Source organism: Hibiscus syriacus, unplaced genomic scaffold, assembly GCF_006381635.1.
Source record: "Hibiscus syriacus cultivar Baekdansim isolate YM2019G1 unplaced genomic scaffold, ASM638163v2 tig00003715_pilon, whole genome shotgun sequence".
Classification (NCBI taxonomy): domain Eukaryota; kingdom Viridiplantae; phylum Streptophyta; class Magnoliopsida; order Malvales; family Malvaceae; genus Hibiscus; species Hibiscus syriacus.
In genome coordinates, this window is record NW_024061980.1 from 695,702 (window position 1) to 767,790 (window position 72,089).

Genomic DNA, 72,089 nt, shown 5'->3' on the forward strand with positions numbered 1-72,089 from the left:
CGCTAGGGTAACTACTACATATTCATTATTTTGAGAAAAATATTAAATTTAATTTAATTTATTAATGAAAATAAAAAGAAAATTTACATACGCAAAATTTTTAAAAGAAAACAATAAAGTTTTAGACTCTCATTTTTTTAATTTTTGTATCCCCTACTTAGTTCAAGTCAAATATATGAAACAAGAATAAAATAGAGGATTTAGAGTTTAGCGAGGGGCCTTCCTTCTGGGACCAATGCCTAAACTTCCGGACTTGGCTGCATCCCATCCATCACAGTAGCAAGTAATTACATTGAACAAAATCTTGTATATATTTATGTGTATCCTTCAAATTTTTGGTACAATCTTAAAAAGAAAAACAGAAGAGAACAAAAATATGTTTAACAAAGAAGACAGAAGGAAAGTGTTTATTTATTGCCCCCATATTCCCATCTGCCTTGCACATACGTAAAATTGTTGCTGTTTTTTAGTTTGTACAGTCAGCGATGGTGAAAAGGGATAATATTTACAGTAACAAACGGGTGGTGGAGTGAGATTTTAAATTAATAGAAGTGAGTGGAGGAATAATTGTGTAAATGTCTGTCAAGGGTGGATTTATGAAACGGTATCCAAAGCCCGTAGTTGTACACGAAGACAAGAGCAAGAGAGATACATTGATATGACAGGTGCAGACACACCCTAATCTTATTTTTCGCCCATCACATTACACTGTGGATATAATTATTCTTTACATTTCCCTCTACAGTGAAACTAGAGTTACAGGCTCATCTTAATAAATGTCGATTTATAACCATTCGTTTTCGGGATCTGTGCTACCAGTTTGAGGTGTAAATGAGCCGAGTCGAGTTCGAGTATTGCTGAGCTCGACTCGACTCGAAAACTCTGAAATGAAGTTCGATTCGATTCGACTCGAAAACTCGCGAACTTAAAATTTTTAAGCTCGACTCGAAATCCTGAACTGAAGCTCGTGAGCAGCTCGAAAAGGCTCAAAATGAAAAAAAAATTCTTAAACTTAACAAGATTGAATCCTCAAACTTAAACTCGAACCTGAATCTTAAATACATGAATGTCTTATTGTATTTTTTTTAAAATCAACACATAAATATTAATATTATTAATAATTTATTTTTTAAAAAATAATTCTTAATATATTATATTTTCGAGCTGCTCACGAGCTTTTCGAGTCGAGTATCAAGTAGCTTGTTTCGGCTCGTTAAGAATTCGAGTCGAGCTCGAGTTCGAGTCGAGTTCATTCGATTCGAGTATTTATCGAGTCGATATCAAATAACTCACGATTTGTCTCGTCTCATTTACAGGTAAATCATCTTGTAAGTTTCCTTTCATTGCAGTAACTTTTAGTGGAACATTCATTACAGTATGATCACAGCCTTGTCGTGATTAGAAAGGAGCTGTAATGGTTAATTCCAAAGGTAGAAATAACGTGGAAGAAAGGGTATACAAAGCGTGAAAAACAAAATACAAACAAATGGAGGTGCCAAATTTGTTGTGTATACATACATATATACATTCATATATATATATATATATATATATATGTGTGTGTGTGTGTTTCAAAAGAGATAAGAAAGAAACAAGGGGGCAATTATCCAAAAAAAAAAAAACAAGGGGGAGCAAATTTACAAAAAAAAAATCTCTCGGCCCAATAACCTATTGTTACATCCATGTCCAAGGATCACCGTGAAAATATTATTCAAGAAACTCTGCAAAAACACCACCACCAACAACGACAAGAAGAAGGAGGGATTGAAAAGGATGGAGTAAAAGAAGAAGAGTGCAAAACGCCAACGTCGAGTGATCAGAAAATACCCAGCATCCAAAGCTGCCCGCCGACGCCGAAGAGGAAAGTGAGATCAAAGTTTGAGCTGAAGAGGAAGCTATCAGGTTGCACTTCTTCGAAACCACGAGAAGGGAAGAGGTAGAGTCGTTTTTCCGATCCAACTCGGACCCATTTACTTTTGGTGTCTCTCGCAAATTCAAGAGGAGATGCAGGAGTGCTTGATTAAATTAAACTAGCTAAGTAATAAATCTATCATATCAATATATCTCATCATCTAAAGTTATTCTATTTCTACTACTTTTTAGTTTCTTACTAATGTAAATTAATTTCCCTTCATTTTTTGTTCATCAAAATTTGCATATGAAGATCAAAGGTAAGTTTCAATAATCTAAGGTTAAAATAGGTTGTGAATTGAATTAGGAGTCGGATTAGTTTGTGGAAAATATGGGAGATCAAATAATAACTATAATGATGTGGGAATTAATTTAATCTTCTCAATGTTACTTTCCCACCCTTTATTCTATCATAATCATGCCTGCATTTGATCGCATGTAAATTTCACAAATGATATTTGGTATTTGCTACTTGCTTGGATATTTTTAAAAAACAGATAAATAAGACACTTCAAATTATAGTTTTTTATCCAATAAAAAAATGGTCTTTTTATACTTGCATAATATTCTATATTCTAAACTTACATATATGTTATCATAATACAAGTTTGGAAAAAAATCAATTATAAATGGTTGAAATAAATGTCATAGTTAAATAGTTAAATTATCAATTTAAAATTTAAATATATAAAAAATTGAGTTTAATTTTATTAATTTTAAAATTTAAAAGATCTAAAAGTAATTAATTTTAAAAATTTTGGGTACACAAGTAGTTCGTCGCTGAGGTGGATGTGAACCAATAAAGGAATACAAAGGTGGATGATTTCAGAGATTTTGGTCGAATTTATTACTTATATATTGATTATTTTCAAACCATAGCTTTCATCCTAGAAAATCTTAAACGTATCCATTAAATCATAATATATATATTATCAATGAATTTTTAGAAAAATAATAATTTTCTGTAACTTTTAAAAGCCTTTAACTATATATATATATATGTGTTAAAGTGTTTATGTATAAACTAATAACATATTAAAAGTAAATTGCTTTTAACATATTTTATAAGATTTGCTATGCTAAAATAGTATCTTAATTATGAGAAATGTTATGTTACTAAAAAATAAACTAAATTCATGTTACAGTGAAAATTCTCATTATAAAAAATTGAATTATTCTTTAATATTTTAATGCGTGTACGTAGCAAATCCCTTTCACTATGCTGTTGTGAAGTCTAGTTATAGGCAGGCACTTACATAGCTCAAAAAGTGATGTCATTTTTAACGGCTTAAGGTAATTGTCATTGTCCGTGATTTTTGGGTCCGACCGAGATATTGGTGTAAGTGTCTGCTAAAGAGGTTCTATGCAGAGTATGTGCTTGCCAAGGCCACCAGACTTGACCCATCACTTGGAGAATGTTGTGGAGTCTGTTCACATTGGCCGTAGAAAAGGAAAGTGACATCATATCCGAATATGATCACAGAAGCTCGGTAATTATGGCAAGAGACAACAAATCAGGAAGATATTGTGAGGGAATCTTACCATATATAGTGTGAACACCTATCCAATAAAAGAATCTTACTAATGGATGTAATTAGATAAGATTAGGTTGAGTTTCCTTGATTTAGGGAATTTTATATTAATTGGGCAGATCTTAGCCGTTGATGTAAATTGATCTAGGTCATTGATTGAGAGGGAGCTCAACTATAAATAGAGAGCATTTCATCCTCATTTGCATTCATCCATTCTTTCCTCCATTCTCTTGGGAGAGAGTAATGAAACTCTGAGGCATTTACTCTACTTCATGTGTTTTTTATTATTTATTCTCCTGGTGGTTGTTGCCTCTCTTGGTGGCCAGGAGTACCACACTTATGTTTGCACTTCCACACTATAGTCCAACCTTGGTAGCTTGGAGTAGCCACGTTGATGTTAAAGCTTACGCATCCTAGAAGCCTTGAGGGCTTGGTTCCAACCTTGACGAGTTTGTATGTTAATTAGGCTTGGGTAAGGCTTACTTAGTCGCATAGAAGACCTAGAAGTGTCAAGAAACGTTTAAGGCCGCACGTCCCGTAAGACTTTAACTCTAATATTGCGATAGTTTGGGATTGAAGGTTCTGAGGGCGTGAGAAGTGGTATCAGAGTGAGTCATTGTGGGCAGACAACGATCATTTTTTTCATGTTTGGTGGAAGTGGTAAACTGGGTAAGTTTGATTTACTTACTGTATTGTTAATTTACTTTGGAAATTTAGTTGGCAAGGATTTGCGCTCGAGCTAGTCAAAGGTGATTGAGATAGTTCATGGCAAAGAAGTGAGAGATGGGAGGACCACAAAAAGCTAAGGCATTGAGAATTATCTAAAGTGATGTTACCCAAGATCGTCGAGTGGAGCGACGAGGGCTTCGCTAGGTTCAATGGGGAAGAATATCAAGAGTCGTGATCTTTGGGTCCGGGATATTGGTGCAAGTGTCCGCTAAAGAGGTTCTATACAGAGTATGGGCTTGCCAAGGCCAATAGACTTGGCCCATCACTTGGAGAATACTGTGGAGCCCGTTCAAATTGGTCGTACAGAAAAGAAAAGTTGCATCATATCTGAAGATGATCACATGAGCTCGACAATTATGGCAAGAGACAACAAATCAGGAAGATATTGTGGGAGAATCTTACCATATTCAGTGTGAACACCTATTCAAGGAAAGAATCCAACTAATAGATGTAATTAGATAGAATTGGGATAGGTTTTCTTGATTTAGGGGATTTTGTATTAATTGGGCATATCTTAGTCATTGATGTAAATCGATATATGCCATTGATTGATAGGGAGCTCAATTATAAATAGAGAGCCTATCCCCCTCATTTTCATTCATCCATCCATCCATCCATCCATCCATCCATCCATCCATCAATCCATTCTCTTGGGAGAGAGTAATAAAACTCTGAGGCATTTACTCTACTTCATGTGTTCTTTATTCTTCTAGTGCTTGTTGCCTCTTTTTGTGGCCAGGAGTAGCCACACTTGTGTTTGCACTTCCACACCATAGTCCAACCTTGGTGGCTTGGAGTAGCCACGTTGGTATTAAAGCTTCCTCATCTTAGAATCCTTGAGGGCTTAGTTCAAACATTGATGAGTTTGCATGATCACTAGGTTTGGGTAAGACTTACTTAGTCACAGATAAGACCCAGAAGTGTCAAGAAGCGTCTAAGGCCGCACGTCTCGTCAAACCTTAACTCTGATATTACGACAATTTGGGCTTGAAGGTTTTGAGGGCGTCACATAATCAATCATTTAACTGTATCAACCTTTTCAATATATCATAACACGTATAATGCATTTTGTTTTCATATTGATGGTAAATTTTTTTAATTTTATAGATAGATTATAAAGTAGGATAATAATTTAACTATTATATAAATATATTCTATATAAAGCACATCATAGTAAGAAAAATATATAAATTTAGTCATACTATATTATAGAAATCCATTTTTGTCCGGGGTTATTTTGAGGTTTCAATATAATATGACAATATTATGATTCCAAGACATTTAAAGTGAAGGGCAACATGCCTTCTTCCACGACAATTAGAATAATTTTATAGATAATGAATGACTTGGCTAAAGAGGTTTTCATTTGAGTTCCCAAGTCATGCAATGAGACTTTTCACTGAATATTGATATGTCAACTATGATGATAATTCAACCAGTTCCAGTAGTTGATCATTAGTCCACATGAGAGCTTTACTACCTCAACTAAACCAATGCCAAAAGAGCATTTAAGAATCTCAAGACTAAAGTTTCTTTATACAACCAAGAGTACAATATCACTGGATTGAGTGAGAAAATGTGTAAAGATCAAATATCTTTTATGAAGCCGTAAGTGTTGGGGCAAGATCAACTCCAAGAAACATGAGAAAAGATCAAGATTGACATAAGATCAAGACTTCTCTTAGAAAATGGGAATGCCAAAAAATGATACATTTTCATTTTAGGCATGCTTTAGGACATTGCATTCATGACATCATGTACACATACAAAATTTTACAGATTGTTCGAGTCAATTTCAACTTTACGATGAAGGACACTGCACTCGGAGCACCCAAGACCGGCTTAGACTTGGGAAGGAGAGTCGTCTCACTTGGTTTAAACCCACGAATGGGAGTGTAACATCCCAAATATCGGGTTAGTGACCAATTCGTAAGATTTTAAAATTTCATGACCAAATTAGATAAATTGAAAAGTTCAAGGGTTATCTGGAAAATTGTTTGTGTAGGATTAAATAACAAAGAAAGGAAGTTGGAAGGGAATATTGGTCATTAGACAAAAAAATAATTAAAAACCCATTATGGTTGTTTATATAACCACGTGGAAGAGGGGAGAAAATAATCAGAGAATTCTAGATATCTTCTTCCTCATTTATTCTTCAACCTATCATGACTCCATAAGCTAAGGTAATGATTCTTCTAATTGATTATTCTTTGTAATTTATAAGAGCTTTTGATTTTTGGGGTATTAGGAAAGCTTAAGGTTACTTAAAACTCAAAGATTGATAAATTATGAGAGATTGAATATAAGAGGTTTTTTAGTGAATTGTTGAGAAAGAGTTAGTAAATGAAGTTTGAGGATAAATTTGACTTGTCATTAATTAGAATAAGAAATTTATGATGTTAGAAAGGTTTTATAACAAAATTGAAAATTTGGTATGATTTTTTATTCCAAGTATGCTATTGAAAATTTGGATGTTTAGGAGTACTAACGTGAAATAAATCGGTTTAGGAGTATATAGTTGAGTTTGAAGGATTTAAAGAAGAGTAAAATGAGAAAGTTAGCAAAGTATTGATAAATTTTCAAGTTAAAGGAAAACGTTCTGGGTAAGGGGTATCGAAACTGGATGAACGGTACCGATACTTCAAAGTGAAAATAGGAAATATTGGGTTAGGGTATCGATACAGGATGAACAGTATCGATACCATAAGCTAAAAGTTGGTAAATTATTCATGGAGTATTGGTACTGAAATGGTAGCATCGGTACTAGGCGTAACGATACTATTATAGAAGTATCAGTACCATTTTTAGAAATGAAATTCCAAAATCGAGAAATAGTATTGATACCATAAGTAGAGAAGTATCAATACTATACATTAAGTACCAATACTAGTCAAGTTAAATTTGGAAATTAATACTTCGTTTAACTTATGTTATCCATGATTTATTTTAGTAAAAGTACTTATGATACTTATATGGAGCGTATATTCGTGTAGATACTAAGCGAATGCAAAGTCCAGACAAGTCAACAAAGTAAGATTTACTAAGAGAGAGATTAGAGATTTGTGTTGACTAGTGAGGCCAAGGTGAGTGCATAATATATTGTATATGGTGTTTTCTGGAAATAGGACTTGCAATAAGTATATTTCCTATTTTTGATTGCATGATTCCATAAATACAAGCTTGTAGATGATATGATTATTATGAGTACATGCATAAGTGATATATGTTTATATGTTATTATATATGTTATATGGTCTATGTGAACATAAGAGAACAAAATATAAGTTATATGATATGATATATGTGATTATATGCATATGTGATATATGCTATATAATATGACCTATGTGACTACATGTGAAATGATATAAGCTAAATGATTATGAGCTATGTGAGTATATGTATATTTGATGATTTGTGTGACTATGTGAACATGTGAAATATATAAATGGAAAAGCCCATTGTATGTAATATGAGAGCTAAGGGTATAATTGGCATGCCAAAAGTTGAGGGTTCTATGCAGTCCTTCAGGACAATTCTACGAGGTCCTTCGGGACATATCTACGTGGTCCTTCGGAACATTTATGTGGTCCTTCGAGACATTTCTATGTGGCACTTCGGTGTAATTTTTACGCGACACTTCGGTGCAATTTATACGAGCTGTGGTGATAGCATTTGTGCACAACCTCAATGCACTCACATATCTTTAGTTCTCAGTAATGTACCATGGGCTATTAAAAGACATAAAATAAATTAATATTTCATAATGTGATACGTTCTTGTTGGAATAAGTGCTTAATGATTATGTATTCTTGATTGTAGTATATATGATATTTTAGGTAATTAGTGAAAGTATGTGATTACATGTGTCATGAGTTCATTCATGTATTATATGCCTCACTAAGTCTGTGACTTAGCGTGTGAGTGTTTTCATAAGTAGGTATAAAGAAATCATAAGATCCAAGCTAGAACCAGTCGGTAGGACAGTATAGACCAACTGAAGATCATATCAGAATTGATTTAAGCTGTATGTATTTTGTTATATGTTATTTTACTGGCATGTAAATAGAAGTTTAAATCACATATGCTCTGATCATTTTTGTAAACACTATTATATTTATGTAAATTATTTAGTTTTAAATTTCAATATAAGTTGAATTTTAATAAAAGATTCTATTATTTTATTCTTATTAGTTTTTTTTAAATTTCTACTATGTTTTAAAAGAACATGTTTTGGAAAGCTAATGTGACACCTCACATTCGTATCTGGGTCGGATACGGGTTGGGGTGTTACATTTAATGGTATCAGAGCTAAGGTTTAGCCGATTCTAGGTATAAATTGAAGTCAAAAGTGTCTTAAAAAATATACATGCCAACAAAATAATGAGAATTTATGATATGATAAGTAATGAGAATGATGTCTTGCTAATAGAATTTATTGATTATATTTTATTAGATGTCTGATCACGAGAGCTCCCGAAGTAAAGCGGGAGATGATAGACCTAAAGGAAGTAGTAATTCACCTGCCTTGGCCAGACAAGGTGAAGAACATGCACCTCAGGGAGTGCATGTACAAGATTAAGGAGCTTTCTTCAGGACGTTGGGCGCTATCCTAACACGTTTCTAACCTCCTGCTCTTTCAACCATCAGAATGAATGTAGCTAAAGAATTGAAAGGATTATGAGCTCCTGAATTCAAAGGTGAAGCGATGGAAGGTCTTGTTTTTGCGAACCTTTGGTTGAATGATTTGAAGATCATGTTGGAAGGTCTTTACTGCTCTGAAGTGGAGAAGCTAGATGGAGTGCTTTTACTGCTACGTGGACAAGCAAAAGTATGGTGGACGAATGTCACCATAAGAATGACAAGTGACCAAATCACATGGTCTCTGTTATTCGAAGAGTTTAAATGCAAGTATATTGGAGATCAGTTTGTAAGACAAATAAAACAAGTGTTTATGAGTCTGAAGCAAGGGAATGACACTGTATATGAATACGAGTGCGAGTTCAATAAGTTAAGTTATTTTGCTGCTAAACTTGTTTTGACCAAGAATGATGCATGTGAATGGTTTGTTGAGGGCTTGCGTCCGAGATTGAAAGAAATGTTGATAGTTTTGAATCTGTCGTCATTCCAGAAAGTGGTTAACCGTGCTAAAGCTCTAGAGAGAGCTCAGAATGAGAGATTTGGAGAGCAGAAAGCTCAGATGTCTAAAAGAGATGGTGCTTCGTCGAGTTCTGCACCATCAAAAAGGGCCATAGATTATAGTTTTCGATCTCATGCAAGGTCTGAGTCAACTGCATCATCTGTTAGAGGATCAAATCTGATGAGAGCCAAATAAACTCAATCTATAGGGTATAGAACTAGGAGATCTAATCAGGGTCAAGCCAAATAGTGTCAGCATTGTGGAAGGAACCATATCGGAGTATGTCGAGTAATCTCCGGAGTTTGTTTTCGATGCAAGGACACCGGACATTTTATCCGGGATTGCCTAATTATGGCTAGAAAGCCTGCTCAGTCTGAACGATATGCTTTGATATCCCAGAGAGGAAGAGGTAGAGGTAGAAGAAGAAATCAATCTGAGTTATCCACTCAACAGGAAGTACTTTCAACTACATGGGCTTACAATATAAAGAACAGTGAAGATGGCGATGATCCGGAGATCATTGCAGGTATTTTCTAGTTACTTGATAAGTTTATTTTAGCATTGATTGATCTGGGTTCCACTTATTCGTATGTTAGTAGCAAATTGGTGAAATAGTTGAGAATCCAACTAGAAGCAACAAGTAGTGATGTGATAGTGACTAACCCATTAAGGCTTAGTGCTCGGGTAAATCAGGTGTGTCGAATGTGTCCCATAAGAATTCAGGAAATTGAATTCCCTGCTAATCTGATAGAATTACCTATTGATGAATTTGAAGTGATTTTGGGAATGAATTAGTTGTATCATTATCATGCTAATATTGACTGTAGACTGAAAAGGGTAACATTGATAAGTCTAGAAGGATTAGAAGTTATGGTGTTTAATGATGATTTATGTTCAATATTGAAAAGACAAAGTATTTATGTTCAAACTTCAGTGGGGACCAAAACGATGAAGATGTAGAAGTATGCATAGAAGTACACGTTCTCCCCTCAAAGGATTGTTTCAAGTACCTAGGGTCTTTGATACATAAAGATGGGGGTATAGATGATGATGTTACACACCGTATAAAGGCGGGATGGCTAAAGTGGAGGGCTGCTACTGGAGTTTTGTGTGACAAGAAGGTGCCTCTAAAACTTAAGGGAAAATTTTATAGAATGACAATAAGACCAGCGATGTTGTATGGATCAAAATGTTGGGCAATCAAGAAGGATCACGTAAGGAGGATAGATGCCACATAAATGAGAATGCTTCGATGGACATGTAGTAGGACTATGTGGGATATGGCAACAAACTCTGCTATTAGGATGTCCTTGGGGTGGTGCCTGTTTCCGAAAAATTGAGGGAGGGAAGACTACGGTGGTTTGGGCATGTCCTTAGGCGACTATCGTCGGATGTGGTCAGGAGGGTAGAGTCGATTACAGTCGACGGTGCCAGAAGGAGAGGACGACCAAGGCGGAAGTGGGAAGACTGCTTGGGATCTGATTTGATGGATTTATCCCTTACCGAGGACTTGACCTCTGATAGGAAAGTATGGAGACTTAAGACTAGGGTAGTCGAGTAGTGTGGGTCACATCTATAGGGTGTATCATCTCTGTCTTTTTTTAATGCCTTTGTAGTAATTTCCATGACTTCTACTTTTTATACGTTTCTGTTATCAGTATTTATGAAGGCTTAGAACTGGGCTTCCTATCGTTGACTTCTGTGTATCATTCCCTTCACTTTTAAATTTAGTCGGGTCTTACGTTTCTGTCTATATGTAGAGATTTTTACGCAGGGATTTATTTGCAGGGATTACTTCCCATTACAGACGCGCATATGATATTAATGATATTAATGACTGCATATGAATACTGTTCAACTATGTATTTATGTATTTATTTATACATGCATTGCATGCTATCTATATTTTTAATTTTCTGACTGTCGGAGGTCTTCCACGGAAGTTACTCTCAACCTGGCTTTGGGGGCAGCCTACTACCCTACCTCCCCCTTACCCCATTGCATATGGGAATTGGGTTTTGTTGTTGTTGTTGTTGTTGTTGTTGTTGGTGTTTAATGATGATTTAATTCTTTAGTAAATGTAATATCAGTGATGTCGGAAAAGAAGTTATTGTTACAAGGATGTCAAGGTTTTATTGCTAATGTAATTGATACTCGGGTTAAGATAATTGGAATAGAGGATATTCCAACGGTCAAAGAGTTTTCAGATATTTTTCATGCTCAGTTGTTGGGATTACCTCCAGATAGAGATGTTGAATTTCAAATAGAGATAATGACTGGAACAACACCGATTGCAATGGCACCTTATAGAATGGCTCCGAAAGAATTGAATGAATTAAAGATACAGTTGCAAAAAGTATTAGATAATGGATTTATCAGACTAAGTGTGTCACCTTGGGGAGCTCCAGTGTTGTTTGTAAAGAATAAGGATGGTTCAATACGTCTTTTCATTTATAATAGACAGCTCAATAAGGTGACCATAAATAACAAGTATCACCTCCCATTAATTGATGATTTGTTCGATCAGTTAAAGGGGGCTTCAGTTTTCTCTAAGATTGATTTGCGTTCTGAATATCATCAACTAATGATTCAAGTAAAAGGCATTCCAAAGACGACTTTTAGGACAAGATATGGTCATTACAAGTTTATTGTTATGACGTTTGGGTTGACTAATGCGCCTGCTACATTTATGGATTTAATGAATAGAGTATTTCAACCATATTTGGATAAGTTCATAGTTGTCTTCATTGACGATATTTTGGTATATTCAAAGTCTAATGAGGAACATGATGCACATCTCAGGATAGTTTTGCAAACTCTACGAGATAAGAAGTTATATGCTAAGTTATCTAAATGTGAGTTTTGGTTAAATGAGGTGGCATTTCTTGGTCATGTGATTTCTCTAGAAGGGATTTGAGTAGATCCTCAAAAGATCAAAGCTATTTTAGACTGGGAAATTCCAAAGAATGTGTCTGAAGTTCGGAGTTTCCTAGGTCTTGCAGGTTATTATCAAAGGTCCGTTAAGAACTTTTCGATGATAGCTTTGCATTTGACAAGATTGATGAGGAAAAATGTATCTTTTGTTTAGACCTCTAAATGTCAAGAGAATTTTGAAGCGTTAAAAAGAATTTTGTCAGAAGCTCCAGTGTCGGTTGTTGCATATTGTGAGTACTATAAAATTATACGCAAATAATGTTCAAGTATACACAATCGCTTAAGTAATAAAGTGAAGAGTGTGTATCGTCTCCACAGGGATTGGAAGGATATTGAGTAAAGTTTATACACTACTCTAAAGTAATTAAGTATAGTTAATGGTATTCACAAATATTTATGCCGAGATAAATGAAATGTGTATGAGTAACAAAAGGAAATATCATGGCAAAGAAAAATGGTAAAGATAGAAAATAAGTGAAATAAATTGATAATCCTTACACGAGAAACTACTTCGGGAATGAGTGATGGGGAATGATTTAAGAATGCTAAAACTTATCTCTCTAGCAGATTTAATATATCTAAACTTCACTTGCTCGATAGGGTTTACTGAAAGTGCTCATGTTATTTCTAGTCAAATGAACCTTAACAGAATAGAATACCACGGCATCTGCTCTCACGCTCAACTATGGCAGCCTACACTATTAATAAAAGCTACCCTTTTTAGTCGTTGAAATCCTATCTTAGTCTCTATCGAGTACTAAGGGATTAGGATATAGTATTCCTAGGCCGATTCAAAGCTTGTTAAAAATACTATAGCCCATTGCTTATGAGGATCTTGTCTTGTGTTTCTCTCGAATACTGCAAGTATTTTTAGCTAGGTTTCTCTCGAATACCTAACTTTCATCTAAGAAATGGATACTCTCATACCTCTTACAAGCTTAGATGATGAAGCATACATAAGCAAAGCAAGAAAATAACAAAGATAAACATAAATCCACCATTAAAATAAAGTTTAAACATCCATCAAAACAACCCCGCCAAATAAGGTTAGTTCATGGTGGGGCTCGAATATTCATGAAATAAAACATGAAAATCATTTGTGCCAAACAACCCAAATAAAATAAATGAAAGAAAACAGCAAAGGGATGGAGGAAAAACCCTTCGACACGTGCTATCGGAGCTCCCCTCGGCCACCACAAACCGCCTTAGCTCGCTAGCTCCTCTCAGATGTATAGCTCGCCACTCCCTCGAGCTTTACCAATGGAGGAACACCAAGAAAAATGGAGGAATAAAAACGGTGGAAAAGATGATAATTTTCTGGGTTTGGAAACCTCTCTTTTCTTCCACACATTCTCTCTCTTGTGAGGTGTAATATAAGGTAATGATGAGGTTGTTGGGTGCAAAATATCACTCATACCCCTAGAATCACACCTTGTGCGTGAACCTTATCCTCTAGGTGGCAGTAGTCACAGCCATCATTCACGTGATTTGATAGCTGTCCTTTTGTGAAAATATCTTTTTGTCCTTTTCTACGCCAGAAATGCCAAGGCATTTCAATCTGCTTCAGCAATGTATGATGTCATGACATTTCTTTCTATCTCACCCTTTTTTCTTGTTATTTCATGTACATCACTAAAAACCATACCTTCCTCCTCACATAGCACCTTAATAAAATAAAATAACACAACCACAAAAAATGCAATTATATGCAACTACATACATCTAAAATGACCTATATGTACCCTTAAACAAACAATAACTTAAGTCAAAAAGGCCTTAAAAGTAGTCTTTTTATGGAGTTATCATTGGTCTAACCTGAGTCTGGCAAAAATTTCATGGTTTACAATGATGCATCATATAGTGGCTTGGGATATGTACTGATGCAAGAAGGGAAAGTAGTGGCATATGCATCCAGACAATTGAAATTGCATGAGAAGAATTATCCGACACATGATTTGGAGTTGGCTGCAGTAGTGTTCGCTCTCAATATATGGCGTCACTACATATATGGTGAACGTTACTATCTCTATACAGATCATAAGAGTTTGAAGTATCTGATGAACCATAAGGAATTAAATATGAGACAACGAAAGTGGATCGAGCTTCTCAAAGAATATGATGTAGTTATTAATTTTCATCATAGGAAAACAAATTTGGTAGCTGATGCGCTAAGTCGAAAAATGTTTTCAGCCTTACGAGCTTTGGATGCAAGACTACCATTAAATGGAGATGGTAATTTATGTAAAGAATTGAAGATTAGGTCAATGTTTTTAGATCAAATCAAAGAGTTGCAGAGCAAAGATGAAAGGTGTTTGAAGAGATTGGAGCAAGTAAAGAATTAAGAAAATAAATATTTTGAGGTTAAGCCAGATGGGAATCTGTATTATCAAGGGAGACTGTTGATTCCAGATGATGAGGAATTGAAGAATGATTTGTTGACAGAAGCCCACTGTAGTCCGTTGACGATGTACCCTGGTGGAAACACGATGTATATGGATCTTAAGAGTCGATATTGGTGGCCATGAATGAAAAGAAATATCATGAAATTTGTGTCTAAATGCTTAACTTGTCAGCAAGTCAAAGTTGAGCATCATGTTCCGTCAGGACTGTTGCAACCAATATCCATTCCTAAGGGAAATGGGAGAATGTAACGATGGAATTTGTGATAGAATTACCTTTGACTGCAAATAAAAGAGATTACATATGGGTGATAGTGGATCGATTGACTAAGTCAACATATTTCATTCATTTTAGAACTGATTTCTCCATAGAAAAGTATGTTGAACTGTACATTAAATAGATAATTCGACTGCATGGTGTGCCTGTTTCAATCGTTTCTGATCGAGATCTTCTATTCACGTCGAGATTTTAGAAGACTTTGCATGGAGCATTAGGGACTCAACTGAACTTCAATACATCCTTTCATCCTCAGACAGATGGACAGTCTGAGAGAACCATTAAAATTTTAGAAGATATGCTAAAAGCTTGTGTAATCTAGTTCAAAGGATTTTGGGAGAAGTATTTGTTATTTACCAAATTTTCTTACAACAATAGCTACCGGTCAAGCATTAAGATGGCTCCCTATGGGGTTTTATATGGAAGAAAATATCGTTCACCATTGAATTGGTATGAATTAAAGGATCGTGAAGTTCTTGGTCCTGAATTGATCAAGGAAGTGGAGGAGAAAGTTCAAGTGATTCAGCACAATCTCAAAGTGGAATCCGATAGGCAGAAGTTGTATGTTGATCTTAAGAGAAAAGAGATTGAATTCCGAGTTGGAGATAAAGTATTCCTAAAAGAGTCTTCTTGGAAGAAACTGTTACGATTTGGACGGAAATGAAAACATAGCCCTAGATTCATTGGGCCATATGAGATTATTAAAATAGTAGGATCGGCAGCATATCAGTTAGATTTGCCACAAGAAATTGAGAAGATTCATAATGTTTTTCATGTTTTTATGCTTCGAAGATATAGATCTGATCCTTCTCACATTGTTACACCAGAAGAAATAGAAGTCCAACCTGACTTGACCTATGAGGAAGAACAGGTGCAATTCTTGGCACAAGAAGTAAATCAGTTAAGAAATAAAATGATTTCGTTGGTCAAGGTGTTATGGAGAAATCATAAAGTAGAGGAAGCCACATGGGAACATGAAGAGGATATATGTAAACAGTACCCCCATCTTTTTGTACAGTGAAAATTCAAGGATGAATTTTCTTAAGGGGAGATTTGTAACATCCCAAACACCGGGTTAGTGACCAATTTGTAAGATTTTAAAATTTTGTGACCAAATTAGATAAATTGAAAAGTTTAGGGGTTATATGGAAAATTGTTTTTGTAGGATTGAATAGCAAAGAAAGGAAGTTGGAAGAGCATATTGGTCATTAGACAAGAAAATAATTAAAAACCCATTATGGTTGTTTATATAACCACGTGGAAAAGGAGAGAAAATAATCAGAGAAATCTAGATATCTTCATCCTCATTTCTTCCTCAACCTACAGTGACTCCATAAGCTAAGGTAAGAATTCTTCTAATTGATTATTCTTTGTAATTTATAAGAGCTTTTGATTCTTGAGGTATTAGGAAAACTTTAGGAAAGCTTAAGGTTGCTTAAAACTCAAAGATTGATAAGTTATGAGAGATTGAATATAAGAGGTTTTATAATGAATTATTGAGAAAGAGTTAGAAAATGAAGTTTGAGGATAAATTTGACTTGTCATTAATTAGAATAAGAGATTTATGAGGTTAGAAAGGTTTTATAACAAATTTGAAAATTTGGTATGATTTTTTATTCTAAGTATGCTATTGAGAATTTGGATGTTTAGAAGTACTAAAGTGAAATAAATCGGTTTGGGAGTATATAATTGAGTTTGAAGGCTTTAAAGAAGAGTAAAATGAGAAATTTAGCAAAGTTTTAATAAATTTCGGTTTAAAGGAAGAAGTTATGGGTAAGGGGTATCGGTACTGGATGAACAATACCGATACTTCAAAGTGAAAATAGGCAATACTGGTTAGGGTATCGATACTGGATGAACAATATCAATTCCATAAATAAAAGGTGGTAAATTATTCATGGAGTATCAGTACTGAAATAGTAGCATCGGTACTAGGGGTATCGATACTAATGTAGAAGTATCAGTACCATTTTTTGAAATGAAATTCTAGAATCGAGAAATTGTATCGATACTGAAGTATAGTATCGATACCATAAGTAGAGAAGTATCGGTATTGTACCTTGAGTACCGATACTAGTTAAGTTAAATTTGGAAATTAATACTTCGTTTAGCTTATGTTATCCAGGATTAATTTTAGTAAAATGACTTCTGATACTTATATGGATTATTTATTCGTGTAGATACCGAACGAAAGCAAAGTCCAGACAAATCGACAAAGTAAGATTTACTAAGAGAGAGATAAGAGATTTGTGTTGACTAGTGAGACCAAGGTGAGTGCATAGTATATTGTATATGGTGTTTTCTTGAAAGATGACTTGCGATAAGTCTATTTCCTATTTTTGATTGCATGATTCCATAAATACAAGTATGTGGATGATATGATTATTATGAGTACATGCATAAGTGATATGTATTTATATGTTATTATATATGCTTATGATCTATGTGAACATAAGAGAACAAAATATAAGCTATATGATATGATATATGTGATTATATGCACATGTGATATATGCTATGAGATATGACCTATGTGCCTACATGTGAAATGATATAAGCTATATGATTATGAGCTATGTGAGTACATGTATATTTGATGATTTGTGTGACTATGTGAACATGTGAAATATATAAATGGTAAAGCCCATAGTATGTAATATGAGAGCTGAGGGTATAATTATCATGACAGGAGTCGAGGGTTCTACACGGTCCTTCGGGACAATTCTACGAGGTCCTTCGGGACATTTCTACGCGGTCCTTCGGGACATTTCTACGCGGTCCTTCGGGATATTTCTATGTGGCACTTCAGTGCAATTTCTACACAGCACTTCGGTGCAATTTATACGAGCTGTGGTGACACATTTGTGCACAACTTCAATGCACTCACATATCTTTAGTTCTCAATAATGTATCATAGGCTATTAAAAGACATAAAATAAATTAATAATGCATAATGTGATAAGTTCTTGTTGGAATAAGTGCTTAATGATATATGTATTCTTGATTGTTGCATATATGATACTTTAGGTAATTAGTGAAAGTATGTGATTGCATGTGTCATGAGTTTATTCATGTATTATATGCCTCACTAAGTCTGTGACTTAACGTATGAGTGTTTTCACACGTAGGTTCAAAGAAATTAGAAGATGCAAGCTAGGACCAGTCGGAAGGACAACATAGACTAGCTGAAAATCATATCAGAATTGATTTAATCTGTATGTATTTTTTTTATATGTTATTTTGCTGGCATGTAAATGGAAGTTTAAATCACATATGCTCTTATCGTTTTTGTAAACACTATTATATTTATGTAAATTATTTATTTTTTAATTTCAATATAAGTTGAATTTTGAAAAAATATTCTATTATTATATTCTTAGTAGTTTTTTTTTTAATTTTTACTATGTTTTAAAAGCACATGTTTTAGAAAGCAAATGTAACACCTCACATTCGTATTCGGGTCGGATACGGGATGGGGGTGTAACAGGGAGCCACCCAAAGAATATCTCATTTGACTTAGACCCAAAAAGGGGAGTCATCTAAATAAACCAAGACCGACTCAAATCGCAAGTTGTCTCATCTGACATGGACCCGCGAAGGGGAGTCATCTGAAGAATCAAGACTGCCTTAAACCGAGAATGGGAGTTATCTTGTTCGACTTAGACCCACAAACGGAAGCCATCCTTCACTTGGAGGAACCATTCACAACATAGCTCAAGGCGAAAAGAGCTATATGTCAATCAAAGCTTTTAAATTTGATTCCACTCAGCTCAAGAGCACATCAACCGCATGGTAGTAGCGAAGAACTACCTTCCGTTCAAATTTTAAACCGAGGTCTTTAAGCGAAGAAAAAGACCTAGATGGGTTACGATTTGGCAACAAGGAACCATTTCTAAGTCAGATTTTAACTTAGCTTAAATTAAGGGAATTTATCAATCGACCAAATCTTTCGAGTTTGATTCCACTCAACTCGAAAGCACATTGACCGCAAGGTGACGACAATGAACTACCTCTATATCAAAACCCAAAAGAAGGTCTTCAAGTCTAGAAGATGATCCAAACCAATTTTGACATAGCATAAGGCGACAAGAGCTATCTGTCGATCAAATCTTTCAAGTTCGATTCCATTCAATTCGAGAGCGCATAGACCGCAGTAACAACAATGAGCTATTTTTCGGGCAAATCTTCAAGATTAGTTGTAGTCTAACAACAAGGAACTAGTCTCTGGCTGAAACCTTGAGGATTAAGTCCCAATTTCACGACTAAAGATGCTTGGTCCATAAGCATATTCAAGAATGATTCAGAGTCAGATTTCAACTCCATGATAATGAGAATCCGACTTAGAAGATGATAATTTACTATTTAACCCAATTTCTAAAGAAGAGTTGAACACTTCAACACCAGAAGAGCAAACTCGACTTCATGAATCATTTTACCTTGAAAATCGAACGAAAATATGAGTATTTTATCTTTGTCCTATTGTCGTTACACGATAATAGACAAAGAAGGACAATTGTAGACACCTATTTTTGTCTAGGGTTACTTTAGGGTTCCTATATAATATGACATATATATAATATAATATATAGTTCTTTTTGAAAATATATAGTTTATAAAAATATATATATAATATATATGTAGTTTTAAAAATATAAAATATAATATAGTTTTGAAAGTATATTATATAGTTTTTGAAAATATAATATATATTATATATTTTTAAGAAAAATGTATTTTTTAAAATATATTATATAATATATAGTTTTTGAAAATATAATATGTATAGTATATGTATATATTTATCATTATCATTATCATTATTATTATTATCATTATTATTACCTATTTATGTTATTTTTTTTAGTGTCTAAATAAAAGTCCAACAAAGTCCATCCCACAATCCAAAACCCAGTGCAAAGTGCAAAGGTCTAGTAGCTCAACCACAATGGCGAGCCTAATCCATCCAGCCATGTTGAGGAGGCCCAACAGAATTAGCCCTCCTAACCCAGCAGTCCGAATCTACGAAAGGGAAGTTCACATACATGTTAGGGTTTCACCCTTAACTTTGGCGTTGCACAAATGAATATCGTTAGATCAAGATATAGATCAACGATCAAGATCATAAGATAGCTAGGGGTTTTAAACCCTAAAATATTATCACAATATAACAAATCATGGGTCGTTGGATCTGCAATCAATCCAACGACCAAGATCAAATCCCAGAATGTTCCAATAGCTCAAAAGCCACCAAAGGGTGATCGATTAACGGTGTGTGAATACCATATATCGATGAAGACATCGAACAGAAGCAACCTCCAGGCGATTTTCAAGCGATTTGATGAACCAAATTGATGCCAAAACACAAAACAAACCAAAATCAACGCCAAACCGAACAAAATTAGTGGTTGAATCTCAAGGAAACAAGCAACAATCAAATCGAAGCAAGAAATGGAAACAAATCAATCAAAAACAGAAATGAAGTCAATATACAAATAATCCCATAAATTTTGGGATATCACGGTCTCGATAATAAATGAATGAACCACTCCTCTTTGAGATATAAAACCTGCAGAGAAAGAGAGAAGCAGAGAGGAACAAATCGGGGAGTTTTCTAAAAGAGAAAAAATAAAGGGAAATGAAGACTTAGCTTTCGGAGTGGTCAGAGTAACAAAACCATCATCGTGAAAGGTAAAAATCAAGAGCTCTTAGTTCAAATCTACGCCGTGGGAGTGGTCTTTTGGATGATCGGTCGATGGGGTTAGAGTTGGGTATAGATGCCTTTCGATTGGTGGGATTTAGAGGTCTTCGGCCACCATGAATAGTGGTCGGAGCGGTGGTTTGATCGGTGGTGCAGCGGTGGCCGACCGGAGTGGGTGACCAAATTTTAGGTTCTCGTCTGGAGAGGAAGAGGAAATTAGAGAGTGTTTTGAGGCTTTGGAAAAGTTACAAATGAGTGAAATTAATTGATTTGGGGGTTTTATATACTAGGGGGCCCTTGCAATTTCAAGATTCTTAAATCTTTTCCGCAATCCTGGTATTTTGAAGCGTAATTCAATTCAGCCACTCACTGTAATTTGGCCACCGAATTTTGGTTTAATTCAATTTAATCTTTTTTATATTTTCCATTTTATAAATGGTGCCCTAATTTACTTTTTTATATTTGGAGTATTTTTTTATTATTCTCATTATTTAACCCTTATTATTATTATTATTATTAGTAACCTTGATTTTATTTTAAAGGAATCCAATTACATTCAAAGGTAATCGAAGGTAAAAAAATTCGGATCGATTTTAAATTTTTTCTAAACTTTAATTTTCACAATTAAGACAACTGAGTAATCGAATGGTACCGAAAGGGCAGTTCGGGGGTTCATCTTTCCTCGATCGTAAATGACTCCTGAACCTGACAATTCTATGGTAAGACACAGACTCAGTAAATGATAAGTAGGTGTTCGATTTACCAAATCCTAAAATGATCGGTGGTGACTCCATCACACGATTCCATGTCGGAACGTGACCACCCAAAGGGCCGTTGCGTGATATATGCTATCTAACTAATATGTTTTATTCTTAAATAAATAATATATTTTGTGCCCAGTTTCTGTCGAGATTATTGGTATGATTTACCCGTTTTATCACACTGTTCTTTCTGTTGCCAAAAGTTTCACTATTATGAAGTAATAACACCCCACATGTGTAACATTTAGGACAATTTGATAACATAAGCTGACATGTTAATGTGACATTATTTTAAACCCAAAAGAGTTGAGTTTCATTTTTTGTTTTTGCATGCAAATTGAGAACAGAGCATGTGGTGTCCCCTTCCTTTACGTGTCCCATAATACTTCTCAAACTTGTCCCATAATACTTCTCAAACTTGTCCCATAATACTTCTTAAACATGTCCCAAAATAATCTATATGATTACTTATCGTAAACCCAAATTTTCTTTTCACCCATTTTTACCGTCAAAATGAATTTTTTTTTTATAAGCTAAGATGTTGTCCTAAATCGCAAAGGAACAGTTGAGAGATGAAGGACAAGAGTGGAGCAGCCAAATAATCAAAGGACTAAGGCATCTAAATCTTTGGAAGAACTATGAGACCAATACTAGAAGATTAACTTTGAAATTTATAGTTCTGGTTTAAGACTTGGATATTAAATGGTGCAGTCCAGTATTGGGTTCATGCTAAAAGGTCTAATGCTGACTTTAATCAACCATATGCATTTTACCGGTATGGTTTGTAAAAAGAGAAAATAACTTCAGTGACCGAAAACGCCTTATAATATACGATTTTAATCAACTTTTTTTGGATTTATGAAAATTACCAATAAATTCGCAACGTGATCTCAAATTCGCAACGCGAACTCCAAATTCGCAACACTGAATTTCAAATTCGCAACTCGATTTCTGAATTCGTAACGCGAATTTTGTTTTCGCAAGTCGATTTTCGAATTCGCAACACAAATTTTAATTTCGCAACACAAATGTTTTGGGTATATAACTACGCAACAACAACAACTCAACCTAAATCCCTAAATCGCAACTCATTCCATCTCCATCTATCACTCTCTCCAGCGACATCCGTTCCTATATCCAACGACATCCTTCCCCATCTCTAATTTTTATTTTTTTTACATAATTTTATTTCTATATAATTTTTCAATGATTTCTCTCCCAAATTATCAACTATCAATTTAAAAAAGGTATGTTTTTCTCCAAGTTAGTGATGATATATAATTTATAGCTCGTTTGTTTAGTAAATTAATTTACAATTTGTAGAATGAAATCAACTAATGTTGATCATATTTGGTTAGATTTGTGTTTTTGAGGGTCATGGAAGAATGTTCATGGTGTTTTACAATATATGCCTTTACCCATGAATCTTCAACTAAAACTGTCAGTAAAAAGTTAACTTATGAAAATCTAATGTTACGTGTTGCAAAGAAATTGAATTTAGAGCCTCTAACTGGTTTTAGGTTATCTTATCAGAGAAAAGGTAAAGTTTATTTGTTAACCAACAATGAAGATGTTGAACGATTCATTGCTTACATTAGTGTTTCGTAAGAAGATGATGATACATTGTATGTTGTTGAACCTAGAAGTAGTGAAGTTGGGTCAGTAGCCGGTAGTAATCAACTAAGTTCTTCAACCCCAATTTATGGTGCTCATAATGTACAACGTTGTTATCAACCTCAAAATTTAATGGTTCCACCAAAAATTTCAGCACCAAGAAAATTTTGTTTCACCACATTTCCAATACCAAACACAATATCAAACACAATCTCAAAACCCACAACCTTTTCTTAATCCAAATCCCAATCAACTTTCAGCACTATTGACCAGTTAGACGATTATGAGCCAACAGAAAAAAATTGTGAATACTAGTCAGTATTCAAAATTTGATCTTGGTCAATACTCAGACTTTGATCTTGGTCAATACTCAGATTTTGATGATGTTTCAGAAGAAGAAATAGACCCTGCGTGTAATGATTTTGATATTGGTCAATATCCGAATATTGATGATGAAACAACCGCTATCGAGGAAGATATTGTTGATAATAATGAGGAGGAAGTTACGACTGTGAATGAACATGTTGAACATCCATTCTGTAATTCATATAACTCTGAAGAAGAAAAAGAAGAAGAAGAAGTCCCCAAAGAAAAGAAAAAGAAGAATATGCCACGAGAGTATAACTGGAATATGACAGAATTACTTCAGATAACGGAAGAAGAGTTGGTAATGATAGCAGTTGATTGTTACACAAAAGTTATTCGTATCAAGAAAGATGATTGTTTTGATACAAAGGAAGACTTGAAGATAGCTTTGTATACGAAATGTGTGGAAGATGGCTATCAACTAAAAGTTAATAAATCAAGCAAATATCATTTCGAAACAAAGTGTATGATTGACAAAAAACTGTACGTGGCGTATGATTGCAAAGAGGATAAAAGATTGCGAAATATTTCGAGTTAGGACTTTTATTGATAAACATACATGTTCAAGAACCCAAGTTTTTCCTCACCATAGAAAAGCAAACAAAAAGGTGTTGGGTGGTTTTCTGGCTGAGTTAATGTTTTTGAATGTAGGGTATATCGGGGACATGAAATTATGACTGACATGAATGCTCGGTTCAATATTAGTATCTCATATTCTCAAGCTTGGAGAGCCAAATGTTATGCCTTGGAATTGTTGAGGGGGTCTCCAGAAGCATCGTTTGCCCAACTACCGGCTTATTGTCACAATTTAAAGCTGAAAAATCCTGGGTCGGTAACTCATATCAAAACAGATAGAGATGGACGCTTTGAGTTGCTATTTATCGCCATTGGTGTTGCGGTTAGTAAACCAATATAATTTTGTTGACTTATTTTTGTTAGTTACATGCATTTCACATTTAAATGATTATATTTCTTGTGTATATTATTTTGTAGATTCGTTCATTTATTACTTGCATGCTCCCAGTTATTATAGTTGACGGAGCACATTTGAAAGGTCGATACCTTGGAGTAAACTTATTAGCAATAGCCATAGATACTAACAATGGGATACTGCCAATAGTTTATGGGGTTGGCAAATCTGAAACCTCTGATTCATGGACATGGTTTTTGGGGCTTTTTAGGGATTACATAGGTCCTATTAGCAATATGACAATCATATCCGATAGGGCAAACTCAATTGACAACGCTGTTAGAAGGTGTTTCCCAGATGTTTTTCATGGAGTTTGTGGTGTTCATTTGTACAGAAATCTAAAATCAAGATCTACTGGTATAAAAAATCACAAATGAATATACTGGAAGACTGTAAAAACTTATCGGGAAGTGGATTTTAATAAGCATATAAATTGTTTAAGATGTGTTTTGCCTCAATGTGCTCAAACACTAGAAGATGTCGGGTTTGAAAGATGGTCAAGAGTACATCAACTTAGAGCAAGATATGGTTTCATAAAGTCTAATAGTGCAGAATCAATCAACGCTCTAAGTCGTCATTCCCGAAAATTACTCATTACTATGTTAATAGAGTTTTTTCGAGCCTCTATTCAACAGTGGTACTACAAGAAAAGAAATTATGCAGGTATTATTTATTTAAATTCGTAACTTATCATATTTATATATTTTACTAAGTATTATTTATTTAAATTTACAGGAATATTGGAACGTCGTGTTACACCATGGACTGAAAAAATGATAACGAAACGTGTTGTGAAATCAACGTCATGGAGAGTTGAACCATGTTCAAACACTTTGTTTGAAGTATTAAATAATAACTTAAATGTGTTTGTCGATCTAAATGCAAAGACGTGTAGTTGTATGAAATGGTAAACATCTGGTTATTCGTGTGGCCATGTTATAAAAGTTGCTCTTCATCTAAACCAAGATGATTCAAGCGCATACGCTATTGATTGCTACACTACAGAAGTATATCGACAGACTTATGTCGAGATTGTCTACCCTATTCTACATCCTTCTGAGTGGGACATACCAGATGACTTACAAGCAGTTTTGCCACCAGTCATGGACAGCAGGCTACCTGACCGACCAAAAAATCACGATCGTATACCGTCTAAGGGTGAAGAGAAGAGGATATTGACATGTAGTCGGTGCAAGGAAAGTGGTCATACAAGGTTGACCTGTGGATCACCAGTGCCATCACAATCATCTTTTCCTCTACCAAAATATGGATCATCATCAAAATCCAAAGCTCATATGGTGTCAATCAAAAGGAAATCAAAATCGTAATCAAAATCAAAATCTCAATCACATCTGGCTTCACCTTTTGGGACTTATTAACTTAGGTGATTTTTAAATGCAAACGTTTTATTATGTGTATTTTATGTGTGAATGTATACATTTTCAGTTAGACATGCATTAGTAACTTGAGTTTGAACATTGCTATGATATGTTCAGTTGTTATCACTTATCAGATTGTTGTCTGTTATCTTTTTGAAGGTGTTTTCCTTGAATTCGCAACGTGAAAGTCAAATTCGCGTTGCGACGCAACAATCGCAACGCGAAAATCGCAACGTGAATTTGACTTTCGTGTTGCGAAAGTTTACCTTCAATAGGTCTTTTCAACATAATGCAGATTGAAATTTTCTTAAACAACAAATTAACTTTTACAAATCAATTAAACAAAAAAGATAATTCTTATTTACACATCTAAAAAAATAAATGAACAACACATTAATACAATTTTCCCCAGACAGTACATTCAAATGCTCCTAACAATAGGGAGCTTACATCCAAATACATTCACGCAGCTCACTTCAGGATTAACCTGCAGAAACCAAACATTTGCTCAAACAACACTTTCTACACATCTAAAACCAACAAACATCAAATTATTGAATTCTAGGTACTTAAACCAAACATTTTCAAACCAACAAGTATATAACAGTTAACAACACTTGCACAAACTTCCCAATTTATGGATAAATACATCAATTTCACGCAGCTCACTTCAAGATTAACCTGCAGAAACCAAACATTTGCTCAAACAACATTTTCTACACATTTAAAACCAACAAACATCAAATTATTGAATTCTAGGTACTTAACCAAACATTTTCAAACCAACAAAGAGTATATATGTTAACAACACTTGCTCAAACTTACCAATAACAAATGGTTTTTTATGCACACTTTCAACACGCGGATACAGGTAGGCAACGTCTCGCATATATCGCTCTAGCCATAAAATGTCAAAACCATAACCCTACTGCACCTCTATCTCTATCTGTAGGAGGTAGAAACTGTTTACCTCCTATCGTCAAACGTTCCAAGCACATGCATACAAGAGGACCACAATCCCCTCTGGCTCCCTCCGTTTGTTGTGGCGATGTCTCGTCTCTCATCATTGTAACTTTGAACTTTTTTGGTTTCTTGTTTCCAGAATTAGTCCAATAATCAATCGCATCCAAGTATTTAGCCAAATGAGCGCTCCATCCCTTACAAATAATATCTTTCAAATCAGACAATGGTATGTAATTCAACATGTTGTCATATACTATCATCTTCAGGGATGGGAGTTGAAGCTCGATCAGAAGTCAATGACGACGTTCCATAACAGGGATAAACAACTACAATCATAAATAATAATTCAATTGCGCATATCAAATAAAATTTATGAACACCTTTAAAATATTCAAAAATAAATACTAACCTTATCAACCTCCTACCACGCAGGATAAAGTTTAGCTTTTCCATTATCCAACGCATAAGAAGCGTCTCTCTGATCCTTCAAATGAGCTAGGTGAAAATACGAAGGCATAATAGTCCATCGCGCCTTTTTTATTTTCTTCAATTTCCTTGTAATCAGAAGACGTGACACCCATGCATCAATATGTTGTTTTATAAAAAAATACATATATTAGTGAATTTAATAAATTTAAAAAAATTAATCAAAATGCAATATAAGAAGAATATAAGACTTACCCCCCATTCAAAATAGCCATTCTCTTCAACCCCTAATACAACACTCCACCAAGACCGATCAAGAAACAAATACATATCATCGTTGATTTTGCATATGTCAACGTAACACCCCTGGCTCCGCTCATGTAGATAAAAATCAATTGCGGTCTTAGCCCAAAGGGTATTATCCATAATTTTGTCCGGTAGTGTTCTCTTCTCCTGCTGAGGAATGGTAATGACCAATAACTGATACGAAAGCCAACTCTCATCCATCATATCAGGCACGTGAGGGGGTTTATCAATAAGTCAACATAATATGCCATGTGAATTGGGCTCTTGAACGGTGGGATGGGCTTCTTGAACGATAGGAGGGGCCTCTTGAACGATGATAGGTGAATCGGGCTTCTTCTTATGGGGTCTTGGAACAATTAGGGTGAAAAGAGGGTAATGATACGTGCATGACATCTGATACGTGAACCCCGTCGTGCAAGAAAAACCCGACGTAAAGCATCTACCTTATCGGGCCACTAAAAATAAATTAATACATAAATCAGTAAATAAATAAATAAATAAATAATGTCGAAAAAAAGTTATTTGAATTTTTAGTATAGTATTAAAAAAACTTACCTCATTGTGTAGAGTATGAACCTCATTCTGCAACGGTGAAACAATCTCACGTAGAGCGCTACTTTATCACGTAAAGTAGATACCTCACCACGTAAAGCACCATTATCATCGCGTAAAACATCTACCTCACCACGTAAAGACCGTACCTCATCATGCCATGTACCATTGTCATCACGTAAAGTACCGACCTCATCACGCAAAGCACTGACCTCATCATGTAACTCCCCTAACTCATCCCGTGGAGGTGGAGAATAGGGAGATAAATGTCGTGGCATCTTTTTCGGTCGCCTATCATGAGGTGATGGTGGAGAAGAGGCTCGATGATGTGATGGAATAGGTGATTGCTCTCATTATGGAGGTGTATAATCGGCTCGATCAGGTGATGGCTCTGGGTGTCGAGCTGTAGAATCGGCTCGATCAGGTGATGGCTCTCGAAGTGGGGGGTGCTCATCATCCGTCCCATCAAAAAAACGCTTACTAGCTTGCCACTAATCAGTGGCAAGCTCAACCTCTGTGGGTGTCAGCCTCTGTAATGGATAGTTGGCCTCCTAACAATATAAAAGCTCAAACAAAGTTAAACGTCTACTAGTAATAACTTGTTTATATATGGTAGTATTTGTGTTAACTTACATAATTCATCGTCGTATATGGTAGTAACTCTTCTCAAATCCAATAGTCGGATCCTCCTCCAGGTAATAGCCTTAGGAATATCATTTGATTTTTTGATTGCATATGTCCGCATGCTGGGAAAAGACTCAAATATCCAAATCTACAAATAATATAATACACAAACATTAATTTTAGTAATTGTTAAATTTAATTATAATTTTGGAAACATTATATAGAAATTATTACCTTAAAGGCCCAAATAAAGCCTACCAAAGTGTATTTGGAACCATGTCCACGCAAACTACGACGGTCATCAAAGGCAGACGACAACTTTTTTCCAGGTAGCTTTCCATAGATATAAATCCCACGGAAACACGTTCCATGCATTTAGGTTCTCTACCAATAATATTAGGTCCTCAGAAATAGGTTGTCTGGCCTCTTTGCCTAAAAAGCCGGCATGCAAAAGTAATAAAAGGCATACTCGAACAACATCGAGGTCATCCATCCGAGTAAAACCATCTTTAAGAAGTAATCTTTTCAAGTCGTCGACGTGTAAACTGGGATTCGCCTTTGCCAGCTCAGGAAAAAACCCGAGATAACCATGATGGGCGGGCGATATGACTAGTGTACCAACCTACTTCATCGTGTTCGAAACGTAGACCAGTAATTAAGCAAAATTCCTTCCTCCCAAAACAAGTATACGTCGGTGAAAAATGAAACCATATCTCTTCATCACCATGTTTTATCCTTTCGGGTAGATTGTTAGTCATGGTTTGAAGAAACAAATGGGTTAACATAGTATCTCCACCTGGGTGTTGTACTTTCAGCCATGGCCCGAAGCAAGTATCCTCAAACAATTTTCTTTGTACATGTATAAGTGTCGACGTAATTGTAGTGGCTAGGCTTAATTTATTCCTTAAAGTCAATGAAGCCGAAAAAAATTTCTAACAAAAACAATTAACATACCAAGTTAGATATACCAAAAACTACAAATTATACACTATAAGCAGACATGATATTAAACAGTGAAAACAAAGCCAAATATGTTTCAAACTAGCACGATATTCACCCAAGTCATTATTCTATCATAGTTCACAAAATGCATCAGATAACATTCCAGAAGTAAGCACTTATATAAACATTTAAAAGGACAGCATATATGTTTAGTGCAGGTTCAAGGACAACATAAAGAGTAGTAGTTTATTCTTCAAACTTAAATTCGCAACACTGTGAAGTTAGTATTTATCTTTGTTTTTCTGTAGAAGTAATGCAATTCATTCAAGTTTCAATTTGCAGAAGAAGAGTAGTTTCTGAAACTTAAATTCGCAACGCGAAAATGAAAATCACAACGAGAAATGAAAATCGCAACGCAAAACTAAAATCGCGTTGTGATTTTCATTTTCGCGTTGCGAATTTAAGTTTCAGAAACTACTCTTCTTCTGCAAATTGAAACTTGAATGAATTGCATTACTTCAACCAAAAGACAAAACAAAGATAAATACTAACTTCACAGGGTTAAAGACTAAATAGTTTAGCAGTATTGGCATCAACCGAATGAATTTACTAAGAAATCTAAGTGAAATGGTTAATCTATATATTGAAATTACCAGTAAATTTATCATCAATTTAAATATGAAAAATCTAATAATAATACAAAAATTTCAAAATAAAAATAATTAAAAAAACTAACCTTCGGTGGTTGATTTTCCATTTGTGGTCGTGAATGGTTGTGAGGGTGGCTCTGAGAGATGGAGATAGAGGGGGGTCACCGGATATGGGGACGGATTTCGCCAGAGATTGGGACGTATGTCGCCGTAGAGAGTGAGAGATGGAGATGAGACTGAGTTGTGATATAGGGTTTTAGGTTATGAGTTACGAAATTAATATTGTGTTTCGAATTCGTAAATAAAATTCGCATTACGAAAATAAACGCGCTTTGCGAATTTGACTTCTGTGCTGCGAATTTGACTTCTGTGTTGCGAATTACAAATTCGCATTACGATTTACAAATTCGTGTTGCAATTTACATATTCGCGTTGCGAATTTGGAAAATCACGTTGCGAAAAAGAAATTCGTGTTGCGAATTTCAAAACTGAGTTGCGAAATTGTAGTTCGCGTTGCGAATTTGTTGGTCATTTTTGCAAATCCAAAAAAAATTGGTTAAAATCATATATTATAAGGCATTTTCGGTCACTAAAGTTATTTTCTCTTGTAAAAATAATGAACCAATCAAGAATACAACAATCAAAGCCAACTCCTCTTTATGTCCCAGCCCAAAAATAATACGTGCTATGTTTATGCTTTGTTTGGAATATGAATTTGAAATAAAATGATAAAGTGAGAAATGTATGTATTGGGGTTAGTAAATTAGTTTAATTTGAATTGTAATTAGCTTAATTAGTAAATCAACTTTCTATAGATATCAATCAATTACAATTGGTTTTATCACAATTTTAACCATTTTTTTGTATAACTATAACCATCTTATTTATTGGTTGAAAATTTTTGATTGGGCACTAAAAATATTTATTATAAAAATAACTTTTTAATTTAATTTATAATAATATTAAAATTTATTTTATTGATTTTATATAAAATATATAATACCTTATTTTTAATAAATCAATTGCTAATCGATATTTCTCCCTGTGAGATTGCTTGGAGATTATTCTGATTAGAAGCCCTTAGTAAGCATCCCAAAAAAGAATATCAGTCCCTTTTCCTTTTTTGAACAACTTATCGGCCCTTTTACAAACCTCAAGTTAGGGATCATTAATTAATTTTAATTAGTAGAAATTTTCTTCTACATTTTTTGAGTTTAGAATATCCGTATATTCTAACAATTTGTATTTCCTATCCTATTATATTTAAATTATTTTATATTTACACCAAAATTTGATATATTTATATTAATTATTTTATAGAATTATATCATCATCCCATCAAGGGTTAATATTAAAATCAAATGAAAGAAAAGAATTAGAAGTCTATTTTTATTAAAGAAGGGAAGGAAAATATTTTATATGATAGCTTTTACATAGTACTATATAAAAATGGATTAAAACAAAAAAATTATATAAAAATTAATCAAAGAAATATAAAATTAATTTCTTACCAAAGGATATATATATATATTAAAAAACAACCATATAAGATAGTTTCAACTATGAAAAGGACTTCTAATTGGGCATTTTAAATCAATAAACTTTTTTTTTATTATTCTACTAAAAAAATAACCTAAACCAATATTTAAAAAATACCCTCAAAATAATTTAAACGATTTCTGTAGAATGTAAAATATTACCACGTGACAGATTTGAAGTTATTTTTTAATAAAATAATATTGATTTAAAAATCCCGTCTTATTTTCTTCTACCTTTATTTTTTTTTTGTTCATTCTAATGTATTATTGTTATTATAATTGTTACATCACATTCAGCCTTGATGAATCCGACCGTCCATCTTATCCCCGTGATCTATTATTTTTTGAATTAATTATTAATATCTGATTTATTAATAAATTAATTCAGATTGATTACTATAGGGACGATGGCGACCCTCCCAATCTAATTTACTTAATTCATAAATTTCAAGATTCAAATTTCTAACTTTACTTAAAATACTTAGTATCTCATCTCAATATACTAACTAATTGTTGTTTATTAGAATTCCATATATAATAGTAATTTATTTAACGTCTAAGCTTACCTTTGACTCCAAAAACATTAATAAAAACAAAACGAGAGCAGAGCAAACCACTGACCTCAATCTTCCAAACTTCAAATGAAACCACACAACCGGAAACTCTTCCTCTACTATGACTCTCCCTACGCCGCCAACGCCACCTCGTTACCACCACTCCACCTCCCCAGCACCACCAACGCCACTTCATCTCCGCCGTCTTCATCCAAAAAAGCACCTCAGTACAGCCCTCCTCTCGACTCCTCCATGGCTCTCACCGTTGTTCTCCTCACAGCTCTCTTTTTCATGGGATTTTTCTCTATTTATATTCGTCGTTTCTCTGAAGATCCCATAACTCAGCTCTCTCGTCGAAGACGTTACCGTGGTGGCCTACTTAATTCGTTTCCGTTCACTTCTGATATTCATCATGTCTCGGCTCCACGCAAAGGACTTGACCCAACAACCATTGGTTCGTTGCCTGTAAATTCTTACCATGGGAATGCCAAGTACCAGATAGATTGCCCCATTTGTCTGACCGAGTTTGAAGAGAAGCAGTGGCTTAAAACGATACCGCATTGCAAACATGTTTTCCACGTCGAATGTATTGACACGTGGCTTTCTTCCCACGTTTCCTGTCCCGTCTGTAGAGGGACCAGATTGTTAGAGAGCATGAACGGCGGTAGCGGTGAATTGAGTGTAATGCAGGAGGGGATTGATCATCAGTGTGTCGGTCAGTCGTTCACGGTTGAGATCAGTGACGCGTGTACGGTGATGGAAACGATATCAGGGATGAGGAGGGTGAGTAGCTGTTCAAGTTTAGGGCTACCACCCATGTTGCGACGAACTTTGAGCTTTTGATGCTTACAAGTTCCAATGTGACTGACTGACATATTAAAATTAGTACATAATATATTTTTTAACTATTTAATTACTCTAGGGGATTCCTGGACCTGGTTGTTATTATTAGGGTTGTAAAATCAGGTAATCGATTAGGTTTTAGTCGGTTCTTGATAGGTCGGGTAAAATCGGGTACATGTCTATTCAAGTTGATTTGACATCAGGTTCAGATCAGGTTCAGGTCAAGTCAAATCAGTTCGGGTTATTTTCAGGTTGATTTGACACCAGATCCAGATCGGGTCATTTTCAGTTCGGATCGATGTCAGTTCAGGTAAAAATAATTCAGGTCTGAAGCAGATAAAGACCAGGTTAATTCAGGTTCGGGTTGACTTCAGTTGGATCTCGTTCAGATCAGATCACATCATTGAAAGATAAAATTCAGGTCGGATGTTTATCAGATACAGATTGAGTTCAGGTCGGGTCGTTTTTATTTTTTTAGAATAATTATTTTGTCATATTTCGTGATTGTTGAATTGAAAGTTGTAATTGTATATGATTTCGAGTAAAATAAGAGAAAAATAAATATTCATGGATCAATTTTGTAAAAAAATAAAATTAATGACAAAATTGAAGAAATGTAAAATTACAAATAAAATCTTAAAATATAAATTAAACAACACACATAGGTAAGGGACTAAATCAAAATAAATATAAAATGTGAGGTTTAAATTAATATAAAAAAAGACTAAATTAAACACATTTTAAAAATTATGGGCCAGCTACAAAAATATAAATAAATAACAACTAACAATGGAATATGCAAATATAAATTTAATGACTAAAATTGAATACATATAAAAGTTAAAGACTTAAAATTGAAATAAATTAAAAAATACAAAAAGGTTAAATCAAAATAAATACAAAATGTGAAGAAATAATGAAAAATATACTAACTTGCATTCATTCAAAAAATTAAAAAATAATATATATATAATATAAATTTATATATAAACTATATTTATATTATAAACTATATAATTATTATAAACTGTATAATTATTATAAGCCATATATATAAATTATATTTATGTGCACTATATATATAAACTATGTATATAAAATCATAAACTATATTTATATTATAAACTATATAATTATTATGAGATATATATATATATATAAATTATGTTTATGTGAACTGTATATATAAACTTTGTATATAAACTATATATGTATAAACTATAAAAAGTATATAGTTTATAAAATATTATTTATATTAATATAGTATATATATATATATATATATATATATATATATATATAAAAACTATATATGTATAAAATATTTAAAATATATAGTTTATATGTTATAATTTATATTAATATATTATATATATGTATGTATAACTAATATAAGTAATATATATATATATATATATATAAAGAAATACTATGCATAAACTATATAAAGTAATAAATTATATAGTTTATAAAAACCCTAAGTCTATAAACAATAGTTAATATATGTAACTTATAATATATGTATACATGTAAACTATATATGTAACTTATAGTACATGTATGTATAAACTATGTATACTATATATATAAACCATATAAAGTAAATTACTTATATAATGTATAGAAACAATATGCATAAACTATATAAATTAATAAAATATATAGTTTATAAAAAACCCTAAACCCAAATCCAAACCCAAACTTTAAACCCTAAATTCTAAACCTAAATTTTAAACCCTAAATTAATCCTTAAGTCTTAAACTTTAAACCCTAAACCTTGAACTATATATGTAGCTACATGTATATATAAGCTATGTATAGTATGTATAAACTATATAATATATATATATATATATATATATATATATATCATTAAACATAAGTGACTAAAATAAAAGATTCTAAAATTAACATTAACATTTAATAATTATGTACATTAAAGAAAGAAGATAAAATTAAAAATAATTAGAATTATATATACATGACTAAATTGTATTGAATGAAAAATTCAATAAATGATTTACAATTAAACCGTGACTAAAATGAAAAAACTCAAAAATTAAATAATAAAATAAAAAATTCTAATTGATGAAGGATTGAGGGCCTAATTAACCCAATCCATTGGGCACTAAATCTTCCCGCTAGACCCGAAATTCCCAAAAATTAAAAAATTCTTTTTACTTAAGATTTTAAATGGGTAAATCTGAACCGTAGCTAATTGAGGTATGGACGACTAAGATTTTATCAAATGTCTGATCCGTGGGCGATGGAAAACGACCAATAATATCCATTCTTTTAAGCGGCTTTTCACTGTTATTGCTGAGGACTGCAAGATACAATGTCAGCCGTTCGATGACTGAATCATAAATGCCAATCCGTGGGTTATCCATCCAACCAATGAGATTCACCCACATATTTCACATAATTCTTTTTCTAATTGAATTGAATTCACAAACTAATTTTATTTTTCCAAAGAGAAACAGATGATAATCATCGTCCATTTAAAATATTAAAATATTAAAATATTATATAGTTTATATATATATATATATATATATATATATATGGTTTAGGATTTATGGTTTATGGTTTAGAATTCACACCTATAAATTTTCTCTCTTAGTAAAAGATCTGCAGCAGTCTAGAGACGTAGGCACAATTGGCTAAACTCCGTTATCAATTTCGAGTATTATTTTTCACTTTTATTTCGCATTTTCACTAATTTGGTTATAGAAAAATTACTAGTACTCGTTTATTTCCCAACAACTGTATCAGAGCTTTTGATTGTGAATTTTATCAATTTTTTGTGAGGTTACTATTCATTACTATTCGTGTGAATAGTAAATTTTGTGAATAGTAAATTTTGTGAATAGTAAAAATTTTACGAGTTTGTCGACAGAGATGTTCTAATACAAAGTGGTTCGTAAGAATTGTCGGAAACGATCCAAACGAAGCCAGATTCAAGTGGAAGCGATGGCTGCAGACCAAGGGAATGTGAAAATTGAAAAGTTCGATGGTGCGAACTTTGGCTTTTGGAAGATGCAGATTGAAGATTTTTTGTACCAGAAAAATCTATATCAACCTCTCTCAAGAAAGCAACCAAAGGGCATGAAGAATGAAGACTGAGCTCTTCTCAATAGACAAGCCCTCGGAGTTATCCGACTGACGTTGTCCCGAAATGTTGCTTTCAACATAGCAAAGGAAAAGATCACGGCGGGTCTTATGGCGGCTCTCTCCAGTATGTATGAGAAGCCATCAGCCTCAAAAAAGATCATCTGATGAGGCGATTATTCATTTTGCGGATGGCGGAAGGGGCATCGGTGGCTCAACACCTAAATGAACTCAACACAATCACAACCCAGTTGAGTTCCGTGAAAATTGAATTCGATGTTGAAGTTCGAGCTTTAATTCTCTTATCATCTCTACCAGACAGTTGGAATACTACTGTTACAACAGTCAGCAGCTCGTCAGGAAACATCAAATTAAAATTCAACGATGTTCGGTATCTGGTATTGAGTGAAGAAATTCAACGAAGAGAATCGGGTGAAGCATCAACCTCCTCAGTCTTGCACACGGAGTCTAGAGGGAGAACTTCAGAGAGAAATTCAAATCGTGGCAGATCCAAATCCAGAACGGGAAAATCAAGAACGGGAAAGAAATATTATACCTGTTATAATTGTGGCAAGAAGGGTCACTTTAAAAGAGATTGCCGAGCACCGAAGAAAGATACTGACGCATAGGAATCTGCCAACGTGACAGAGGAGACAGGTGATGCTATGATTCTAAGCGTCAACAGTCCGATTGAATCATGGATCTTGGATTCAGGGGCATCTTTCCACTCCACCGCATGTCGAGAAATCATGGAGAACTATGGCAGTTGTGATTTTGGGAAGGTTCATCTAGTTGATGATGAAACCTTGAAGATCGTCAGAAAAGGAGACGTCCGATTAAAGTTGCCAAACTAGACCACCTAGACGCTGAAATGAGTAAGACATATTCTTGGCCTCAAAAGAAATTTGATTTCTTTAGGACATATTGATGGAGAATGATATAGCACAACCTTTTCAGGCTGTGAATGGAAGATTACCAAAGGAGCACTCGTCATTGCTCGTGGTAAGAAGACTGGTACTCTCTATATAACCTCAAATTTAGAGAATATCATTGCAGTAGCAGATGCTGATGGAAAATCAAACCTATGGCACCAAAGGTTTGGCCATATGAGCGAGAAAGTGATGAAGACACTTTTGTCAAAAGGGAAGCTGCCGGATCAAAAGAATGTAAATGTCGGACTATGTGAGGATTGCATCTTTGGAAAACAAAAGAAAGTCAGTTTTGCAAAGATTGACTAGACACCCAAGGTAGAAAAGTTAGAGTTGGTTCATACTGATGTATGGGGACCATCTCCAGATCCATCTCTTGTAGGCTCATTATATTATGTCACCTTCATCGATGATTCTACGAGGAAGGTGTGGGTTTATTTTCTGAAGAAGAAATTAGAAGTCTTTGATACCTTCAGAAAATGGAAGGCTATGGTGGAAAATGAGACTGGTTTGAAAGTGAAGCGGTTGAGGTCTGATAATAGAGGAGAGTACAGAAATAGGAGATTCAAAGATTTCTGCGCAATCAATGGGATCAAGATGGAGACAACAGCTCCTATGACACTGCAACAGAATGGCGTAGAAGAGCGCATGAACAGAACTCTGAATGAACGTGCCAGAAGCATGAGGATACATGTCGGATTGTCCAAATTTCTATGGGCTGAAGCTATCAACACTGCAGTTTACCTGATCAATCATGGGCCCTCGGTTCCTTTGGATGAAAGAATACCAGAGGAAGTTTGGAGCAAGAAAGAAATAAACCTTTCACACTTAAGAGTGTTTGGTTGTATTTCTTATGTACACATAAATCCTGCTGAAAGAAGCAAACTTGACGCCAAGTCCAACAAATACGTCTTTGTTAGTTATGGTGGCGATGAGTTCGGTTACCGGTTATGGGACTACAAAAATCGAAAGATCATCAGAAGCAGAGACGTCATTTTCAATGAGAATGTGATGTACAAAAATAAGTCAACCATAGAATCAAGTAGCTCAAATACCGAAGCTAAAACAAAGGAATTTGCTGAGTTTGAGGAGATTTCTGGAAATGATGTTCAGGTCAATCCTGAAGCAGTTCAAGAAGAACTAGGCACACCAGAACTGAGACGATCTTCCAGAATTCCTAAACCAACCCAACGTTATTCGCCTTCTTTGCACTACTTGTTGTTGTCTGACAATGGTGAACTAGAGTGCTATGATGAAGCAATGCAAATGGAGGATTCAGTCAAGTGAGAGTCTTCCATGAAAGATGAGATGGACCCACTTATGTCAAATCAGACGTGAGAATTAGCTGAATTACCACCAGGCAAGAAAGCGCTCCACAACAAGTGGATTTACAGGATCAAAGAAGAGCATGATGGGAGCAAACGCTACAAAGCAAGATTGGTTGTCAAAGGTTTTCAGCAAAAATAAGGTATTGATTACAATGAAATTTTCTATTCAGTCGTAAAACTGTCTACAATCAGGCTGATGTTGAAAATTGTAGCTGCAGAGAATTTACATCTTGAGCAGTTAGATGTAAAGACAGCTTTCCTTCACGGTGATTCGGAGGAAGAAATCTATATGAGGCAGCCAGAAGGCTTCATAGAGGCAGGCAAGAAAAACCTGGTATGCAGGTTGAAGAAGAGCTTGTATGGTTTAAAACAAGCTCCTAGACAGTGGTACAAGAAGTTCGATAACTTCATGAGTAGCAGTGGTTTTACCAGATGTCAAGCAGATCATTGTTGCTACATCAAGAGGTTCGACAACAGCTTCATTATTTTATTGTTGTATGTTGATGACATGCTCGTTGCAGGCTCAAACATGCAAGAGATTATAAACTTGAAGCAAAAATTGTCGAAGTAGTTTGCTATGAAAGATCTGGGTGCTGCAAAGCAAATTCTTATGATGAAGATCAAGAGAGACACAAAGCCGGGGACTTTGATGTTATCACAGGCTGAGTACATCAACAAAGTACTCTCCAGGTTCAACATGCAAGATGTTAAACCAGTAAGTACACCTTTAGGTGTTCATTTTAGACTCTCCAAAAAATAATCACCAAAGACGGAGGAAGAACGTGCACACATGGTGAAGGTGTTGTACGCCTCAGCAATTGGAAGTCTAATGTATGCCATGGTTTGTACCAGACTAGATATTGCTCATGCAGTGGGAGCTGTTAGCATGTACATGAATAATCCAGGAAATGTACACTGGGAAGCTGTCAAATGGATCCTCAGATATCTGCGAGGTACCACAACAAAGCATTTTGTTTCAAAGGAGGAGATACGATACTGACAGACTATGTAGATGCTGACTTAGCCGGAAATGTTGACATCAGAAGGAGCATTATAGGGTATGTCTATACTCTAGGAGGAACTGCAGTGAGTTGGGTTTCTCAACTATAGAAGATAGTTGCTCTCTCCACAATTGAAGCAGAATATGTCGTTGTTACGGAAGCCAGCAAGGAGACGGTTTGACTCCAAAGTTTCTTGGAATAGTTAGGCAAGAAACAAGAAAACAATGTATTGTATTACGACAGTCAAAATGCTATCCATCTAACAAATAATCCTTCTTTTCATTCCAGGATGAAGCACATACAATTACGGTATCATTTTATTCGGTCTCTTCTGGAAGGTGGGATTTCGAAACTTGAAAAGATTAGTGGAGCTCAAAATCCGGCAGACATGTTGACAAAGATGGTGACCACGAACAAACTAAAGTTGTGTTCAGCTTCAGTTGGCATGCTAGAATAACAGGACCAGAAATGATGCTGCATTGATCAAGGTGTGAAGAAAGATTAAAATCAGTCTTCAAGTGGGAGATTGTTGAACGTAAGCCAAAAAAGGGGGAGTTTTTCAACAAATTGGGCAACAATCATGGGCGGCTAGATGATATTGTTGGAAAAAAAATATTAGGCACCGAATGATGCAGCATTTGTTGAAAATGGTAATGGATAAATCATACATTTAGCCATTGTATTTTTTAGGGTAATTACAATATTAGTCCCTACGCTTCAACTATAAATACCCTAGCCCATTTAGCTTCAAAATCATCCCAAAATCCCAAATCATTTCTTTCTCCCAATACTAGAGAGTTTTCTTGTGATTAGTGGGTGTTTTGTAAACACCTATAAATTTTCTCTCTTAGTAAAAGATCTGCAACAGTCCGGAGACGTAGGCACAATTGGCTGAACTCCGTTATCAATTTCGGGTATTATTTTTTCACTTTTATTTCGCATTTTCACTAATCTGGTTATAGGAAAATTACTAATACTCGTTTATTTTCCATCAAATTCATCTTTCACGCATCATGTAGTTGTAATTCATCTTCAGTGGTGTGTAGGTTGTGGGAAGAATGTAGTTGAGGAAGTTGGACTTGATCACCATAATACACTGCTTGTTACGTGCATTTTGTATTCAATTTTCTTCTAGATCCTTTGATCGTATTGTTTCGATTTGGTTTGGACTCAAATTTCATAGCCAAACTCATAGCATGATGCACGAAACATGATTTGTGTATGCTTACATCAGCTTTAAGGTAATCTCGTAACCCATGAAGGAAAATGCCCAACAAACAATGTTTTGACCTATTTGTCGGACATCGCATTAAGTATTCATCTGAATTTTGAAACTCGTCAGGATTGTAATTTTCTTGAAACATCTTAACTAATTCATCCAAAAACAAACTAAGGTCCGTTCATTGTTGAGCCATAAGAATAAGTCTAGTGCATCATCTTCTAGATAAATTACAGGTATGTCCACCTTCAATTCATCTGTTGTCTGATGGTAGCGAAAATGTTTTCTGCTTTAAGAATCCACCCTCGGGTATCTCTACCCTCAAATTTTGAAAAATTCATCTTCGTACGCAGACGTCCTTAAAAATTTGATGTGGCCATGGACTGTTAAAAACATTTTCTTCAACCTCTGATCATGTGAATCTTTAAGGCTCTCTTGTATTAGTGGAACTTTCCTTAGCCTTGCCTCTATTAGGTAACTTTGGAACAGAGTCTAAATGTTATGCATTATTGGCTCCTGTTTTAAGAGCCGCTGCATGTGCCCGCAACTTATTAATGATATTGAGCCGAAAAGAAATTGATGCAAGTTGGCAATGGAGTCGTTATTTTAATTGTCGGATTGTGAGGTTGATTTGTTTGGATCAATTAGAGGATTGACCTGTTGGTCATGGAAAACGATGTTACGAGTTTTCGTCATTTAGAATCAAACCTGATTCAAATATTAAAATGATAGAAATCGAATTTTAGAAGAGATGAAATGATGAAAAAAGAGCGATAATTTTTGTTAAGTGTAGTGATTAAGAATATTAACACTATTGCAATTAATAAACTAATCTAGATTCAAAGAAAATAATTCACCGTTTCTTAAGAATAAATCCCAGCCTATATATAATAAATAGTTTGGACTCTTATTTGCTGAAAAATAAAATTAAATCCCTAGAAATCAGCTTAATATATGTAGGAGACAGACGGTGGTTGTGATTCATCTTCAGTGACGTGTAGGTCGTGGGAAGCATGTAATCCAAGTTGTTGAGAAAGTCGGAATTGGTCTTCCATAATTTGCTCCTTGTCAAGGGCGTTTGTTTTCAATTTCCCTCTAGAATAAGTCTTCAAAGGTGGAACCGCATCAATATTAAGCTCATTAATAGTAGCACTTGTTGAAGAATTAGGAGATTCATCTCTAACAAACTCTGCGGCATCGCTTTGGTGATAAACTTCAATGCAGTGCAGATATTTTTCTAGGTTTGGGAGCTGATGAGGTGGGAAGGGGAGGAATATGGTGGTGGTAGTGGTGGTTATTTGAAAAAAAAATAGAAATTAAAAAGTTTTTAGGATAAATTAGATATAAAATTATTGTATAAGAACTTGCTTAATGTTTTAGTAATAGTTTAAGGGTAAAACTAAATATTAATCTTTTTTTTAATATTGTCACATCATCAATTTAACAGAAATTATGGTAATTTAACAGAAATGATAGTACAGTGAACGGCAAGGACCATCCTTCTCTACTGAAGCATTTTTCCCAGAAAACAAAACCGTAAAGATAGACTAAAACCTCAAAAATAAGAAAATACAGTCCAACAATCATTGCATAAATTATAATTGATGATTTTACACTCAAATTAGTAATATATAATGATTTCAACAAGTTGGGTTTTCTGTTTCAATCATGCCCTCAATTTATGTACTCATCAAATCACGGCTGCTTAAGGGACCCAAGAGAGGCGGAAATAATGAAATGAGAGAAGGGAAAATAATATACCTGGAATGATCCAGCTTTAAAAAAATGAAATTTTTCTATGGGTTTTCTACTTTTCTTTTGGTTCTTTTTATTAGATATATAAATACTTTTGATCTTAAAGGATTGAGTAAGCACGGATGACCTCGACTACCGGTGCCCGACACATTGGACATTTTCCTTCACCATGGACCAGCTCATTAGCACATTTTGAGCATGTGCACATGTGCCCACATCTGGTAACAATATAACACAGGAATGAGGAAAACAAAAAAATTAACGGCCTAACTTGAGATAAATTTTGAAGATTTACCTGTACAGTAAGGAATCAATATTGCCTTCGCAGCATATACAACAAATTCCTTTCCTGACATTGTCCCAGTTAGACACATCCTTGGGCAAGTTGTCATCTATCATCCCTGTAGCAGAACATCACGATGATTAACAAACATGACGAACAAATCCAGCATAAGAAAATTTCAGCTTTCATTAGAACAAGAAAATTATATTTCGTTACTAAGAAAAATATGCAGTTCAATTTCTTAAATATGTCTCTTTAGGAATATGCACTTCCCCGCAGTAACCCCGAAGGAAATACAACCAGGTGAGCTGATACGGAAAGAAAAGAAAACCTTGTGAACCAGCAGAACGGTTAAGGGCAGCAGAAACTTCTTGTCTTATTGACCGCTGTAACTCGAGTTGAATATCCATGCAGGCCTCCAGCATCCTCTGCATATTATTCATCCTTTGCTGCAGCCTGGCCATGTCTATCCTCAAATCATTAACAATCTCCCACTCCTGCACCAAATTAGCAGCACAATTAAAATGGAGACCAAGTGAAGAAGCTTGATATAGGTTTCACTAAGGCTATTACTTGATCATTATCTTTGACGTATCAAATAACAGCTTTATATTAAATATTGTAATAGACAAATGAACAATACTCTTCCATAAAAATAATGGATCTTGGCCAGAAGTATCTAAAACAATAAGATAATAGATTAATCAACTTTTCATAAGATAATCTAGAACAGAATAAAATTGCAAATAAGAAATGACATACAATACCGAAGCATTGATGCGCATCATGTGGCACCCAATCATAATGGTGTGAATCCTGGTCCCAGAGTGGTTGCATAGGTGGCATCCTGGCTGAAGGAAGAGCAAGTGCAGTCTCAGCATCCTGATCGCCACTTTGCTGCTCCATATCTTGCTCAACAGACGCAGGAGGAGACGTTCCATTTAGCTCCCAATCAACAGAAGCATGATTGTGCCTTTCCACATAAGATTGTATCAACTGATCAAGACTCTCACGGAAACCACTATGAAGAAGATTAGACACACTTCTCCTACAGTATTGAAAGTAACATGGGTAAGAAAAAATTAATCAGAAGAGCCCAACAGTAAATAAAATCCATACCTGCTTAACAGTTCCCTCAGTTCCGTACTGTGTACATTCTCATCATCAGGAAAATAAAATGTATCAGTTCTGCCGATGGTAACAGGTTCTAGATTGTAAGATCCCTCCAACCAATCCCACGTAGATTCGTGGAAGCCTCCATCATGATGCATGTCAGAGGCTTCTTCATTACCATCCATGAATTCATTATACTCGACTCTAGCTTCCTGCCAGTCAGCTTCCACAGTTTCCTTATCCTCCTGCCATTGTTCAACTTGTGAAGCAGATTCTTGCTCATTAATCTGTGCTACTGGATTCCTTTGCAAATTTTGTAAATCATTCATTAACCCATAGGTCCCATTTCTTCCACCATCTTGGGAAGAATGTTCATAAGAAGTTGAACCAGCTTCTTGTATATTATTATGTTCTCCAGCCTCATTCGCCAAAGTTCCAAGGGAAGACTCATTAGCAAGATTTCCTTGCCAGTCGCCATCCAAGATTTCTCCACTAGCATCTCTGTTCTCATTGAACTCATCACTGAAAGACCACTGCCAGTCTCTAGCAACACTCGCAGTAACTCGTTCCCGCCACTCTTCTACCCGAGCAGAGGTTTTCTGCCAATTTATATCTTCAACAACATCATCATCTAAATCAGTTCTACCCTCCAGCAACCTTTGGTTATTTGTTTGCACATTCTCATGTTCAGGGTTTTCATTTATTCCATCTGTGATTTCCATCGAGTTACTTAGTTGATTTTGCTCATTTCTATTAGCACTGGAATCAGCATTAGATGATGTATCAGATTGATTACTGCTCGCAGGACCAGAACCAGAATTATCCAGTCTGGAGAAAAACCCTTCCCTGAAACAAAGGCAGTGGTTGCAAAATATTACAATTGAATGGTAAACAAGGTATCGCGTAAATATAATGGATAAATGTTATGACATCATTTCAATTCAACATTGCAACTTCCACCAAAAAAGCATCCAAAAAGTTTCTCAAAGCAAATACAATCAAGCTTTTTCAGAAAGGTCCCAAGTTTAGACCAGCCAACCAACTATCCACTATGAGGAAAAGAAGGAAACATTTCAAAAAAAAATCTGATATGAATTGGAGGTCTAGTTAAAAACCCCCTTCATATCCATAGACATACATGGGGGGTACATCTAGAGATAGCGGAAGGAGGAAAAGAGTACCTCAAGATAAAAACATAGGACCACAACAAGCCGGTACTGCAAATTTAGACATGATCGTTGAAATGCATATGCACTACCAAATAATTGCAACTTCACGTAGCTGTTTTGCTTATACCAATGTTGTGCTTGAGAAAGGGAAGCCTGGTACACAAAGCTCAGTAATATGCAAGGTATGGGGAGGGGAGATGCAGGAGGCTTCGCCCTGCTCCGCAAAAAGCCGTTTTTATGAATTGAAAGTTGAAAACCTGAACTCCAAGTCACAATCAAGGAGCCACGCCAATGCGTCATATCTTAACATGCTAAGTTCATCAGGTCTTTATGTGAAAAATTGAATAATTAACTCAAGAGTCAAGTCGTGCAAAGTACCAGCATTTACAGTCTCAACCACATCATCACATTGATCAATACGTTACCAAGAGTATCACTAGTTTCCACAACTTCAATGTTACCAAGAAGCTTTTTGTCGCAAAAATCTTGATGAATTATTTGAACCAGATGGGAGGTATACTATTTTAAGTTTTAGTGAAAACTCCCAGTCCAAATTGAGATCTAAATCCCTAGTTTCAAATTCATTCTTCTGAACGCATCTTTGATTTAATGAAGATGAGGTGAATAAGCATCAGAGAGAAATTAGAGATACTGCTTTGCTGGACAAACTAAATACAATTTACAAAAAAAAAAAAAAAAAATTGATTGCTTGAAGTTCTGATAAAACAAAGTCTATGAAAGACGTTAACTGGAAGCAAAAAGAGTGAAATTGTCTCAGAATACAGCATCAGATAAAGTTATCTGAATAAAAGGCTCTGCTGTTTATAAGAAAAAAAGAATAAAGAACCTTAGACCATATACAGTCTGTTTTTGTCTCAATAAGCCTATTTCGCTGGCTGCAACAGAGGTAGATCTGTTACGTTCACCCATTCTGCCATTTCTCAGGAATCTACCCCTCAGCAATGACTGCATTAAAAAAAACAAGACATATGGAAATAAGTGAGTGGCAATAAAAGCAATCCATGTTTGGTTTAATGCCAAAATGAAGACGGTAAGAAACTCAAAAGGTTAACAATTAGCATTAGGACGCGTTAAGTCACTCAATTTGAAGCTACCATCGCAAGCTAACCACTACAGTTGCCTTCAAAGTTAAAAAACAATGACATTTATAGATGATCCATAAACACTGTTGAGATTTATGCAAGAATTTTAGCAGACAATAATTAATGTAAATATGTAATACGTAGCCTAATTGCTTTTTAGAGTTATAAACTATTATCTGCTGAGCATTTAATTATCAGAACAAGCAGCATGCTACCAATGGTAAGCATCAGTCAAATAGGAAGATTTAAAAAGGGAAAACTATTGAGACAAATATGCTAGCATTCCCTACATGACATATGATCTTAATTTAGCTCTTGATTCAAAATCAGTATTCTTTCTTGCATTTAATATCTACACTGGTTAGCATGTATAGGGACTCTCTTTTTGTATGAATGTCGTAAGTGTAATAAAGTTACTTTCAAGAGTTTTAACAGGGAAGAATAAATCAATAATTAAACATTTAGTTAGAGAAAATAGTATGCTTAAAAGAATGACTTTTAAGCTACACGGGAAAATTGAAGGCAACTGAGAACCTCATTGCATGTATACTTTGTGCTAGAGAACATTCCCTATAGCCCGCAAAAACGCGTAAGATGCATCTCCATTATGTGAATCTATAACACCGAAATTACCAAATAAGCATCTACCTTAAATATGGGAGCAAGGTGTCTTTACTAGCAAATTTGGAAGAACATGGACAGCATGCGAACAAATAAAGACAATAGCCTCCTAAAAATGGCTACACTTTACATGCATCTACCTGAATGCGGTTGCGATGGGCAAAATTTGATACAGCTCGATGCTCCAACAAGCCCTGGAGCTCAGTCTGCCTTTCTCTTTCAGCATTTTTAAGCATATCAAGCAGGACCTGTCGACCACATAATTTACGAATTCCCCTTCGCACAAGCTCAGTCCGGCCTTCATTCTGTTTAACCACCAATCCATCAAGAACTCGTTCAATTTGACCACCAACATCAGCAGCTTGCTCTTCTCTACTATCAACACAAGCACCTCTCTGCTGACTGTTCATTTGCATCCACTCCCTTATAATTCTGACCCTCTCTTGCTCAGTTTCTCCAAGCCACTGAACTCTTGAACTGTTGTTTCTACGGGAAATATTAGATGTATGGTCCCTGCCACCACTGTTCATCCACTCCCGAAAAATTTGCCTTACCCTTTCCCTTTCAACCTCCCCCAAACCAGACGACTGTTCACAATTAAGATTATTTGAATCCCCATTCCCATTCTGCAATCCAAATTGATCTGGCAACCGTTGTCTAAACTCATTCTCACTCTCACTCACATCATCTGAAACACCACTATGTTCACTATTTCGACTATCAGAAAGATCAGTCACAGAGAGGTCATCACTCCTTGGTTGGAGAATTCTTTCACTTGCCCTCTCTTGAGCATGACTCACCACATGCTCATCTTCAAGCTCCCGCCACATCTGCAGGAGTGAGGATGCCCGGGTGCTACCATTTCCCCAAGTTCTTGGTGTTTGAGACTGAGACTCCCTTAGGAAGGAATTTCCAAGCACAGAAACATTGTTTAGACCAGCAATAGCCATATTGCTCCAAAACCTATATTATCAAACCCGTTCATCCCATCTGCTTCAAATGCCTGAAAAACTGAATTTGTGTAGGATAAAATGCTATGTAGAAGACAATCCCCTTTCAAACCATCAATAAACACCTAAAACTAGTTAGTTTTTTTTTGTCATTTATCAGTTCTTGCATTGCCATCACGTTCATACTATCTCCACAAACTCTGCAGCAACAACAAAAAATCTCAGTTTTTTTCTAACCTATTTTCATAAATAAATTGTAACAGTCCTAAATTTTGGTATCCAATTTCCCCATTGACATGTTTCACCGAAATGAGGAAGACAAATATAATTAAACAAAGGATCCGCTTAACCACTACCTATAGACACCAGGAGCATTTATTTATCATTTTACTTTTACTTAGTTGGGCAAAAATTAAAGTATATCCCCTTAACGAGTTCCATTAGTCACAGGTTAATATTTCCTTAAAGAAATCTGGATATTATTTACAAGGTCCTCAAGCAAGCACGCCGAAAAGCAGTAAGCTGAATTAAGTTATTCTGTTAATACCCAGTTTTCAACTAATAAAATGTATCCGAAATTTTTACAGTCTCTCACAAAACCGTTTACAATTTCTGAGAAATTCAAAAAAAAATTCATTTCTTTTCATCACATATCTGAACAACCAAAAAAGAGGACCTAATAAACATTAACAAAATACATATTCAAATGAAAACGAAGATGGAAACGACTACAAATCGCAAAAAAAAAGGCACCGCTAAAGAGCGAAGAATAAAAAAAATGAAAACAGAGGAAAGATCGTACCGGAGACGCTTTGAGTTCTTTGATTTTGAAGTAAATGAAACGAAACGTAAAAGAGAGAGAAATGAAGGATGTGAAGAGAACTAACACAGAGAAATACAAGAGAGGAGAAGATGAGAATTTATTGTGAATAATAAATTACATTTTTTAAAAACGGGACACGTCATTTTATTTTATGCTATTGCTTCCGAGTTCTTTGCTGTTTTTTGAACTTTCGCGGTCGATGAGAATCCCGAATGGCGATAAAGGAAAAAACCCACCGTAACATTAACGTCTTAGAATCAATGCCAAAAACGAATAGGAGGTTGACACGTGGATCAAAACTTCTCCTCGTGGGGGTTAATGAAGAAAGGGTTCCCAAATCTTGGATTTAACGGGAAGAGCTGTACAGAAAACGACGCGGGGTTTTCTTCGTTATTTCTGGAACCCTGAATTTTGCTCGTGTTGTGAAATTTCAAAATAAAGGTAGCAGGAGGGCAGTTATGGAATTTTAACTAGCGAGGGAGAATGGGGATGACCGGAATACTGTGACGTTAACGGCAGTTCAAAACATAGTATTATGCTATACGGGAATAATTTTGAAATTTTAAATTTAAGTATTATGAATATTTGAAATATAATATAAAACATTAAATAGTCTAGAGCTATTTTAAAATATATATTATTTTATATTTATTGAGATATTTTTTAAAAGTATTTTTACTGAGATTAATAAAAAAACTAGAGCAACTTTTTTCTATAAACAAGTGAAAAAATAAAGCACAAGGTTAATATCATATTAGGTACTAAATTTTCTATAACCCATATAAATATATAATATATTTTAAGTTTGGATAAAATTCAAGCATATCTTATAAACGATATTACTTGAATTATTACTTAAAGAAAACGTATTGTTTTTTATTGTTGATATCACTACTTAAATTTTAATGTATTTAATTTTAAAAATGGATAACATGATATTTTTATTGTCATTTAATCAAAAAATTATTAGATAGATACGGTTCATCATATAAGGATGATTAAAATACCCGAATTTGATGGGTTCCAACTTGACTTGATCTTATAAGGATGTTTTTTTAATTTTGGGGTTTAGGTAGGCAAGACGAATTATGTGGTATATAATTTTGGAGTGGGCCCGGGTCTAAGGTGAAAAAATCGATCAAGTCCTATCTAACCCAACCCGGTATATATTATTATTTTATCTTTATATATATAATATATTTAAGATTTCAAAAATTTTATTTTTATATTATTAAAATATATTCTTTAGTTACTAAAAATATAAAAATTATTACCAATAACTAGTTGTCTAGTGAAATGAGACAGTATATCTCTTAAACAAGGTCAGGGAATCGAATCTTAGCGATTGCAAATGAAATAAAATGGGTTGGGAGGGTAGCCCTTGCCTTTGCAGTATCCGATTTGAATTAGTCGATTAATAGATCAGATATCGGTGGTTATACCAAAATATATAAAAATTATTATAAAATATTTTTATTTTAATCATTTAAAATATAATAAATATATTATTATAAAATATTAATATATTTGAGTCAATATCAGGGTTGTAATATAAAAATCGGGACGGAATGGAGTCAATTTAAATAAAATACTTTTGGGTCGAGGTCAAACGACCAAAAGCCCAACGTGTCCCACCCCGTGCCCATCCCTATCACCACGTCATCAAAGTGATCTTAATCAATAATTTTTTTTTCATCTCATTTTATTTTAAGGTGAATCTTCACCTCTTTTATACGTATAAATAAAGAGTGAATAGCTATTCGGAAGTTATTTTAAAATTGATGGATGTGATTCACTAAGGCCATAGATAACGTGATGAGTCGGGACTATGAAATAATTTCTTCACTTAATCTATTAATATCATACTTAATACTAATAATTATATTAACTAATAGCGTTAGTTTTATATTAAAAAAAGTTTAAAGTAAAAATAATTACTTAAATTATGTTTCGTTTTTGCTTTAGGTATTTAATTTTTTTTGTTGATAAAACTAGATACTTTAAATTATTTTTTGGTAAAACTAGATACTTTAATTATTTTAAGTCCTAATATATTTTCAGTTAGAAGATTATTTTTCGACCAATAAGATGTCGACATATCATACATATTTTGACAAAAAAATATTTTAAAGGCTTAAAGCAAAAAAAAATATATAGTTTAGGGACTTATTTTGACCAAAAAAATAATTAAGATACTTAAAGTGGTTATATATAATAGTTTAAGCACCTAGTTTGACAAAAAATAATTTAAGTACCTAAAATAAAAAATAATATAGTTTGAATATCTTTTTTAATTTAAGCCTAGAAAAATAAAGATATTGAAACTTATACTAAAATAACTTTGAATGGGACAACATGTTAAATTATTATATATAATAATAATTTTTTATTAAAAATAATGGCTATTTGTTATTTTAAAATTTTTATTTAAATCGCATTCAACTATTTACCTCAGTAGTTAAGAAATTTTTGTTGTTTTTAAAGGTCGCGAGTTTGAGCACTAGCGACTGCAGCAGGGTAATTGAGCGTTCATTGTCAAATAGTTGAGAGTATTTAGAACAAATACTACTTCGCAATCACCTTAGCTTAATAAAAAAAAATTAAATCATTAAAAAAATAAGTGCCTAATATAGTGAGCTTTAAAAACAATTTTTATAGCATTTATAATTTATTATTTTTTGCACAAGGCATTTATAATTTATTGTTTAAACAATAGTTGTCTTGTTTTAGAGAAAGAAAGAAGTTGTAAATTTAAAATTCAAGTTTAAATTAAACTTCTATCACAAGTTTAAGATATAAGTATGAATTATTTAATTAAATGTTAAATTTGAATCAAATCATTTTTAAAATAATCATTGGGTGACCTCAATAGTCGAAAGGAATGTTGTTTTCTATTGAGGTCTCAAAATCGATCAATTATATTTGCAACATGAGTGTAAATTATCGATAATTAAAAAATTATAAACAAATACTATATATCATAATCACCGCCCTAATCATTACAAATAATAAATAATTTTAAATTTTAATAGGTGTTTGTATCAAGCATTAGGTTGGGTAATATAGTGAGATAAGGTGTTACAATTGAGCTATAAATTTCTACACGCAAGTTGGCAAAATTTGGTAAGTTAAATGAAATGGACAACTTTTGTTAAAACAAATTGGAAATAAAGTTGAAAAGCTAATTCAAAATTGGGAAGTTGCCTTACCAAAAAGCTAAGTAATTAATTAATTAATACTAAATTTCAGATGACTATAACTCTCCAACTATGCCTATTAACAAAACCCATCTTTTTTATCATTGTGATTGGGTGTGTCAGACCAACAACAAGTTGATCTAGTGGGATGAGGTACTAGGTTCCTTAAGCAAAGGTTAGAGGTTCGAATCATGGCATTTACAAATGGAGCAAACTGGGTTGATAGGGTTGCCCTTGCTTCTGCAATACCTGATCTGGATTAGTTGGTCAATAGATCAGATACTAGTGATTAATTAAAAAAATTAGGTTGGATGTTAATAGTGTAAAGTCATTTTTGAGCTTAAATTTGGAAAGCGTTTACAAATCACTTGTGTTAATATTTTAATGCAATTTTTTTTAATATCATTGAAAGATGTTTGGTTCAAGCCATTTCATATTTTAATGATAGTCATATATTCTTATATTTAATTCATGAAAATTACTTTGAATCAATAATTTTATATTTTTAGTAATATCAAATTTTCGAAATATATAAGTTCAACAACACCTATTCTTAGACAATGTAGGAATCTCGTAATAATATTTATTTTATAAAATTTTTAGCACTTTTTGTTACAAGTTTTATCTATTCATTTACAATATTTCTATATATTAAGTAAATATATTAAAACTATTATTGTATAGTATTTTAACTTAATATATTATTAAAAAAATAGATACAATGGTCATTTTCACTTTTAATATAAATAATTATTCTGTAATAACATGAGATAATTATCAAATAGTACCTCTTCAAAACTTTTTTATTCAATTGATAACGTATATATATATATATTGCCGCGTATCCTTAAATTTATGATCACGAATTATAATAATTCTTAAATATTATGTTATTTATAAAAGAATCTGGATATTTTTTAGAAGCAATATTAATGTATATAGCACATTTTTACAAACTAATTTCAATAAAAAAAATGCACTATTTCTTTATTAATTTATAAAATAAGCTCGCTACATGCTCATGCACTCGATGGATAAATCACATGGTGATAAAAGTCGAATTAGGTTTCTCATTATACCAAATCTTTTTTTAAAGAAAAAAAATTGGGGAAAGAAGCTACTTATGCATCTGATAGAGGATTTTGATGTTAGCGAAAAAATATTTTAATATTTTATTAGCCATTGACGACATATTAAGCCACGAAAACTAACACTTGAAAATAAAATGATACATGTTTAGATGATAAAATGATTTATGTAATTATCTAAATAATGGATCAAAATTTTTACAAATGCATATTTCATCATCATCGACTGAATAATGATTTGGGAGAGACATTGGACCAGAAGTAATGCCCTTTTTTCTTTTAAGTGAACCAAACAGATTTGACTCGTCTGTTTCCTAATGGTACGTTATGTACTTGCAAAGTGCAGGCGAATGACCGAAAAGATCATATGTTTCTTTGCCCATGTTCCGACTACGTCAACACGATTCTAATCTTCACTCCCTTCCCAATGGTCACGTGGGAACCTACATATGCAAAAATATATATGAATATATATATTATTGAGTACTTAGTCCGTCCCACGATTTCAGTTTCAATTATTGGAGATATGACACTTTTTTACAATATAATGACATTATTGTTAAGAAATCAAGCTCAATGTCGACAAGAATAATGTAGAAACAATCACATGTGACAACACACTAAATCACAAGTGTATGTCGGCAAACATAATTTTGGAATTGATTGAAATGTGGCAGCAATTTATGATCAAAGCTTGTAGGTGGCAGCAAACAAAACAATAGCAAATTAAAGATGGAATGCAACGTGGCAATGTGGAAAATAAATTATGGATGTCGGCAAGAAGATCCAACGTTAAAATTAAAATAGCAATATGTCTAGAAAAGTCTTGAAATCCTTGGCAATTAAAGAATTCAATCACGGTAAGGAATTATAAGGCGACTAGAAGAATTTAGAAGCAAGTTCAAGGAGGTTTATTACATATTTATATGTGTGTGTGTGTGTGTGTGTAATTTGTAGCAAAGCAAGTATGTGAGTAGTGAGTGAAAGAAAAAATAGAGATTTAAGAGATAGGTTGTGAAGCTTAGCAAAGCTTTGAATAGAGGGTTGTGCTTGTAAACTAGCCGCAGCTAGTATTGTAATATTGAGGTAGTGTCGTTGTAACGTATTTTGTTTCTTATCAATAAAAGTTCGAGAGTTATAAATTACTAAGAGCCCATCTACGCTTCCAACAAATGGCCTCAGAGCTTGGTTCGAGTTTAACGTGGTGGAGAAGATGACCAACATGATTCAACCTCAAATCCCAAAATTAACAAAGATAAATTATGGCAATTGGAGCATTCAAATGAAGGCGTTACTAGGCTCCCAAGATTGTTGGGATATCATCGAGGATGGTTACACCGAGCCTGAAAATGCAGCAGCAAAAGCAACCCTGGCCAATGAAGAAAAGAAGGTATTGAATGAATCCCGGAAAAAAGATAAAACAACGTTGTTTTTTATTTTTCAAGGAGTAGACGAATCTACCTTTGAAAAATTTCTGATACGAAGACCGCAAAACAAGTATGGGAGATTTTGTAAAAATCTCTACAAGGAGTCGAAAAAGCAAAGAAGGTACACTTACAAACTCTTAGAGCTGAGTTTGAGATGTTAAAAATGAAAAATACAGAAACCATTGATGATTATATTAGCCGTGTGAAAGCGATCGTAAATGAAATGAAAAGAAATGGTGAATCACTCGACGATGTTAAAGTGATGGAAAAAAATTTGTGGTCATTAACAAGAAAATTCGATTACGTGGTTGTGGCAATAGAAGAATTGAAAGATTTATCCCAAATATCGATCGATGAGCTTGTGGGTTCACTTCAAGCCCATGAGCAGAAAATGAAACAAAATGAAGATTTTGAAAATTTGGAGCAAGCTCTACAAAGCAAGATGAATGTCAATGAATGAGAAGCTAGCAACAGTTATACGCGAAGCCGAGGAAATCGTGGTGGTTATCGTGGAAGATACAGAGGAAGATAAGGAACTCGTGGACGTGGTGATCAATCATATGGCACCGATCAAATAAGTGAAAACAATCCAACATCAGGCCATGGACGAGGATTCAGAAGTCGAGGCTGAGGTAGATACAGATATCAACAAGGAAATAAATCTCATTTACAATGTTATAATTGTAATATTTATGGTCATTATAGTTATGAGTGTAAATCTGTTCCTAAACAAGAAGAAACAAATAACGTAACAGCAGCTGAAGAAAAAAATTGAAAAATCTCATGTATTCCTCGCTTATAAAGGAAACGAAGAATCCAAGAAAAATATTTGGTATCTTGATAATTGTGCCAGCAACCATATGTGTGGTCAAAAGGAACTGTTTGTGAAATTATATGAAACAGTCCATGGGAGAGTAACTTTCGGAGATGACTTGCACGTAGAACGAAAAGGAAAAGGCGAAGTCATGATTACTTAAAGAAATGGAGAAAAGAAATACATTTCAGATGTTTATTATGTTACTGCTTTGAAAAGCAATACCATCAGTCTTGGTCAACTCCTAGAAAAATGATATGAAGTACAGATGAAGAATCGTTTGCTTGCCATCAAAAATAAAGAAGGAGAATTGATAGCCCAAGTTGATATGACTCAAAATCGTCTCTTTACAATTGATATCGAGTCGGGAGAAGTCAAGTGCATGAAGACCACGATCAAAGATGATTCATGGCTATGGCATCTAAGATATGGACATCTTAGATTTTCTGGTTTGAAGCTGTTATCAAAAGCAAGAATGGTGAATGGACTACCAGAGATCAACTCACCAAAACAATTATGTGAGGCTTGCATCAAAAGAAAGCAAAATAGACAAAACTTTAAAGTTGAAAGCTTATGGCGTGCCCGAAGACCGCTGAAGATAGTACACACAGATATAGCCGGTCCTTTTGACATACCATCGCTTGGTGGTGACAGGTACTACCTAACTTTTATTAATGATTTTAGTAGAAAATGTTGGATTTATATCTTGAAAGAAAAGTCAGAAACGCCAGAAAAATTGAAAGAATTTAAAGCAATGGCGGAAAAATAAAGCAGTCAATATTTGAAGATACTCAGATCAGATAGAGGAGGCGAATATACATCAAAGTTATTTGAAGAATTCTGCAAAGAGCATGGCATCGTCCATCAGCTGACAGTTAGATACACACCACAACCAAATGGAGTTGCAAAAAGAAAAAACCACACAATTCTTGACATGGCGAGAAGCATGATAAAAGGTAAACATCTACCAAGAAATTTCTGGGCAGAAGCAGTTCGATGTGCTATTTACCTATTGAACCGATGTCCAACAAAAAGTGTGAAGTATATGATGCCAAACCAAGCATGGAGTGGACATAAGCAAGGAGTTGGACACCTCAAGATTTTTGGATGCATCGCATATGCCCACGTTCCTGAACAGACCAGAAAGAAGTTTGATGACAGAGGAGAAAAATGTATTTTCATAGGCTATGATGAAAGAAGAAAAACTTATAGATTATATAATCCTCTTACCAAGAAGGTAATAATTTCAGGAGATGTCAAATTCGATGAAGCAGAATATTGGAGATGGAGCAAAGAGGAAAAAAAGTTGAAGGACTATTTTTTAATGAAGATAAAGATGATGATCTTATCAATCAAGATGAACAAGCTAATGATCAAGGTCCTCAACAAAATGTACCATCGTCATCAAGCAGCAGCAGCGATGTTAGCAACATAATAGAAAATTCTGAAGCACCTCCCACAGAAGTTCAAAGATCCACAAAAGAGAGAAGAATACAAAAAAGGTACAATGATTATGAATTAAATAATTTTCACTTTTCTGTTTACTTGTGAATAGTTATCCAATAACATACGAAGAAGCGGTTGAAGATGATAAATGGAGGAATGCAATGGATGAAAAATTGCATCAATAGAAAAAAATGATAAATGGGAGCTAACAAGACAACCAGAAGGTCATAATCCAAATGGAGTAAAATGGGTTTACAAGACTAAAACCAATAAAGAAGGAAAGGTCGAGAAACAAAAAGTGAAGCTAGTTGTCAAAGGCATAAGCAACGACAAGGAATAGACTATGATGAAGTATTTGCTGCAGTAGCAAGGATCGAGACCATCAGACTTCTCACAGCAGTTACAGTAAAAAAAGGATGGAAAATTTATCAAATGGATGTGAAGTCGACATTTCTAAATGGCTACCTAGAAGAAGAAGTTTATATTGAGCAACCACCTGGATACATTAAAAAGGGACATGAATACAAAGTTTACCGATTGAAGAAAGCTCTACATGGTCTGAAGCAAGCCCCAAGAGCATGTAACACGACAATTGATGAATATTTCCAGAGAAATGGGTTAATGAAGAGTCCATACGAGCATGCCTTATACACAAAGAAAAATGAAGACGGTGATATCATGATTGTGTGCTTATATGTGGACGACATGATTTTTACAGGAAATAATCCAGGTATGTTCAATGATTTTAAGAAAACTATGACTAAAGAATTTGAAATGACAGATATGGGAGAAATGTCATACTTCCTTGGAGTTGAAGTGAGGCAAATGCAAGAAGGAATTTATATCACAAAAGAAGTATACAGAAGAAATTTTAAGAAAATTCAGAATGGAAGATTGCAAGCCGGTAGCCACTCCAGCAGAACCATGAATCAAATTAAGTGTGAATTCAACAAGAGAGCAAGTGAATCCGACGTCGTTTAAAAGCATCGTTGGAAGTCTAAGGTATCTGACTATCACACGACCATATATAACATACGCTATGAGATTGGTAAACAAATTCATGGAGAATCCGAAACTAGATCATTGGATTGCAGCAAGAAATCCTGAGATATGTCAAAGGTACAACAGATCATGGTTTGTTCTACACGCGATCAGAAAATTCGAAGCTGGTTGGTTATTTTGATAGTGATTATGGAGGAGACTTAGACAATCGAAAAAACACATCTGTATATCTATTTCATATCGGCTCTGCAACATTTTCATGGTCATAAAAAAAGAAACAAACAATATCTCTTTCAACATGCGAAGCAGAATACATAGTTGCAGCAGCGTGCACTTGCCAAGCAATATGGTTAAAGAATATTTTGATCGAGCTAAATTTGGCGCAAGAAGAACCAACTACAATTTATGTCGACAACAAGTCTACAATTTTCTTTGCTAAGAATCCAGTCTCCCATAACCGAAGCAAGCATATTGATACAAAGTATCACTTTATACGAGAGCAGGTGAAGAACAAAAATGTGGAGCTAATTTACTGCAAAACTTAAGATCAACTAGCAGACATTTTCACAAAGCCATTTAGAGCATATATATTCAACCAACTCAAAGAAAAGCTTAGAATGAAAAGTCGAGTTTGAGGGGGAGTGTTAGAAATCAAACTCAATGTCGGCAAGAAGAATGTAGAAACAATCACATGTGGCAATACACTAAATCACAAGTGTATGTCGGCAAACATAATTTTGGAATTGATTGAAACGTGGCAGCAAATTATGATAAAAGCTTGTACGTGGCAACAAACAAAACAATAGCAAATTAAAGATGGAATGCAACGTGGCAATGTGGAAAACAAATTATGGATGTCGGCAAGAAGATCCAACGACGAAATTAAAATAGCAATATGCCTAGAAAAGTCTTGAAATCCTTGGCAATTAAGGAATTCAATCACGGTAAGGAATTATAAGGCGGCTAGAAGAATTTAGAAGCAAGTTCAAGGCGGTTTATTACATATATATGTGTGTGTGTGTGTGTGTGTAATTTGTAGCAAAGCAAGTATGTGAGTGAAAGAAAAAATAGAGATTTGAGAGATAGGTTGTGAAGCTTAGCAAAGCTTTGAATAGTGGGATTGTTTTTGTAAACTATCCACATCTAGTATTATAATATTGACGTAGTATCGTTGTAACGTATTTTGTTTCTTATCAATAAAAGTTCGAGAGTTATAAATTACTGAGAGCCCATCTACGCTTCCAACAATTATGAGCTTTGATTTCAAAATTTTAATCTTTATATTTAATTTGATTCATGAATTGCAAACAAATGTTTATGTTTGGTGGAATGGTCGCAAAAGGAAACTTTCATTTTGAAGGTTTAAATTGATAATTCAAAGAAATGTATTCAAAGCCATGGCAACGTGCTCATGTCAAGTATTCACTAATACCAAGTTAAATGTTATTATAAATGTATGTACAATCATATTAACATTACATCAATTTCGGAAAATATGAAATATTCTTAAAAATATATATATATTTAAGCTTATCAGAAAGCAAGAAATGGTGCCATTATTGATTATCCAAATCAAACTATCATATAGCTGTAAAGTAGACAGTGTTAAACTGAAAAGGAATAGTAAGCAAAAACTGTCCAATGCTAAACATTCTTAAAAAAGGGTATCTGATTTTTCCTTGAAAAGATGGGAAAGCGATAAAGAAAAGAAAACATAGCGGAGGGATATAGAAAACAAGAGACAAAAAGGCTAAATAATTTGCTGTAAAAACGTAGGAGTATGCATAATTGGGTATTATCAGATGGGACTGAGCTATAACTATAAGAAAGGTTTGGCTTAAATTCATTTCATTTGACGTTGAGAAACAGTGAAACATTAACAACAACGGACAAACAAATGGCAAAGAAATAAAAAGGACGAGTTTTAATTAAAGAACGTTAGGTTATCTGTCTTTCGGGCTCTCCCATTATCGGCCATGTCCACGCATGCACTTTAGTTTAGCCCTAGTGTCTTGGTTTCCATAACAAGATGACATGCAGAAACGGGAGGGGTCTAGTTAGAAAGGCACTCAAGTTTGGTTATCAGTATTGACAGCTTTAAGGGCACATGCCCTTAATATCACATCTATCCAGTTTTATAATGGTAGGACGCCGTTTGCCTACACATAATCAGGAGATAGAAAAAAACCCAAACCCCCATTCTTTATTGAGGGGCCAATACGGAAATATCCCACACAAAAAATGAACCATAGTCCATACCCTTTTTCCTTGGGACAATGCTTTTTTCAGAAAAAGTTGTCAGAAAAGGGAAGCATATATTTTCTTCCACTGCTGATTTTTTATTGTTTCATTTGTTTGTTGCTGAAAGTATTGCAATTTGAACAGTTATAAGTAATTTAGAAATCATGGGTTATTAGGACTGTTGTACCGACGTTTTCTATTAGCGTGTGATCATTTAATGAAGGGTTAGGGAGATTAAGTGGAACAACACATCAAACTAAATGAAGCTTTCAATACTATAAATCACGGGGGGAGTAGGTGTAAGCAACTATTAAAGAGTGTATGTAATTGGTATGGACTGCAATTTTTTTGCAAGTAAACTTTCCTCACTTGGCGTCAAAGTTAATCTTGAAAGTGATGGATTGAAATGATGTTTACTTACTACTAGCAAATGTCAGGTTGTTTTTTATAATTAAATGAATTTGTTCCTGATGAACTTAAATTTGCAGGCAGACAAGAGAATGTTGAATTGCATTTCTGTTTTGTTCTTTAATTTCCCTTTTACTTTTGCCAATTCTCTGTGAGGGGCTATAAGGTTTCTTGGATGAAACCCAAGATATCTAAAAGATTCATGTTCTGTTCTTTTCTTCTGCTTCAAATGTTGTAATATTCATTGCTGCAAACCTGCAACTTCTATTTTTTGGCTGATTCCGAATCAGTTAATTATCATTTCGTAACGGTTCGATTTGAATCGGTTTCAGTCTAACCATAACTATGAAAATCTTGTCTATTCAATTTCTCGCGACTAATCCTTCTGGACGAATATGCTTTTATAGAGTATCAGTTTGAGTTTGATGCCATATGCAACTCATCTCTGGCTTTGCTAAAACAGACGTCTTTATATATATATATATATATATATATATATATATATATAAAAGAAAAGGAAATTCTCGACCGAAAAGAAAAAGGGAAAAAGCTTAAAGAATAATGCAAATTGGTGTTGGTTAGAAGCTACACTGACTAAGATTGTGTAAATGCTGTTCTGAATAGATTGCCACTTTAATTAGCAGTCTATCTGGCACTAAAGAAGCGTAACAAATTTCAAGATTGATGAGATCCCAGAAATCTGGAGGTCTCAGGACAATAGATCCTCAATTTGTTGGTCTTCAGACCCTACGGGACCTCCTATAAACCATTGCTTATAAACGCACACTTAGGACAAAGTTCCTTGTGGATAATTAAATTCATATATTATATTTTTATGCTATTTAGATTTGAGGGGACAGTACACGAAACAAACTACTCGGTGGCTAGAAATGATTATTACTTTTAGAGTTCTAGATTCAAGTACTAAGATGGTTAAGTATTTGAGTATTCATCATCTAATGATTTAGAGTTTTAAAAATAAATATTACCATTTGTAAGCATACTAGATTAATAAAAAAAAGAGATTTGAGTGGGTAGCAATTAAAATTAATAAAATAACTTAAAAATTATTAATACGATTAATATCGATTGAAATTTTCATTGAAATGAATTTTTTTATAATATAGAATAAACCAACATTAATCAGAATGCATAGGTTCCCTGTCAACAAGCGAAGCAATCTCCATCGGTGGTAGGTTGAAAGTAACACATCCTATTTACTTCCCTCTCGCCAAATGAGATATTCTTTGATAAAGTGATAGTGCACTTCAACATGTTTAGTTCTTGCATGAAAGACTGGATTCTCTGTCAAACGAATTGCTGACTGATTGTCACAATACAATGAAACTGCATAATCTACTGTTGATGTAGATTATTCATCAACTGTATCAACTATGTGCTTTCTTGAGATGCCATTGTTGCTGCTCGATACTCAAATTCAGTGGTTGACAATGATATTGTTGGTTGTCTCTTGCTACACCAGGAAATTGTTCTGGAGCCAAGCTTAAACACATACCCAGTTGTTGATCTCCTGGTGTCATGATCTCCCGCATAGTCAGCATCACAATAACCAATTAACATGTAGTCTTCACCTTTCTTGTACAAAAGACCATAGTCAATTGTACTCTTCACATATCTTAGTATTCGTCGAACTGTTTCCAAATGAGACTTCTTTGGATTTTGCATATATCGAATCATCATACCAACTGCATAACAAATGTCAGGTCGAGTCAAGGTTAAGTAGATCAGACTACCTACCAATTGTCGATACATTGTCGCATCTGCCACAAATTCCAGTCTTTGTTGGCTGCAAGTGCAAGTAGGACTCGTACGGTTGTAAGTTTCGTCACTAGACTAAATGTTTCATAATAGTCTAGTCCATACTGTTGAGAGAAACCACGAGCTACCAATCTTGCCTTGTACTTCTCGATTGACCCATCTGGACGACGTTTTATCTTGTAAACCCATTTGCAAGATATAGGTTTCCCATTTTTTGTCTTTGGCATAAGATCTCAAGTTTGATTTTGCTGAAGTGCATCGATCTCTTCTTTCATAGCTGTCATCCACTCAGAACTCTGTGATACTTCTTTAAACGTCTCAGGCTCTGTTGCTTATTCAATTATGTATGCATTGCCATATTTGGGATTTGGCCTTCGTATTCTTATTGACCTTCGGAGTTAAGATTGTGGAATTGATTCTTCTGTTTCACTATGTTCATCTTCTTCGTTTGGTTGTTGATACATGCTAGTTTGCCAAGGATTATGAGTCACTTTTTTAGATATCATCGCCATTTGGATCTCCTGATTCATCTGAACTTGTTTGGAGTTGAACAGTATGCTCCCCCGTCTTTTATTGCAGCTTGTCTCCAAATTCTCTCGAGTATGGCAACACCTCATTCTCTAAGGACTACCAAGAAGATGCTTCATCAAATATCATATTTCGTGGCGTGTAGCATCTTTCACTCATTGGATCACAACATTTCCACCCCTTTCTCTGACTGTCGTATCCCACAAAGATACATCTAACAGCTTTCTTGTCAAACTTGCTCCGTAAATGATCAGGAACAAACACATAACATACAAAACCAAATACTCGAAAGTAACTAACTGTAGGTTTCATGTTCCATAGTTTCTCAAAGGGTGAAACAAATCCTAACCTTGGTTGAGGAAGTCTGTTGATCACAAAGGCTGTAATCCTCATTGCTTCAGCCCAAAACCTTCTAGGTACGTTCTTTACATGTAGTATACTTTGACAAATTTCTGCAAGATGACGGTTTTTATTTCCGCTACACCATTCTGTTGTGGCGTGTTGTCACAATTGTACTGATGACGTATTTGGTATTCCCTTAGGTATTGAGAGAACTCATTTGATTTATATTCTCCTCCGTTGTCTTTGCGTAAGCAACATAACTTCTTTCCCACTTCTCCTTCAGCTGACTCTCTAAACTCTTTAAAATTTGAGAATGTGTCAGATTTTTCTTTCATAAAGAAAACCCACACATACCTAGAGAAGTCATCAATCAATTAATGTTACCATGTACCGCATACCACTAATTGATTGTTGCTTAACCGGTCCGAACACATCAGAGTAAACTAACTCCAGCGGTTCTTTTGCTTTAAACTTCGACTCATCATACGGTAATTGGTGTGCTTTACCATATTGGCATCCCGCACAGACCGTGTTTGTTCTCGCGTCTAGTTGAGGAAGCCCCTTAAGCATCAAGTTCTTCACAATCACACTTAGCTTGGAATAGCTAATGTGACCTAATCGTATGTGTCATAGATCTGATGTCTCATTTTTTCTTATCCTATCTATATATACAAACTCTGATGACATTACGTAGATTGACTTCATACGTCGCCCCTCCATTGTCGGTGTTTCTGAGATTTTGAGGTCATGATAAACCTTCACGTCTTGGGGACCAAATAAGACATAATGGCGTTATGATGTCAATTGAATCACATATAGCAATTTTTTCTTCATTCCTGGGACATGGTAAACATCTTGAAGTTGCACCTGGCTAGAATTATATCAATGCGTAACTATCGTCTTATCGATGTGAGTTATCGGTAACCTTGAGTTGTTAGTTGTCACCACCACACGACCTTCTTTGTACTCAGACATGTTTTGTAACTTCTGTTTGTCACCCGTCATATGATTTGAGTAGCACGAATCTAGGATCCAATCATTCTCGTAGTTAATCTTTTCTGATGTTGTTACCGTGAGAGCTAATTCTTCTTCCTCCATAGAAAATAACGCTTCAGCATCCCAATCATCTTCACTATTCTCCTTCGAGCTGGAAGTAGCAGTATTACTTTCAACAGGCTTCTTCTTGGTCCAACAGTCTTTTGCCATGTGACCCATCTTCCCGCAGTTGTAACACTTGCCATCGAACTTTCTACTATTACTGTGATTCTTGGAAGTTCCCCCTGAATGAAAACCTTACTTTCCTTGGTAATTTTTCACCTTGTCACCATCCTTTTAGATCCACTATCAGTATACCACTTAAAAGTATCTCTGCTTTTGCTGGTCTAGAGTGATTCCTCTTCACCCTTCAACGAGTCTCCTCCCATTTGCTTGGCCATGGCTTCTTGACCTGCAAGTAAATTTTCGAACTCAACAAGCGATGGTTGTGTTGGTCATCCCTGTACAGCGATAAACAACCATCGATATTAGGGTCTCAAACCATGGATAATTATTCTCTTTACTCGGTTTCCCCAATAAGAGCTGTCGGATCTAACTCTAAAATTTCACGGCATATCATATTTACCTTGTGAAAGTATTGAGCAATCGTCATGTCGCGTTACGCCATAGATAATAACTCATTCTCGAGAAGTTGCAATCTTGTGTCATTCTTCTTTAAAAAGAGTATAACAAAACTGTCTCATGTTTCCTTTGGTGTTTTAGCATCCCGAATGTGCTCCAATATTTCTTCTTCAATTGTGGTCTTTAAAGCAAACATCGCTTTGTCTGCTTTAATTTTCCACTTTTGCAAGATGCCATTGGCATCTTCTGTCGCCGGTTGTGTAACTTCACCACCACCGAAAATCTCCCAAAGGTCCTAACATTGTAAGTATGACTCCATACATGTTGCTCACGTGTTGTAGTTTTTATTGTTGAGCTTCTTGATTCCTCCAACTACTTGAAGGTCACCCATCGTAACGGCAAGGCTTTGACTACACCGAACAAGTTTGAGTAACAAACGTGCCTAGTACTAAATTACTCTAAACACAAAGAAGCTCCACAAGATTTGTAATAACCCCGACAATAATCTCAAGAAATATTTTCTGATATGGAAGATCAGTTAAAAACTGCATCCACAGAGCATACTCGAAATTTCAAGAGACCTTATAACATGACTCTGATACCAATTGTTGAGTAAAACTTAGAGTATACAACTCTAAATTTACTATTATTAGACCCAAACAAGTAAACAAATTACTTGTATTTTACCCACAATAAAAGACACTACAACACTTTCCAAAGACTACTCACAATTTGAAGAAAAATAAACACTTAATAGAAAGCTCACAACTTATATTCAAGACACTACACTCAAATTTTTAGATGATTCATAACTTAAATGCAATGGGTATTTATAGTCTTCACCATGCAGCCTACACCATACAAATATTAATTTGAGAAATATTCATAGTCATATATTATTACCACCTGCTCCATTAAATTGATATAAGCAATGAAGATTCTTCACTTAAATTGATGTAAGCAATGACATCTAATTTATTTGAGTATGTTGTGCTTTGTAATGAGATGGGGTTGATTTTTTACCATAAATTCATTTTTGATAAAACATGAAAACTTAATAAACACTCCATGCTATAAAAGCCACATTGAAATCAATGATTTATAAGATGAGGAACTACATATTAATTTTAACCATTGTTTTGAAAATCGGACCGGACCGGTCAGTTTAACCGGGAACCGTTGTCTAGTTCGGTTCAATCTAAACCGGTTGAACCGCTACTAGTGAACTGGCCAAAACCGCTGAATCGTTCGTTTGCTAAACAAGCCAAGTCGAACTCGAGTATTGCTGAGCTCGACTCGAACTTGAAAACTTTAAAAGTAAGCTCAACTCCACTCAAACTCACAAGTTAAAAATTATCAAGTTCAACTCGAACTCGAAATATAATATGAAAACTTGAACTCAAAAATGCTTGAACTAAAAAAATTTAGAAGCTCAATTAAAGCCTAAAATTCGACCTTGATTGAAGTGAAAGAATAGTTCACTCAATGCTCACCAAAATGCTCCATGATTTTTAATGTCAAATTACCTCTATTATTTATAGAAGTTAGTTGTGATGCTCTTCTATGTTTCTTAGTAATGTGGGATTGTTTTGTTCTCATATTTTTACTCTTTAGACTTTTGGGATGCTCTTCTATGTTTATTAGCCATGTGGGATTGTTTTTAAAAAAAAAATAAACTAAACAATATCATTTTGTTATGATTTTTTTAGCCCCAAATTTATTTTTTTAATTATAGTTATATAATTATATTTATTATTTAATATGTTTTACCTTAAATATTATGTTGTAGTTAATTTGAATCATTTTGTTTCACTTGATTTTATGATTTTTAATTTATATATGTTATGACTTGCTTTGAATATGACTTGTGATATAAAAAATTATTTTTTATTAAATATTTTTGATATTTTTATTTAATTTTTTAAATAATTATAACGTCGTCCGATTCTTCCGACCGATCAGACCGATTCGACCGGTTAAACCAATAAACCGATAACATGACCAGTTCGCTAATCGATCCGATTCTGAAAACCATAATTTTAACTCAAAAGCATGCATCGCGCCATTAATTGGATGGAACTGCATCTTTCATTTCCAAATCCAAGAAAAGCGTTTTGAGGTAAGCAGCTAAAAATCGCGCTCTTCACGCGCCTGACACGTCCACCCAGTCCTTATTATAAGCAAGATGAATTTGATTTAACAACACCGCGTAGTATGGTTTCATAGTTGAATCATATATAGTACTATTTTATCGGTATGCCAGAGAAAAGTTGCAAAAGAATAAAGGCATAATGGTCACCAAATGTGGACCAATGGAGTTGGTCGCCGCATATCCCCTGGAAGATGCTGTCATTTCCTTTTTTAGGAGAAAAAAAAACATATTTCAAATAGTCACTTTGCTACAAATCTCTGAACTTCAGCTCAGTTGATTCTTACAATCAACGAGTTTGAAGGTGTTAATTTACGTCTTTTATAAAGCTGTCCTCACACGCGCACACACACATATATCTTCCCAAGCGAAGCCAGAAGCCGTTCAAGAGTATGCTGATGAGCTGTTTTGAGATCGGCAGTGGTTTCACCTAGTCATGGTGCCACCCCCACCCAAAGAACTTGGTAAGCAAATCAAAAGGGCCTGATATGATGGTGGGAGGTGGCAGAGTATAAATATGTAAGGCGAAAAGCTTGATATGATGGGGGGAAATCGATGGGTTTGGTTGAATTCAACCTCTTCCAGGAGCTTATCCCGCCACAGGGCAACTATAATCCTTTGGCATGCACTTTTTCAGTTGAAGAAGATGATCTCTCATCTCTTCACTTCATCACGTGATTGAGGAAACTGGGTTTTCGAATTGCACTCATTAGACTTCACTGTAACAGCTGGTTTCTTCCACAGGGCAACTTCAATCCTTTGGCAGTTTCATTTCTCTGTGTCGTTTCTGTTTACATATAATTGGAATCATACGCGGCATGGCCTGGAGTTGGTTTCTATTTTGGTAAGCAGTAATCTTTGTGTTTGCGGTTTACTTTTTCTCTTTTCATATTTTCTTAGTGCATGTTGTATGGAATGAGCAATGGTTTGGCTTCTCTGCATTTGTGATTTTTGGTTCTGTACTTCATCAGCCTTAATGTTGGGGCTTTCTTTAGCCCTCCAAAATAATTGTATGGCACAACTCATTTTGTTTAGTTTATTGTTGCTTATAACTAGTAGCTCCATCGTGCCATCGGGGTATGGCTAAGAACTCGAACACCATGCAACCCACGAAACAAGAGAGAGAGAAAAAGATCGGAAACGCTGCACTTGAGTATTTAATCTGTCAATCGTTTTTTATGTGCTACTTCTAAAATATCCATCAAGATTTTCCAGTTTTCTGTAGCCATTGGAAAAAGAGTATCGAGGTTACATATTAGTTGAACTCTACTCAAATCTAAATTGATTTAACGTCGTAAAACTGATTCAAATTGATTTCTAATCGAATTTTAGTACAAATGATGAAAAATATATGTCACGTAGCTTTCTCAAAATTATACATGTGTCTTGTCACCCATTATTTTAAGATAACACGTGTTGATATAGATGTAACTAGGCGGATTGGACTTGAAAATCTAAAATTAATATATTTTAGATTTCTTTTTATGTATTGTATATTTAAAATATATTTTTGTATTTTTTAAGTTAAAGTGTGCTTCTCTAATATAAAATTATACGTTTGTCCATGTTGAATCAATTGAATTGAACACTCTAACTTTGATAAAGTGAATTCTTAATTACAAGTTGATTATTCAGAGCCTAAATCATAATGACAGGAAGCAATACACTAGTTTGGTTATAGGGTTTGGGGTTGATAAGCATTATGTTGAGACGATGCTGTGGGGAGAACTTTGTCGAAGCATATAATGGGTTTATTCCATAGTATCTCCAAAAGATACTTTTTTTAATATACCACCATGGATTCATGACTATATTTTGGGGTATACAACAGTTAAAAGAGTTGAAGTTTTAAATTCAAAATCCTGAGAACTTTAGATTTTAAAAATAAGAAATATATTTTTGGTGCTTTGATCCCACTATTTTTGCAGATGTCACCCTTTTAAGTTAAGATTTGATCAAGGCATTGTTAAACTTTGTGATTTGGTGTGTTTTCTTTTTCAATTCATTTTGCTGCTTACGTTGTCAAAATAATTGTTGTTACTTAATAAAACAAAGGTAAACTACACAAACGGTCACTGATATTTGAGTGGATTTTCATTTTCTTCACTGAAGTTTTCAAAGGTAACAAATTGCTGACTAATGTTATAGATTTATAACAAAATAGTCACTCTATCGTCTTCACCGTTAAATTGATGATGTGTTAACGTTAACAAAATTATAATTTTATTTTACCCCTAAACTATTGCTAAAGCATCATATAAATCCTTAAACAATAATTTTATATCTAAAACCCCCTCTTCTTCTACGATAATCTAACCAAAATTTTCTCCTTCCCTTTCATTCCTTTATCATTTCTGGGTTTTTCCTCAAATCTTTCTCGTCCTCATCTGTTTTCTTAGTTATTTAAGTTTTTCCTTTCTTTTTGCTCACTTTTGAAAGAGGTACATGCAACAATACAATGAGGTGAAATTCTCTACTCCTAGAATGGGTATCTCTCTTTGCTCTTTCATTCCAATTCATCATCTTTTGATTTACAAATCGACAAGCTTCATAGTGATCAAACAGATAGGGAGAAAGCTTGTCATCAAGTGTTGTTCATTATCTAAAACACTTCACCTGGAGATTGAAAACGTGGTTATTGGTCCTTCGGAATTTCAAATCGTTGTTGACTGATTAATCAATGTAAACCCCACGTTGCAAATTGTATAAAGAAATTAGGCCCTACGTATGTACCTGCTAATATAGAATTGCTATGAACGTGTACTTTGCAATGGCACAAATACTATATACAGTATTTGTTAGAAGTCTGGCAAAGATTGCAAAAGTCTTTCATCTCACAGACATTCAATCTATGTCATTAATCTACTACACTGTGGAACCAAGGAATTCCGGCAAAAGTCAAACCTCAGCTTTTCTTGAAGAAATCTTCCATATACTTTAATGAGAAGAATGCAGAGAAGGTCAAAAACAGCTAATAAATCCAATATATTTATATCTCAATTTAAGATCTGGAAATACAGAAACGCCATAGACGAATCAACCCTAAGTGCTACTAATTATACAACGAAACATATTCCCCCAAACCTAAGAACTAGTAAACTTGGTAACAGCCTTAGTCCCTTCAGAAACAGCGTGCTTAGCCAACTCCCCAGGCAGAACCAACCTCACAGCCGTTTGAATCTCCCGAGACGTAATCGTCGGCTTCTTATTGTAACGAGCTAGCCTCGAAGATTCCTGAGCAAGCTTCTCGAAAATGTCGTTGATGAAACTGTTCATTATCCCCATTGCCTTGCTCGAAATCCCAATATCAGGGTGAACTTGCTTCAGAACCTTGAAGATGTAGATCTTGTAGGTTTCAACGCTCTTCTTGGATCGCTTCTTCTTCTTGTCACCGGCTTCCTTGGGCAGTTTCTTCTCGGCTTTAGGCTTTTTCTCCGCCGGAACCTTTTCGGCCTTTTTCTCTTCTGCTGGCTTCTTCTCGGCGGGCTTCTTCTCTGCTTTTGGCGCCATTTGGGAATTTGATTCACAAAGACAATACTGGAATACTTTGGTATTGAATGTGATTGATGGAGGGGTACCTGAATTCATTATATATAGGGAGAAGGACGAGATGTGATTGGTAGATATTGATTTGCAAGGATCGATGACGTGTGAAGTAGGAACCGTTGGATTTAAGAGGATGGGATTGGATTTTTTCGTCGTCGAACTTTAAAAGTTTAAGCGGGGTTATGTTTCATTTCCAAAACTTCAACTTTTTTGCTGGATTATAGCGTTTTCGCGGGTGAAGTGTTTGGGTGTTGAAATTTGAAATTGTGACAACCAATCATATATCTCCAAGTTACGATTGAAATTCAAACTTCCTTTTTACTCACGTAATTATATTTTCCTACATGATAATTTTGAGACAAACATAAACATACTTGAGAAATAATTAAAGAAGATACAGGAAATATAACATTAGGGTGGTCAAAATGTGATTTTATTGATTTTTGATAATAAAATATGAATTAGTCAAGTATATATCCTATTCATGATACACATCGGTTATATAGATCTGCCATTACTCTGAAGTAGATATTGAGAACATATTCATAGTTGAAGTGCATGATTATTTTCAAATGGGAGGATGCCAAGGCTCTATCTAGAATTCCCATCTCTCAGTTATTGCTCGAGGATGTTAATACATGTTATGAAAAAAAAAGGAGGCTTAAACTTCACGTATAATGGATATCGAATACTCATTATATTGATTAATATGGATTTGAAAGATTAAACAGCTCTTAAATGTCTGGCAGTTGAATTATTCAAGCAAAATAAAAATTATAATTTGGAAACTTATTATGAATTACGTTCCAACATTACATAATTCGCATTAAAAACGCATCATCCCCTCTTTGCCATGTTGAAATAATAACTCATGTAAGCCAAGATTGTGAATATGCATGCAACGAGAAATTGCGATTCATACTCGGGGCAAATCTTTGGTCCCTACCTATTATACACGATTGAAGCTTCTTTGGGATGGTTACGCTGCTTTGGTTCCAATTTCTTGCAGTTGTGAGAATTTTGCGCAGAACATGCAACATGTTTTTCATCAGTGACTTTTCCAGTTTTTAATGGGTCTCAACGAGACCTACTCTGCTATTTGAAGTCAGATATTGATCATGACTCCGCTCTCATCGGTTAATCAAGCCTATTCTGTAATCGTTCATGAGGAATGACAACGGGGTTATCTTTAAGGTGTTACACCCATTTCTGATTCTGTGGCGTTGCATTCCAATTTTTATGGGAATTATGGTACTCGTCGTGCTCGGTTTCAGGGAGTATGTGACTTTTTCAAAGTTAAAGGTCATATGAGGGATCAATGTTACAGGCTTATAGTTTTTCCTCCAACTTTAAGTTCACCAAGCATAAGGTTCCTCAGGCAACTCTTACAATCAATTCTGATTCTATTGAAGACTCGACTCAGGGTTCACCCGTGCCTTCATCCTCGGTTCTTTGCGCTGCTCCTATGCTTACCGCTAAGCAATATTCCTAACTGTTGAGTCTGTTACACAAGGAGTCACCGATTGAGGCTGCTGCAAATTTAGCAGGTATGGTTTCGCGATGATTACCTGTTACACTTGGATTTTGGACACTGGTGAGACGGATCATATGTTATATGATTTTAATAGCTTGAAAGATCATATTTCATGTGTTTCCTCATCTCGGTTTGTGCATTTGCCAAATGGTGAAACTGCCCCCATATCTCATATTGCATCAGTAGTTCTTGATTCTGGCTTTGTTCTTCGAGATATTCTATATGTTCCTCGCTTTACTCAAAACTTACTGTCTATCTCAAAATTAACCCTTGAAATGAATTGTTCTATTGTTTTTTAACCTGATTTTTGCACTTTTCAGGATCACTCCAGTGGCATGATGAAAGGGATTGGAAGACAGTCAGGGGAACTGTATGTGTTTGAGTCTTTTACTTCTCATTCTTGTTTCAATTTGTTTGTTGGTGATGCTCAATGTATGTCTTCTTCTCATAATAATAAT

At 34.5% G+C, this 72,089-nt stretch overlaps 3 protein-coding genes and 1 pseudogene across 3 annotated transcripts; 2 read left to right on the forward strand and 2 right to left on the reverse strand.

The window, feature by feature from the left end:
* Nucleotides 1-1,575: 1,575 nt before the first annotated feature.
* LOC120179751 lies at nt 1,576-2,168 on the forward strand (annotated as a pseudogene).
* A 30,154-nt stretch (nt 2,169-32,322) lies between these two features.
* Nucleotides 32,323-33,108, forward strand: LOC120179584 (RING-H2 finger protein ATL57-like). The gene has a single exon (XM_039185153.1). The coding sequence runs from the start codon at nt 32,353-32,355 to the stop codon at nt 33,106-33,108; it is 756 nt and encodes a 251-aa protein (XP_039041084.1). The 5' UTR covers nt 32,323-32,352.
* Nucleotides 33,109-42,267: 9,159 nt separating this feature from the next.
* Nucleotides 42,268-48,624, reverse strand: LOC120180060. The gene is made up of 8 exons (XM_039185488.1): nt 48,493-48,624; nt 46,881-47,890; nt 45,864-45,982; nt 43,854-44,693; nt 43,497-43,782; nt 43,066-43,231; nt 42,747-42,852; nt 42,268-42,669 (listed from the first exon to the last, which is right to left on the reverse strand). The coding sequence occupies exons 2-8, from the start codon at nt 47,688-47,690 to the stop codon at nt 42,552-42,554; spliced, it is 2,445 nt and encodes an 814-aa protein (XP_039041419.1). The 5' UTR covers nt 47,691-47,890; nt 48,493-48,624; the 3' UTR covers nt 42,268-42,551.
* Nucleotides 48,625-69,510: 20,886 nt separating this feature from the next.
* Nucleotides 69,511-70,096, reverse strand: LOC120180083 (histone H2B-like). Its single transcript, XM_039185497.1, has one exon. It carries the CDS (start codon nt 70,059-70,061, stop codon nt 69,636-69,638), a length of 426 nt encoding a protein of 141 aa, XP_039041428.1. The 5' UTR covers nt 70,062-70,096; the 3' UTR covers nt 69,511-69,635.
* Nucleotides 70,097-72,089: the final 1,993 nt, after the last annotated feature.

Bases quoted from the DNA above. Each gene is read 5' to 3' on its own strand.
- LOC120179584 (XM_039185153.1), top strand. From the start codon at position 32,353: ATGAAACCACACAACCGGAAACTCTTCCTCTACTATGACTCTCCCTAC.
- LOC120180060 (XM_039185488.1), bottom strand. From the start codon at position 47,690: ATGGCTATTGCTGGTCTAAACAATGTTTCTGTGCTTGGAAATTCCTTC. The intron at 45,983-46,880 runs GTAGATGCATGT...TTTTTAATGCAG, and splicing joins CCCATCGCAACCGCATTCAG to TCATTGCTGAGGGGTAGATT. The intron at 43,232-43,496 runs GTATGTCATTTC...AATTTGGTGCAG, and splicing joins CGCATCAATGCTTCGGTATT to GAGTGGGAGATTGTTAATGA.
- LOC120180083 (XM_039185497.1), bottom strand. From the start codon at position 70,061: ATGGCGCCAAAAGCAGAGAAGAAGCCCGCCGAGAAGAAGCCAGCAGAA.